This window comes from Arachis hypogaea, chromosome 5 (genome assembly GCF_003086295.3).
Source record: "Arachis hypogaea cultivar Tifrunner chromosome 5, arahy.Tifrunner.gnm2.J5K5, whole genome shotgun sequence".
NCBI classification, from domain to species: Eukaryota; Viridiplantae; Streptophyta; class Magnoliopsida; order Fabales; family Fabaceae; genus Arachis; species Arachis hypogaea.
This window is the reverse complement of record NC_092040.1, coordinates 94,961,734-95,018,053: the sequence shown is the minus strand read 5'-3', so window position 1 is coordinate 95,018,053 and position 56,320 is coordinate 94,961,734. Positions and strand designations below refer to the sequence as shown.

General features: G+C 31.0%; 2 protein-coding genes and 1 long non-coding RNA gene across 3 annotated transcripts; all 3 read right to left on the bottom strand.

Moving 5' to 3' along the window:
- Positions 1-13,767: 13,767 nt before the first annotated feature.
- LOC140184727 (uncharacterized) lies at positions 13,768-26,670 on the bottom strand. Its single transcript, XR_011882266.1, has 2 exons — positions 26,135-26,670; positions 13,768-14,377 (listed from the first exon to the last, which is right to left on the bottom strand). It is a non-coding gene; the product is annotated as an uncharacterized lncRNA (long non-coding RNA).
- Positions 26,671-28,241: 1,571 nt separating this feature from the next.
- On the bottom strand, positions 28,242-31,558 carry LOC112802047 (inositol oxygenase 2). The gene is made up of 10 exons (XM_025845042.2): positions 31,292-31,558; positions 30,516-30,597; positions 30,195-30,399; positions 29,740-29,799; positions 29,453-29,505; positions 29,232-29,354; positions 28,994-29,063; positions 28,826-28,904; positions 28,613-28,694; positions 28,242-28,503 (listed from the first exon to the last, which is right to left on the bottom strand). Exons 1-10 carry the CDS (start codon positions 31,444-31,446, stop codon positions 28,477-28,479), a joined length of 936 nt encoding a protein of 311 aa, XP_025700827.1. The 5' UTR covers positions 31,447-31,558; the 3' UTR covers positions 28,242-28,476.
- Positions 31,559-52,230: 20,672 nt separating this feature from the next.
- LOC112802046 (inositol oxygenase 4) lies at positions 52,231-54,776 on the bottom strand. The gene is made up of 11 exons (XM_025845041.2): positions 54,626-54,776; positions 54,396-54,492; positions 54,221-54,302; positions 53,932-54,136; positions 53,698-53,757; positions 53,350-53,402; positions 53,122-53,244; positions 52,915-52,984; positions 52,721-52,799; positions 52,537-52,618; positions 52,231-52,425 (listed from the first exon to the last, which is right to left on the bottom strand). Exons 1-11 carry the CDS (start codon positions 54,636-54,638, stop codon positions 52,399-52,401), a joined length of 891 nt encoding a protein of 296 aa, XP_025700826.1. The 5' UTR covers positions 54,639-54,776; the 3' UTR covers positions 52,231-52,398.
- Positions 54,777-56,320: the final 1,544 nt, after the last annotated feature.

The window sequence follows — 56,320 nt, the reverse complement described above, 5'->3', positions numbered from 1 at the left end:
AAACCAATATTTGTACTCTAGCAATGAGTTCTCTCCAAAAGGGGAAGTCATGGCAGTAGCCACTGATCCTAATCCTCAAGAACAGATGATTGAGCTTAATCAACAATTGCTCCTGATGACAGAACAGTTAGCAGAATTTAAAGAGATGCTCCATGAAACTAAAGTTGCTAACAAGAACATAGAACTACAGTTGAATCAAGCAAAACAGCAGATATCTAAAAAGATAACAGAGGAATGCCAAGCAGTTCAACTGAGGAGTGGGAAAACATTGAATAACACTGCTCAAAGTAGCAAAAAGCCAAACAAGGAACAATTGACAGAGGATAACCAAACCACTGTTCAAAATCCCTCTGAGGACAGTAAGAGCCCAGAGAGGAATGCTATTGGCGTTCAAACGCCAGAAAAGGAGGGAAAGTTGGCGTTAAACGCCCATTCCCTGCCCAGTTCTGGCGTTCAAACGCCAGAAAAGGGGGAAAAGTTGGCGTTAAACGCCCATTTTCCACCCAATCCTGGCGTTCAAACGCAAAAGGGGAACCAGACACCTGAGAGTGCTGATAGTAATCCCTCTAACAAGGCTTCTTCAACCACTTCTGTAAGGAATAAACCTGCAGCATCTAAGGTTGAAGAATATAAAGCCAAGATACCTTATCCTCAGAAACTCTGCCAAGCGGAACAGGATAAGCAATTTGCCCGCTTTGCAGACTATCTAAGAACTCTTGAAATAAAGATTCCGTTTGCAGAGGCACTTGAGCAAATACCTTCTTATGCTAAGTTCATGAAAGAAATCTTAAGTCATAAGAAGGATTGGAGAGAAACTGAAAAAGTATTTCTCACTGAAGAATGCAGTGCAGTCATCTTGAAAAGCTTACCAGAAAAGCTTCAAGATCCAGGAAGCTTTATGATACAATGCACATTAGAAGGCGCTTGCACTAAGACAGCCTTATGTGATCTTGGAGCAAGCATCAATCTAATACCTGCATCCACTATCAGAAAGCTTGGGTTGACTGAAGAAGTCAAACCAACCCGGATATTCCTCCAACTTGCTGATGGATCTATTAAACATCCATCAGGCATAATAGAGGACATGATTGTCAAGGTTGGGCCATTCGCCTTCCCAACTGACTTTGTGGTGCTGGAAATGGAGGAGCACAAGAGTGCAACTCTCATTCTAGGAAGACCTTTCCTAGCAACTGGACGAACTCTTATTGATGTACAAAAAGGGGAAGTAACCCTGAGAGTCAATGAGGATGAGTTCAAGTTGAATGCTGTAAAAGCTATGCAGCATCCAGACACACCAAATGACTGCATGGGCGCTGACATTATTGACTCTCTGGTAGAAGAGATCAATATGACTGAAAGTCTGGAATCAGAGCTTGAGGACATCTTCAAGGATGCTCAACCTGATCAAGAAGAACCAGAGAAAACAAAGGAATTTTCTAAAATTCCTCAGGAGGAGGATAAGCCTCCCAAACCTGAACTCAAACCACTACCACCATCCCTGAAGTATGCATTTCTGGGAGAGGGTGACACTTTTCCAGTGATTATAAGCTCTGCCTTAAATCCACAGGAAGAGGAAGCACTGATTCAAGTGCTAAGGACACACAAGATAGCTCTTGGGTGGTCCATAAGTAATCTTAAGGGCATTAGCCTAGCTAGATGCATGCACAAGATCCTGTTGGAGGATAATGCCAAACCAGTGGTCCAACCACAGAGGAGGCTAAATCCTGCCATGAAGGAGGTGGTGCAGAAAGAGGTCACTAAATTACTAGAGGCTGGGATTATTTATTCTATTTCTGATAGCCCCTGGGTGAGCCCTGTACAAGTTGTCCCCAAGAAGGGAGGCATGACAGTGGTTCATAATGAAAAAAATGAACTGGTTCCTACAAGAACAGTCACAGGGTGGCGTATGTGTATTGACTACAGAAGGCTCAATACAGCCACCAGAAAGGATCATTTTCCTTTACCATTCATAGACCAAATGCTAGAAAGACTAGCTGGTCATGATTATTACTGCTTTTTGGATGGCTATTCAGGTTACAACCAAATTGCAGTAGATCCTCAGGACCAAGAGAAAACAGCATTTACTTGCCCTTCTGGCGTGTTTGCCTACAGGAGGATGCCTTTTGGTCTGTGTAATGCTCCTGCAACCTTTCAGAGATGCATGTTATCCATCTTCTCTGATATGGTGGAGAAATTTCTGGAAGTCTTCATGGATGACTTCTCAGTATATGGAGACTCATTCAGCTCCTGTCTTAATCACCTAGCACTTGTCCTGAAAAGGTGCCAAGAGACTAACCTGGTTTTAAACTGGGAGAAATGTCACTTTATGGTGACTGAAGGAATTGTCCTTGGGCACAAAATTTCAAGCAGGGGAATAGAGGTGGATAAGGCAAAGGTAGAGGTAATTGAAAAATTACCACCACCTGTCAATGTTAAGGCAATCAGAAGCTTTCTGGGGCATGCAGGATTCTATAGAAGGTTTATAAAGGATTTTTCGAAAATTGCAAAACCTTTGAGCAACCTGCTAGCTGCTGACACACCATTTGTGTTTGATGCACAGTGTCTGCAGGCATTTGAGACCCTGAAAGCCAAGCTGGTCACAGCACCAGTCATCTCTGCACCAGACTGGACATTGCCATTTGAACTAATGTGTGATGCCAGTGACCATGCCATTGGTGCAGTGTTGGGACAGAGGCATAACAAGCTTCTGCACATCATTTATTATGCCAGCCGTGTTCTAAATGACGCACAGAAGAATTACACAACCACAGAAAAAGAGTTACTTGCAGTGGTCTATGCCATTGACAAGTTTAGATCCTATCTAGTGGGATCAAAGGTGATTGTCTACACTGACCATGCTGCTCTTAAATACTTACTCACAAAGTAGGATTCAAAACCCAGGCTAATAAGATGGGTGTTGCTTCTGCAAGAGTTTGATATAGAAATAAGAGACAGAAAAGGGACAGAGAACCAGGTAGCTGATCATCTGTCCCGAATAGAACCAGTAGCTGGGGCGTCCCTCCCTTCTACTGAGATTTCTGAGACTTTCCCAGATGAGCAACTCTTTGCCATTCAGGAAGCTCCATGGTTTGCAGATATTGCAAACTATAAAGCTGTGAGGTTCATACCCCAGGAGTACAGCAGAGTGCAAAGAAAGAAATTAATTTTAGATGCCAAGTACTACCTATGGGATGAGCCATATCTCTTTAAGAGATGTGCAAACGGAATGATCCGCAGATGTGTACCCAGAGAAGAAGCACAAAGGATCCTATGGCATTGCCATGGATCACAGTATGGAGGACATTTTGGAAGTGAGCGAACAGCCACTAAAGTCCTCCAATGTGGCTTCTACTGGCCTACTCTCTATAAAGATTCCCGAGAGTTTGTGCGTAACTGTGACAGTTGCCAAAGAGCTGGTAACTTGCCTCACGGATATGCCATGCCTCAACAAGGGATATTAGAGATAGAATTGTTTGATGTATGGGGAATTGACTTCATGGGGCCATTCCCACCATCATACTCAAACACTTACATTCTGGTGGCAGTGGACTATGTATATAAGTGGGTAGAAGCAATTGCTACACCCACTAATGATACCAAGACCGTGCTGAAATTCCTCCAGAAACACATCTTCAGTAGGTTTGGTGTTCTCAGAGTACTAATCAGTGACGGGGGCACTCATTTCTGCAATAGACAGCTATACTCTGCTATGGTCAGATATGGAATTAGCCACAAAGTGGCAACTCCGTATCATCCACAGACAAATGGGCAAGCTGAAGTCTCTAACAGAGAGCTAAAAAGAATCCTAGAACGGACTGTGATAGCCCGAAGAAAGGATTGGGCAAAGAGTTTGGATGATGCTCTGTAGGCATACAGAACAGCATTCAAGACTCCTATAGGAACCTCTCCATACCAACTGGTGTATGGAAAGGCCTGTCATCTGCCCGTGGAACTGGAACATAAAGCCTACTAGGCAACCAGATTCCTAAACATGGATGCTCAGTTAGCTGGTGAAAAAAGATTGCTCCAGCTAAATGAGCTAGAGGAGTTCAGACTCAATGCCTTTGAAAATGCAAAGATTTATAAGGAAAAGGCAAAGAAGTGGCATGACAAGAAGTTGTCAACCAGAGTCTTTGAGCCAGGACAAAAAGTTCTGCTCTTCAACTCTAGGCTCAGATTGTTTCCAGGAAAACTTAAATCCCGGTGGAGGGGTCCGTATGTGATTACAGGAGTGTCAACATATGGATATGTTGAGCTTCAGGATAGTGATTCTGACAAAAAGTTCATTGTTAATGGACAGAGAATCAAGCATTATCTTGAAGGCAATTTTGAGCAGGAATGCTCAAAACTGAGACTTGAGTGATTCTCAGTAAAGGTCCAGCTAAAGACAGTAAAGAAGCGCTTGCTGGGAGGTAACCCAGTCATTAGCAGGTTACATGTTTTGTTTTTACAAAGGCAAGTATCAAAAATGAAGGAATTCACAGAGTTACAGAAGGATTCAGCGCAAAAAGCAGAGAAAAAGAGCTTACTGGCGAAAAAACGCCAGTAAGGGGCATTTTGGGCGTTAAACGCCAGAATGGGCACCATTCTGGGCGTTTAACGTCAGGTGTGCAGCATCCTGGGCGTTTAGCAAAACGCCCAGTGATAAAGGGAATTCTGGCATTTAACGCCAGCCAGGGCACCTGGCTGGGCGTTAAACGCCCACAATGGGCAACAAATGGGCGTTAAACGCCAGAATGGATGCCATTCTGGGCGTTTAACGCCAGAAAGGTGGGGGACCAAGATTTTGTTTTCCAATCAAATTTTTTTCAAACTTTCCTTTTCTTACCCATACTTTTCTACATAAACACATCTCAACCTTTCATCATTCACTTTCAAATCTTCAAAAATCAAAATCATTCTTCAAATCTCTCTCAAATCAATCCCAATTCTTATTCAAAAACTCACCTTCTCTCAAATTCTCACCATATCTTCTCAAATCTCCTTTCAAAATTTTTTTCGAAATCTTCTTCCCCCCTTATAAAAACACGTTCGGCCCCCTCATTCCCCCACACCACTCGAATTTGCTCTTCTCCTCTCTCTCTTCTTTCCTTTCTTTTGCTTGAGGACAAGCAAACCTCTAAGTTTGGTGTGCTTTTCCGTGATCATTAAGCCAAGATTCATCAAGATCATGGCTCCTAAGGGAAAACAAACCAATTTAAGAGGAAAGAAAGAGAATAATCCAAAGAATCTCTGGAATCAAGAGAAGTTCTTAACCAAAGAACATGAAGACCATTATCACAAAATAATGGGTCTGAGGTCAGTGATCCCGGAAGTTAAATTTGATCTGAAAGAAGATGAATATCCGAGGATCCAAGAGCAAATTTGAAACAGAGGATGGGAAGTTCTAACCAATCCTGAGATAAAGGTTGGAAGAAATATGGTTCAGGAATTCTACTCAAATCTGTGGCTAACAGATAAGCAGAGAATGACTGGAACTGCTTACCATACCTACAGAACCATGGTCAGAGGGAAAGTTATGTACTTCCATCTGGACAAAATAAGAGAAATCTTTAAATTGCCTCAACTGCAAGATGATCCTGAATCCTTTAATAGGAGAATAGTGAGAGCAGATAAAGGGTTGGATCAAGTTCTAGAGGACATATGCCTCCCTGGGACTAAGTGGATAACCAATTCAAAGGGTGTCCCAAACCAACTCAAGAGGGGAGACCTCAAACCAATTGCAAGAGGTTGGCTAGACTTTATTGGGCGTTCCATACTGCCCACTAGCAACCGTTCTGAGGTCACTATCAAGAGAGCAGTGATGATTCATTGCATTATGCTTGGAAAAGAAGTGGAGGTCCATCATGTGATTGCTTGTGAGATCTACACAATTGCAAATAAGAATTCCACTGAAGCCAAACTGGCCTACCTAAGCTTGATCTCCTTGCTCTGTAAAGAGGCTGGGGTAAAGATGGGAGTAGATGAATTCATACCCATTGAACACCCAATCACCAAGAAGTCAATGGAAGGACAAATGCAAGACAACTCTATCAAAAGGAGGGCGCAGGAGTTTCTCCCTGAATTTCCTGAAATTGGCTACTGGGCCAGCCTAGAAGCATCTATCACTAAGTTGCAAGAGACTATGGAGCAACTTAAGGAAGAACAGCAGAATCAGAACTGCATGCTCTGCAAATTGCTGAAGGAACAAGAGAAGCAGGGGCGTGAACTCCAAGAGCTGAAACGCCAGAAATTCTCCTCTCAATTCGAGGGAGCATCCACTTCTCAAAATCAAGGTTGTTGAGTTCTAACTCTGTGAAAACCTCTATCATTAGGAGCCTATTTAAAATTTTTTGTTTTCTTTTGTTTTTAGTCTCATCTTATATCTATTTTTGAATCTTGTTCTTAATTCATAATTAATAAAATTTAAAATTCATGTCTTAAAGCTATAAATATCCTATGAATCCATCACCTCTCTTAAATGAAAAATGCTTTAATCACAAAAGAACAAGAAGTACAGGATTTCGAATTTATCTCTGAAACCAGTTGAATTAGTTTGATGTAGTGACAATACTTTTTGTTTTCCGAATGAATGCTTAAACAGTGCATATGTCTTTTGAATTTGTTGTTTTAAGAATGTTAAAATTGTTGGCTCTTGAAAGAATGAGGAAAAAGAGAACTGTTATTGAGGATCTGAAAAATCATCAAATTGATTCTTGAAGCAAGAAAAAGCAGTGAATCAAAAAAAAAACGAAAAAGAAAGAAAGAAAAGAAAGAGAAAAAGAAAAAGAAAGAAATAAATTTATGATCCAAGGCAAAAAGAGTGTGCTTAAGAACCCTGGATACCTCTAATTGGGGACTCTAGCAAAACTGAGTCACAATCTGAAAAGGTTCACCCAATTATGTGTCTGTGGCATGTATGTATCCGGTGGTAATACTGGAAGACAGAGTGCTTTGGGCCACAGCCAAGACTCAGAAAGTAGCTATGTTCAAGAATCATTATACTCAACTAGGAGAATCAATAACACTATCTGAGTTCTGAGTTCTTATAGATGCCAATTATTCTGAACTTCAAAGGATAGAGTGAGATGCCAAAACTGTTCGGAAGCAAAAAACTACTAGTCCCGCTCATCTAATTGGAGCTAAGTTTTCTTGATATTTTGGAGTCTATAGTATATTCTCTTCTTTTTTATCCTATTTTGATTTTCAGTTGCTTGGGGACAAGCAACAATTTAAGTTTGGTGTTGTGATGAGCGGATAATTTATACACTTTTTGGCATTGTTTTTAGTATGTTTTTAGTATGATCTAGTTAGTTTTTAGTATATTTTTATTAGTTTTTAGTTAAAATTCACTTTTCTGGACTTTACTATGAGTTTGTGTGTTTTTTTGTGATTTCAGGTATTTTCTGGCTGAAATTGAGGGTCCTGAGCAAAAATCTGATTCAGAGATTGAAAAGGACTGCAGATGCTGTTGGATTTTGACCTCTCTGCACTCGAAGTGGATTTTCTGGAGTTACAGAAGCCCAATTGGCGCGCTCTCAACGGCGTTGGAAAGTAGACATCCTGGGCTTTCCAGCAATGTATAATAGTCCATACTTTGCCCGAGATTTGATGGCCCAAACTGGCGTGGCAAATCAGCCTCAGAATTTCCAGCGTTTAACGCTGGAACTGGCATAAAACTTGGAGTTAAACGCCCAAACTGGCATGAAAGCTGGCGTTTAACTCCAAAAAAAGTCTCTACACATGAAAGCTTCAATGCTCAGCCCAAGCACACACTAAGTGGACCCAGAAGTGGATTTTTACGTCATTTACTCATTTCTGTATACCCTAGGTTACTAGTTTACTATTAATAGGATCTTTTGACATTGTATCTAAACCTCATGACACTTTACACGTTTCTTTGTGTACCTTCCACGGCATGAGTCTCTAAACCCCATGGTTGGGGGTGAGGAGCTCTGCTGTGTCTTGATGGATTAATGCAATTACTACTGTTTTTCATTCAATCATGCTTGCTTCCATTCTAAGATATTACTTGTTCTTAAACCGGATGAATGTGATGATCCGTGACATTCATCATCATTCTCAACTATGAACGTGTGCCTGACAACCACCTCCGTTCTACCTTAGATTAAGTAGATATCTCTTGGATTCTTTAATCAGAATCTTCGTGGTATAAGCTAGAACTGATGGCGGCATTCAAGAGAATCCGGAAGGTCTAAACCTTGTCTGTGGTATTCTGAGTAGGATTCAATGATTGAATGACTGTGACGAGCTTCAAACTCCTGAAGGCGGGGCGTTAGTGACAGACGCAAAAGAATCACTGGATTCTATTCCGGCCTGATTGAGAACCGACAGATGGATAGCCGTGCCGTGACAGGGTGCGTTGAACATTTCCATTGAGAGGATGGGAGGTAGCCACTGACAACGGTAAAACCCTTGCATACAGCTTGCCATGGAAGGAGCCTTGCATGCTTGAAGAAGAAGACAGTAGGAAAGCAGAGATTCAGAAGATGGAGCATCTCGAAAACCTCAACCTGTTCCCCATTACTGCAAAACAAGTACTTATTTCATGTTCTTTTACTTTTCACAATTAACCTTGATAATTATTGATATCCTGACTAAGATTTACAAGATAACCATAGCTTGCTTCAAGTCGACAATCTCCGTGGGATCGACCCTTACTCACGTAAGGTATTACTTGGACGACCCAGTGCACTTGCTGGTTAGTTGTGCGGGGTTGCAAAAGTGTGATTGCAATTTCGTGCACCATCCGCCATCGGTGAATGATCTCTCGGGTCCCCGGCAACGGCGCCAATGTTACGGTGGTAACCGGAGATAAATAAGATGGATGGCGTTGGGTGGTCCAAATGTATGAAGGAGGAGGGCTCCGAATGGATCTGCAACTCGGGAGACTCCGTCCGACTTGTTTGCGTGAGGAGAGGGGTGGTACCTGCAAAGACACTCCGATGCCTAAGTTAGCGAGAGTGTGAGCAGGTCTAGAGAGTATTGGACTTAGAGATACCTGAGGGGTGTCAGTGTATTTATAGTGGTGAGCCAATAACCACCGTTGGAGTAGTGCCATATCTTTAGGGTGTTAACCATCCCATTATCTTAGGGAGGTTAAGATATGGCTTGATGAAGCGGTTAGAGAGATTTTAGGGGCGGTTACTCATTTGAATGAGTGTTTATCTGCCAGCTAATCTCGTGCCCGACTTCTTTAAGACAAATCGTAGTCAACACCGACTTCTTGACACCAGGTCGGTGCGTAGTAAGGCTCAATCTTCTGGACTAAGCCTTTCTTTTGGACCTGGGCCTTTATTATTGGGCCGGAGTATGAACAGTAACTATTATCATCGTCTTCAGAGTAGTACACAAAAGTACACAGAAATAAGTCCTATTTTATTTTTAGAAAATAATTATTTTTTAATTTATAATTAAAAAAATCCTGGTTAAATATAGCTTATTCTGGTATAGCTGTATATTTTTGGAAACGATGATAATGGATGAAATTGTTAAATATGCTTTTTTTATTTATAATTAAAAAAATCGTTGAAGGAACATGCTTGTTGTCTGTGCATTTTTGAGTACTCCTATATACGAGTTAAGTCTTAAAATAGTCCCTAAACTTGCACTCGAGTCTCAAAGTAATTCCTGAAGTTAATAATTACTCAAATTCGTTCCCAATTTTATACTTCGGGACTCATAATAGTCTCCGAACTTGTACTCCAGGTCCCTCAAATATTTTCCGTTCATCAAAACCTCGAAACCTTAAAACGATGTCGTTTTGAACAAAAAAAAACTAAAAAAAGGAAAGCAGCGCCGTTTTGAACAAAAAAAAGCATACACGTCGTTTTATATTAAAAAAAACAATTCTCTTCTTCTTCTTCAACTCTGTTGTTCTTCTTCTTCAACTCTGCTTTTTCTTCTTCTTTTTTAAAAGGTCACAAAAATATAAACCAATACCACAAAATAGCACAAAAAAAATCAGCATTAATAAAAAAAGCTCAATCAACTTAAATAGCATGCATCAATCAACTTAAACAGCAACAAGCACAAAAAATAGCAACAATAAAAAAAATCAGTGATAATTACAGAATAAAAAACAACTAAAATTAATCATTGTTGTTATATTAAAATAGGATCAACAGCAATAATCACCCAAAATATTAAAGAACAATGATTGAATTACTAAAAAAATTAAAGAAAAGGAAATTACCATGATTAAGTGAAAGAACCGTATCAGAGGGAGAAGAGAGCGACTGAGAGGAGATGGAAGCTGGCGAGCAGCGGAGCAGGGAAATGGAAGCCGGCGAAAGGCAGCGGCAGCGAAGGTTGAGGAGAGCTCTTATGAATATGAAAGTATGGTTGAAAAAAGGGAAGGCATCAGATTAGAAAGGAGAAAGGGAAATAAAAGAATCTCAAGTTGGGGGAGCAGAAGAGGAAGGGGAAGGAGAAGGGCATTTGGAAAAGCAAAAGAAAAAGGAAAAGGGGAAGGGTTGGAGGAGAAAAAAGGGACGGGTTGGAGATGGAGAATGGAAAGGGAAAGGTTGGGAGAGGAAAAGGGGTTGAGGATAGGGAAGGGAACCGGAGGGTGGGCGTAGGGTTGGGGGCTGGGTACGCTATGCGTTCTTTCTTTTTTTTGGATTGGGGTTTTAAATTTTTTTGTTCAAAACGACGTCGTTTTAAGATTCTGATGAATGGAAAATATTTGAGGGACTATTATGAGTCCCGGAGTATAAGTTTGGAGACTATTATGAGTCCTGAAGTACAAGTTTGGGACGAATTTGAGTAATTATTAATTTCAGGGATTACTTTGAGGCTCGAGTGTAAGTTTAGGGACTACTTTGAGACTTAACTCCTTATATACTGTTTGAAGATCTATATACTATTTTGGAGACGATGATATAGATTAAAAACGTGAGTTTTTAAAATTTTGAGTGGAGTTCGCCAAGAATAAGGCGAACTCTATCATTTTTTATAGAGTTCGCCGTGGGTGCGACGAATTTACTCTAAAAAAAATCATATTTAAAAAATTAAAGTTTAAAAATAGTGTTTAAAAAAATAATAATTTTATTTCAGAAAAAAAAAATCCTAGATCTTTCCACCGTTATTCACTTATTCTACTAATGATGATGGATTGGCTTCTTCCCAAGACTCCGCTGGTCTCATTAGGACTTCAATATATATGGTATTAGAAGGAAAAAAAATCCAAATATGTCAATTGATATAGAAATTTTGACAACTATCAAAGATTTGACTGACATTGTTTGAGCTCCAATCGAGTTTAACAATGAGTTCATATAGGCTAATTCTGTGGTGTCTGTTATTTTGGTGTCGAAATTGTCGAAGTTATCTTTTATGATAAGTTTTAAATATTAAAAAATTATTTATTTTTATATTTTTTAATTTAAATATTAAATTTTATCTCATTTTAGTAAGTTAGACAAATATATATAAACACTATAGCATACACCGTTTATATATTAGATAATAAAAAAGGTAGTGACACCTTTGCAAAAAAGACAACTATAAGTCTATAACCAATTCCAGCTATCATAAACTTTTGGAGTTTAAGAAAAAAGCACATTTTTATGTGAATATGATCCAATTTTAACTCAACATTAGATTGAGAAGTTAGAAAAGAAAAAGTTTAATATCATAGAATGTGTAGATGCACAAAAAAATGAAGTTTGCTACTTTTATGTTAGAAGATGATACATTAGTAGAGAGGTGCTAATAATTTACTAAAATCTAAGGAGATTAAGATGATTTGGGAGATATTGTAAACTACATTTTTCGATGAGTATTTTTCTGACAATGTCAAAAAAGAAAAAGAAAAAGAAAAAGAGAATGAGATTATGCAACTTAAACAGGGAAATATGACCATTAGAAAGTATGTAGATAAGTTTAAAGAGCTTTTCAAATTCTCTATGGTTCTTAGACACCACTCTGATAGTTAGCAGAAAGCCAAATAATTTAGCTTAGGACTAAGGTCGGAGATTAAGTAAAAAGTAACAACTTTAGAAATAAAATATTAAAAACTTCTAATAAATAAATGTAAAATAATATATAAAAAAATTATTTGAAAATTGAGTTTAACAGAAAAAGACAAATCTTTTTTAAGAAAAAGGAAGATATAAAAACACACACAAAAAAAATAACTTTACAAAAAAGCGAATTCTAAAAAGAATAAAAGGTATTTTTTAAGGATAAAATTATTTTTCTTGTGTGCTTCTGTATCCCTCTTTCTTCTAAAAAAAATTGTCATTCTCTCTCAAACTCTATTTCAATATATCTTTTATGCTTTTTTACATTTATTTACTAAAATGTTGTAATTTTGTATTTCTTAAATTGCTACTTTTGCCTTAATCTCTGCCCTTATTCTAACTTAAAATATGTGACTTTTCACTAACTATCAAGGATGATGTTTAAAGAATACAGAAAATTTGAAAAACTCCTCAATCTTATCAACAAACTTTTCAATGGTCATATTTTTCTTTTAAAGTGCATAAATTCGATTTTTTTTAAAACATTGTCAAGAAAATATTTGTCGAAAAAAAAAAGGTTTAGAACACCTCCCAAGTGATATCGGTTCTCTTAGATTCTAGTAAATTTTTAACACCTCTCCACTAGAAAGCCTTTGGTTCTTACATAAAAATAGCAAAAGTCACTTTTGTGGATCCAAACACTCTATGGCATTAAAGTGTTTTTTTTTTTACCTTCTCAATCTAACGTTAAACCGAAATTGGATCATATTTACATGAAAAGAAGATATTTTTCTTAAACTCGAAAAGCGTACCATAATTGGCTGTGGAAAAAAATCCAAATTATAAATTTTAAACCTAATCTAAACCAAACTATTTAAAAAAATCATTTTAAATAAAAAAATATTTTAACCAAATTGCATCAATTTTATAGTTTGATTTTTTAATTTAAACTATTTAACCAATTTTAAATTCGGATCCGGATCCAAATCCGAATTAGGATCCAAAAATAGAAAAAATTCTAACTCGTTAAACCAGTTCACACTACATACAGACAAATCAACCGTGTTGTCTTCTTCTTCGACACTTCTCCTTCAAGCATGTAGTCCGCCACAGCCGACACCGGAGCAGGCAACTGGCACCGACACCATGTTGTCTCCATCAACTAGGGGTGGGCTGACGTGGCGGAAATTAGCCGATTAAGAAATTAGTATAGAAATAGCGTTGCGAATACAGTTCTTAATCGACAAAAATCCGCTTATCAATTTAAAAAAGGGTTGTCACAATTTTAGAATAAAAATACTGGGAGTAGAAATCTTAGGTCGTCTCCCAACGAGTTGACAAAAGAGTGCTATTTTATTAGTCAGGGGTTTTCTGAAAAAAAATTTGAGAGTTGAGGAATAGAAAATAAAATGATGGTAAATTAAAGCAATAAGAATTAAAAGCGATTTATATATTCAAAGTCAAAGCTTTGATCGAGGGTCGATTAATTGGGAGTTCTATCCTTGTTATTTTCACTTAGTTAACTCTTACTAAATAAAGAAAAGTTAAATGATTGAGCTAACTCTTATTCACAAGTCCTAATCCTCTCCCTTGAGAAGGATTAGCGTTAGTGCTTAGAAAGTTAGCCAACAACTTCCAATTTAACTAATCACTTGAGTATTTCAACTCAAGGTTTTCTTTTAATCAACCCCCAAGTCAAGTTGGGAGTCTACTCCATTGAAATGAGTACAACGTTCACAGGCATATGAAGGGAATAAAAAGAAGACATGATAAGCTAAATAAAATTATAATTGACAATTAATTAAAGATAAAAATAGTACTTTGCATTAATAAATCCCAAAATGCAACATCCTTATCTGAACATGATTAATGGGCAATTAAAAGAGTAAAAGAATAAGGAAACAAACTAGAATAGCAACTTCAACGGAGGTAATGGCTCTTCTTAATATCCAAAGCAAAAGCATCAAAAGCATCAAAACTAGAAATCTATGAATGTGAGGAAAACCTAGAGGAATTAGTACTTTTTCTCTAAGATTCCAATCTAAAACTAAAACTATGCGAATGAGAATGTGTGTTGAGTCTCTGCTTGTCCCTTGGCTCTAGTCTGTGTTTCTGGGCTGAAAACTAGGTCCAAACTCGGCCCAAAATCGCCCCCAGCGTTTTTTGCGATTTCAGCAGGTAGCGCATGTCACGCGTACGCGGCAGTCACGCGTACGCGTTGCTGGTCATCCTCACGTGTCACTCATGCGCGTCAGGCACGCGCACGCGTCGCCATGCGAACTCCAATTCACGCGCACGCATTAGGTACGCGCGCGCATCGCTCCTTGCTGGCTGTCTCCTTTAATTCTTGTGTTCCTTCCATTTATGCAAGCTTCCTCTCCATCTTCTAAGCCATTTCTACCCTATAAAGCCTGAAAACACTTAACGCACAGATCACGACATCGAATAGTATAAAGGAGAATCAAAACAAACAATTTAAGGGTTTAGGAAGCAAGTTTTCAATTGTAGAACAAAACTAAGAAGGAATTGTAAAACTATGCAAATTATATGAATAAGTGTGCAGAGACTTGATAAAAACCACTCAGTTGAGTACAAGATAAACCATAAAATATTGGATTATCATAGGCATGGTTTGGATTTTCAAAAATCCAAATTGCTTCCACTTTAGAACCAATTTTATGGTTTATGAAACTAAACTGAAACCAGATTAAAAAGAGAAATCTGTTTGAAAAAATAAAAACTGATTTCAAATCGGTTTTAATATTTAAATCTGGTTTTAAATATAAACCGATTTTAAATCTAGTTTTTTAATATCTAAATTTAAATTTCAGTTTTAAATATCTAAATTTAAAATCCGTTTTTTTAAAACCAGTTTTTAAAAATCCATTTTCAAACCAAATTTTTTAACCAAAAACCCAATTTAAAACCAGTTTTTAGAAAAATCAATTTTCAAATCATAATTTTTTTAAAAGTAAAATTAATACTAAAATCTTTTTAAACTATATAGGTTCATTACAATTAGGATTTGACTCTTTATAAATCTAATGACAATAGCTAATCTATATAACACTTAATCATTCTCAAAACATCAAAATGATACTACCAAAAAATTTTCCCAAAACAACAATCACAAAATATCAAAAGATGCCAACAAAGTCATCAAACAACCACAACCTTTGAAGAAAATATATAAGCAAATAACAAAATATATCTTTGTCATTTTGAGAAAAATCTTTGAATAAAAGTATAAAACCAAATGTGAATACTAAGCATACCTAGTCATCATCAAGATTATCAATTGATATCATCATAAAACAAGTACCATCATTAGAGAAAAATATATCTGTCAAGAAAAATAAATTAATTATCAAGTCTATATTTAACAACTTTTAATGGTAACTAATATTAAAAAAAAATTCTATACTTTGATCAACTTGTTGAAGAGCTTCACTATCATCATCATCTAAAGCAAAGAAAAGATATTCCTTAAGCCAATCTCCTGTGCAAACTAAGGCCTCTACCATTCTAGGTGTTAAAGAAATGCGGTATAGATCGAGGACTCTTCCTTCAGTACTAAATTCAGACTCCGAAGCTACTGTAGAAACATGTATTGCCAATACCTCACGAGCCATATTTCCAAGAATTGAAAATCGGGTTGAGTTGACTTTCCACCAATTTAGGAAATTGAACTTATGGAAGTATAGCTCGCATGCTTCTTGTAAATATCTATCAAGTTCAGATCTTGTATTTGTTCTACGACCTGTTGCTTGCAAAAAAAAAAAGCGCATGCCATGAGCATCGGTATTAATGTTGTTGGCTTGAACATCTTGCGTATCATCTTCACTTGCTTCCTCAGAACTTTGGTATTGCTGATAAAGTAACTTTATGCACTTGGACAACTTTGACTTCAATTCGCCCTCTTTTTCTTCTCCAAATAAGTAATCCAAGAAATAATTGACATACTCAATCTTTTGCATTGGATTAAGTACGATAGCAATCAATAATAACATATTCACCGAATCAAGATTGCCCCAATACTTCTCATACTTAACCTCATCCTTTCCATCATTGACATAGAATTGAAATCAACAAAATCACAAGAATGACAAATAAATTGTCCAATTGCAAATACTTCCTTCATATACATATCACTGGTAACATATAAGGTACCAGAAATACGTACAGTGGCATCATTGAACACTCGCAAAAATGGTACAATGGACTCAGCATACTCACAGTCTGAATCAGAAGGCACACCTCTCCTTTTTTCTCTACTCATCTCTCCTATATAGGTATTATCTTTCAAAGCAAGCAACTCAAATGCTTTGCGATGCTTCAAAGCTACCTCTAACATTTGATAGGTAGAGTTCCACCTAGTCTCAACATCTATGCAAGGCAAGTCTTTATATTGAATTTTTTCTGGTTCAACACACTTTTGAAACCTATGGCTCTAGATGGAGAAGATCTAACATATTTTACTGCACTATGAATCCTCAAGACTGATTCATCAATCTCTTTCAACCCTTCTTTTACAATTAAGTTTATAATATGTGGACAACACCTCATATGAATAAATTCACCATTCAAAATAATACTATTCCAAGAACTTAATCGCTGCTTCAGATATTTAATTACAACATCATTAGACGATGCATTATCAACTCTCACACTAAATACCCGATTCAAATTCTAATTATTTAAACAAGATTCAATTGTTGCTCCTATAACCTCTCTTGAATGATTTGTCACTTGACAAAAATTAAGTATTTTTTTATGTAATTTCCAATCCAAATCAACAAAGTGTGCTGTGAAACTCATATAATTAAAATTTTGAATTGAAGTCTTAAGTGTCAGTGGTTAGACATACTCTACCACATTTTGCCGATAGAAAATCTTTGCAATTTCATCTTCTCTTTAGCATAATGAGCTCCAATGTCACACGCTATTGTAGTCCGTGAAGAAACTTTGAAACTTGCTTGTAGGGCATGCACAAATTTTCAAAATTTTAGGCTCTCAATGAAGAAAAATGGTAGCTCTTCCCCAATAAATATTTTCACAAGTGCCCTTTGATCCTCCTCTTGGTCAAATTTGGAAGCACTGGGTGAATTTAAAACACCACGATCATCTATAGTCGATATGGTCATTGTTTTTCTTCTTTTGTTCGAATCATTATTAGGATTTTGCTTGCATCTTCTCAAATGACCATCCATTGAGCTGGTTTCATTTCCATATTGTATTAAGCTACCACAATATTGCATTTAGCCTTCTTCTCGGTAGCATTCTCTACATCAAAATGATCCCAAACTGCTAACCAATTTTTACGAACACCTAATGGTGGAGAAGATGGTTGAGTGCTAGTGGACATCCCTACTGCTTTAATGTTACTATTTTCATTCATTTTGCTCTACATATAAAGCAAAGTATATAACTCAAAATTTGGTGCCAAACATACTAAAATTAACACAAACTAATCCAAAGAAACAACAGCCAATGCTGTTAACAGCAGCCAAAGAAACATATTACAATCTTTACAGCTTGTTTGGATTAATTTGTGTTAATAGCATTGGCTGCTGTTTCTTTGGATTTGTTCTTGTTAATTTTAGTATGTTTGGCACCAAATTTTGAGTTATGTATCTTGCTTTATATGCAAAGCAAGATGATTGAAAACAGTAATATTAAAGTAGCACGGATATCCGCTAGTACTCAACCATCTTCTCCACCATCAGGTGTTCATAAAAATTGGTAAGCTGTTTGGGATCATTTTGATGTAGAGAATGCTACCAAGAAAAAGGCTAAATGCAAATATTGTGGTAGCTTAATACAATATGGGAACGGAACCAGCTCAATGGGTGGTCATTTGAGAAGATGCAAGCAAAATCCTAATAATGATTCGAACAAAAGAAGAAAAACAACGACCACACCAACTATAAATGAGCGTAGTGTTTTAAATTCACCCAGTGCTTCCAAATTTGACCAAGAGGAGGCTCAAAGGGCACTTGTGAAAATGTTTATTGGGGAAGAGCTACCATTTTACTTCGTTGAGAGCCCGAAATTTCAAAGATTTGTGCATGCCTTACAAGCAAGATTCAAAGTTCCTTCACAGACTACATTAGCACGTGATATTGGAGCTCTTTATGCTAAAGAGAAGATGAAATTGCAAGATTTTCTCTCGACAAATTGTGGTAGAGTATGTCTAACCACTGACACTTGGACTTCAATTCAAAATTTTACTTATATGAGTTTGACAGCACACTTTGTTGATTTAGATTGGAAATTACATAAAAAATACTTAGTTTTTGTCAAGTGACAAGTCATTCAAGAGAGGTTATAGGAGCAACAATTGAATCTTGTTCAAATAATTGGAATTTAAATTGGGTATTTAGTGTGACAGTTGATAATGCATCATCTAATGATGTTGCAATTAAATATTTGAAGCAGCGATTAAGTTCTTGGAATAACATTATTTTGAATGGTAAATTTATTCATATGAGGTGTTGTACACATATTATAAACTTAATTGTAAAAGAAGGGTTGAAAGAGATTGATGAATCAGTCTTGAGGATTTGTAGTGCAAAAAATATGTTAAATCTTCCCCATCTAGAGCCAGTAGGTTTCAAAAGCGTGTTGAACTAGAAAAAATTCAATATAAAGGCTTGCCTTGCATGGATGTTGAGACTAGGTGAAATTCTACTTGTCAAATGTTAGAGGTAGCTTTGAAGCATCGCAAAGTATTTGAGTTGCTTGCTTTGAAAGATAATACCTATATAGGAGAGATGAGTGGAGAAAAAGGGAGAGGTGTGCCTTCTGATTCAGACTGGGAGTATGCTGAGTCCATTGTGTCATTTTTGCGAGTGTTCAGTGATGCCACTGTACGTATTTCTGGTACCTTATATGTTGCCAGTGATATGTATATGGAGGAAGTATTTGCAATTGGATGATTTATTCGTTATTCTTGTGATTCTGTTGATTTTAGTATTATGTCAATGATGGAAAGGATGGGGGTTAAGTATGAAAAGTATTGGGACAATCCTGATTCGGTGAATATGTTGTTATTGATTGCTATCGTACTTAATCCAATACAAAAGATTGAGTATGTCAATTATTTCTTGAATTACTTATTTGGAGAAAAAAAAGGGGGCAAATTGAAGTCAAAGTTGTTTAAGTGTATAAAATTACTTTATCAGCAATACCAAAGTTCTGAGGAAGCAATTGAGGCTGATACGCAAGATGTTCAAGCCAACAACATTAATACTGATGCTCATGGCATGGACTTTTTTCTGCAAGCAACAGGTCGTAGAATAAATACAAGATCTGAACTTGATAGATATTTATAAGAAGAATGCGAGACATACTCCCATAAGTTCGATATCTTAAATTGGTGGAAGGTCAACTCAACTCAATTTCCAATTCTTGGAAATATGGCTCGTGAGCTATTGGCTATACTTGTTTCTACGGCAGTTTCGGAGTCTGCATTTAGTACTGGAGGAAGAGTCCTCGATTCATACCACAGTTTCTTAACACCTTGAATGGTAGAAGCCTTAGTCTGCACAGAAGATTGGCTTAAGAAAGATCTTTTCTCTGCTTTAGATGATGGTGAAATTCATCAACAAGTTGATCAAGATATAAAATTTTTTTCATATTAGTTTTCAATTAAAAGTTGTTGAATGTAGACTTGAAAATTGATTTGTTTTTCTTGACAGATATATTTTTCTCTAATGTTGGTGCTTGTTCTGTGGCGGCATCAATAAATAATCTTGATCAGGATTAGGTATGCTTAGTATTCACATTTGATTTTATACTTTCATTCAAAGATTTGTCTCAAAATGATAAAGATATATTTTGTTATTTGAAGATATATTTTTCTCAAAGGTTGTGGTTGTTTGATGACTTTGTTGGCATCTTTTGATATTTTGTGGTTATTGTTTTAAGGAGATTTTTTGGTGGTATCATTTTGATGTTTTAAAAATGATTAAATATTGTATAGATTAGCTATTGTCATTAGATTTATAAAGAACCAAATCCTAGTTGTAATGAACCTATATAGTTTAAAAAGGCTTTAGTACTAATTTTAGTTTTAAAAAAATTATAGTTTAAAAATTAAATTTTTTAAAAACTTGTTTTAAAACAAGATTTTTGGTTAAAAAATCTGATTTGAAAATAAATTTTTAAAAACTGGATTTAAAAAAATCGGATTTTAAATTTGGATATTAAAAAAACCAAATTTAAAATCAGATTTTAAATTTGGATATTAAAAAATTAGATTTAAAATCGGTTTATATATAAAACCAAATTTAAATATTAAAATCGGTTTAAAATTGATTTTTTTTAAATCAGTTTAAAATCGATTTTTCTTTTTAATCTGGTTTTAATTAAGTTTTATGAACCATAAAATTAATTCTAAAGTGAATGCAGTTTAAAGTTTTAAAAATTTAAACTGTATCTATCCCTAGTTATAATTATCTCTTTGTAGAGATATCACTATTTTTTTTCATTCTAATTTTCAGTTTTATCTAATCTATAAACTCTTTGATGGACTCGATTTGACCTTAAACAATCTCAGTAAAATATTTAATAACTCCAAAAATGCATGCCGAAATTTCATTTGACACAATTTAATATATTTAAAATCTCTTGTCCTCCCAATATCATATAGTCATACAAATGCAAATATATTTGCCTTCTTGATCATTCTCTGGATAAAAAATAAATAAAATATATCGCAGTACGGGTTGTAAAATAAAAAAACAATGAAGATATAATAAATATAAATAAAAGAGTGAAATATTAATATTCACTAATATAATTACCTCACTATAATATAAATAATTATATATTTATTAATATATTACAATTTAAAAAAATTCACAGAGAGAAATAGAAAGAAACTAAAGAAAATTTTATATGTTAAAAAGAGAGAAAACTAAAGAAAATTTTATATGTTAAAAAGAGAGAAAGGTAAGTATTTGTTAATATTATTTTTCTGTGTGTTATTAATGGAGGCTTAACCTCTTATTTATACACATATTAGACTTTGATTTTTTTAAACTTCATTAAAGCCTTTTTTTCATTGAGAAACTGAGCCGCCCAAGTATTAATGGACATCCAATTCATCCCTTGTCACAATACTCCTATTGGATGACCATTTAGGATTATGTCTCGTTAAAATTTTACTAAAAAAAATTCAATGGAAAAAAATTTTAGTGAAGAAAAAAGAGTACAATATTCTTTGTGATGGAGACTGTCTCGTTAAAAACCTTGTTAAGAAAAACCAGTTAAGGACAAAACCTGACCAAGAAAAAAAATAGTACAGTCTCCCCCTTTCTTCAACATTATTTAATGTCTCAGAATCGGCGCATCCCAATCTGATGTACCAATCTTTTCAATGAGGATTTTGGAAGTGACTTTGTAAATAGATCTGCCAGATTATCGCTTGAACGGATTTGTTAGACATCAATTGTTCCTTGATTTTGAAGATCATGAGTGAAGAAGAATTTGAAAAAAATATGTTTTGTTCTATCACCTTTGATGTATCCACCTTTAAGTTGCACAATGCATGCTGTATTATCTTCAAACAGAACAATTGAAGCTATCTTATGATCAATCAGTCCACATGATGATAGAATATATTGGATCAAACTCCTGAGCCAAAAAACACCGCGACTTGCTTCATGTATCGCTAGTATTTTAGCATGATTAGAAGATGTTGCTGCTATCGTTTATTTGTTTGACCTCCATGATATAGCTGTATCACCATATGTGAATAAATATCCTGTTTGAGATCTCCCTTTGTGTGGATCAGACAAGTATCCTGCATCTGCATAGCCAACTAGTTGTGACTTGGATCCATATGGATAGAACAATCCCATATCAATCGTTCCATGAAGTTATCGAAAAATTTGTTTGATTTCATTCCAATGTCTTCTGGTTGGAGATGAACTATACATTGCTAATAAATTCACAGCAAATAATATATCAGGCCGTGTATTATTAGTAAGATACATTAGTGCCACAATAGCACTAAGATGTGATACTTTTGGATCAATAATATCTTCATTTTTTTCTTTAGGACGAAATTAATCCTTTTCCACATCCAAAAATCTTACGATCATTAGGGTACTCAATGGATGTGACTTATCCATATAAAATCTCTTCAAAATCTTTTCTGTGTATGTTGTTTGATAAATAAAGATCCCATTTTTTGTATGCTTAATCTGCAGGTCGAGACAAAATTTAGTCTTTCCAAGATCTTTCTTCTCAAACTCTTCTTTTAGAACTTTTATAATTGTTGGAATCTCTTCAGGGGTTCCAATGATATTTAAATAATCAACGTACGCAGTAATTATAATAGCAATTATAATGAAGTCAGATGCAGATTTCTTTATGAAAACACATGGGCACATATTATCATTCTTGAATATGTTTTTGGCCAGATATTCAGTACGATGATTATACCACATTCGTCTAGATTGCTTTAGACCATATAAAGATCTTTGCAATTTGACTAAGTATAACCCCTGTGAATATTCATTGGACGATTTAGATATCTTTAATCCTTCAAGGATTTTCATATAAATATCACAATCTAATGATCCGTATAAGTAGACTGTTACCACATCCATTAAATCCATATGTAGTTTATGGTATGCGGATAAAATGACTAAATAACACAATGTTATTGCATCCACTACAGTGAAATATGTTTCTTCATAATCTATATCGGGCCTTTGTGAAAAATCTTGTGCCACAAGTCGAGCTTTGTAGCGTACAACTTCATTTTACTCATTTCTTTTTCTCACAAATACCCATCTGTATCCAACAGGTTTTATATCTTCTGGTGTACGGACTACAGGTCCAAAGACTTCACGTTTTGCAAGTGAGTCTAACTCAGCCTTTATAGCTTCTTCCCATTTCGGTCAATCATTTCTTTGTTGACGTTCTTCGACTGTTCTTGGCTTAAGATCCTTACTTTCATGCATGATATTTAATGTCACATTATATGCAAATATTTCATTGACAATTGTCTTATTTCAGTCCTATTTTTCTCCTGTAAAGACATAATTTATCGAGATCTCGTCATTTTCACAATTTTCAGATACCTAAACGTCTTCTGGCGTCAAAATTATATCAGAATTTTAAACAATTGCAAGTGTTTTTACTATGTCTTTATCTTTTTCAACAGGAATAGTATTTACCTCTTTCTTTTTTCGAGAATTTTTGTCTTTGGAACCGACAGGCTTACCATACTTCTGACGTGAATTTATTTCGATGGCTCTTTGTCCGACTAAGACGTCAATTCAAATTGGAGCATTTTCAGCTAGTATATAGGATTTAGTTATCCTTTTCGTATCAGAAAATGCACCAGGCAATTCATTTGCTATTCTTTATAAATGTATAATCTTTTGAACTTCTAGTTCACATTGCCTTAATCGAGGATTAAAATGTATCAAGAATGATGCATTCCAATTAATTTTCTTTTTAAAAAGCTTATTCTCTCCGCCTAATGTTGGAAATTTTGATTCATCAAAATGATAATCCACAAATTGGGCTTTAAACATTTCCAATTTGCATCTCAAGATACCTCACTATAGAGGGAGAATCATACCCAACATATATTTTCAATTTTCTTTGGGGTCCCATTTTGGTGCGAGAAGGTGGTGCAATTGGAACATATATTGCATACCCGAATATTCTTAAATGAGAAATATTTGACTGTTGGCTAAAAGCTAATTGCATAGTAGAGAACTAATGGTAACTTATTGGCCTCAAACAAATAAGTGCTGCGACATGTAAAATAACATGCGTCCAAACCGAGGTTAGGAGATTTGTTCTCATAAGTAAGGGTCTAACAATTAATTGGAAGTGTTTAATAAGTGATTCTACTAATCCATTTTATGTGTAAACATGAGCTACTGGATGTTCAATGCTTATTCCGTTAGCCATACAATAAGTATTAAAGGCTTGGGAAGTAAATTCACCAACATTATCAAGACGAATCGCTTTGATTGGATTTTCTGGAAACTGTGCTTTTAATCGAATAATTTGAGCAAGTAATCTCGCAAATGCCAGATTGCAAGAAGACAATAAGTACACATGTGACCATCTCGAATATGTGTCTATTAGGACCATAAAATATCTAAAAGATCCAATATTTATCGGTGATGACTTTGAAATTAACTTTCCTGAGAATATGCAGCACAACAAAATTCACTAGATTTAAGAATCTTCTGGTTCTTTAGTGAATGTCCATGGAGGTTGTCAATAATTCTCCGTATCATAGTTGTTCCCAAATGACCCAATCGATCATGCCAAATTATGAATTCAATTGGGCTGGTAAACTTCGAGTTTACGATGGCATGTGATTCAATTGCACTAATTTTAATATAATATAATTCAGATGAAAGTGAGGGTAACTTTTCTAATATAACATTTTTATTTGAATCATGAGTTATGATAAATAGATACTCATGATTTCCCTTATTCATTGTTTCAATATGATACCCATTTCGGCGAATATCTTTAAAACTCAACAAGTTTTTTAGAAACTTGGTAGACAATAGTACATTATTTATTATGAATTTTGTTCCTCTGAAAAATAAAATTATAACTCATCCGGAGCCTTCTATCACATTGCCTGAGCCAATAATAGTATTAACATATTCTTCTTTTAGTACAAGATGTGTAAAATATATATTACTTTTGAGAATTGTGTGCGAACTGGTACTATTTACAAGACAAACATCTTTATTATATGTCCTTGTTATTTTATGAGTCTCCCTAAAATATAATATAAAAAAAAGTATAAATAAAAAAATGAAGTATTGATATTTATTAATATAATTAACTCACTATAATATAAGTAATTATATATTTACTAGTATATTACAATTTAAAGAAATCCAAAAAAAAAATCAAGAGAATTTTATATGTTAAAGTAAGAGAAAGGGAAGTATTTGTTATTGTTATTTCTTTGTGTATTATTAACGAAAGCTTAACCTCCTACTTATACATATATTAGGTTTTAATTTTTCAAATTTCATTAAAGTATTTTTTATTGAAAAACTGAGTCGTTCAAGTATTAATGGACATCTAACTCATCTCTTATCACAATAATAAAAACCTAAGATACACAATAAAAAATAAAAATATCGTAAACTAGTAAAATAATTACAAAAAGTCAACCCACATCTTAGGAATGATTATCTTTATCAAGTCTTAAATTCATATGTTTATTTAAAGTTATTTAATTTCTTTTTTAAGATTATCTCAGTTAAAAAAGGCTTTCTTAAAAATATATAATGATTATCTTTATCAAGTCTTAAATTCATATGTTTATTTAAAGCTATTTAATTTCTTTTCTAAGATTATCTTTATTTAAAAAAAAAGCTTTCTCTAAAATTAAAGTAACTTATTAAAAAAAAAGCTTTCTCTAATAATTATCCCATGGTCATACAAATTTTTAAAAAAATATTACATACTATTAAACAAATGAATAAATTACTTAATCCTACTTTTAAAAAAAATATTACATACTAATTTCGTCGTTGATGACCTTGCCTATATGAACAACTCCATTCAAACGCTATAGTCTGTCCGGATTATCTCCCATGGGCTGAATATCCTGCTCGAACCTTTGTTGAAGCGAATATGGGTTGTTTTCTCTAAGATTTGGTGGAGTATGATAATGGAAAAGTGGTTCGAATAAGGTTGGTTCGAACTCCTTTTATAGCCGAAGTAAGTGTAATTTGAAACAGTCCAATTCGAATTACTACTAGAGTCAAAAAATCAAATTACTGTGTGTAATTCGAATCAGGTTGATTCAAATTAGTGGGTGTGTACATGTGTGTAAATTCGAATTTTCGAATTAGGTTGATTCGAACTATATAGAAATGTCTCTTGGTTAATTCATGAACCAGTTTTTGATTTGGCTGTAATTTTTGGCTCTCCTTAACTTATTTAAGTGATTTGCCCTAAATTATATTCAACTTGTTAAATTTTAAAACACTATGCATCAAACAAAGTTACTAACTAATTTTAATTATTATTCAGTAAATCTCAACTTTACTAATATATTTTTAATACTTCAATCATTCCAATTAATCTGCTTAACTCAATAATCATTAAAAATTATTAAAAATGAATTAAATCAAACTTCAATAAAAGAATCAAACCTCCGGCGAGCAGATTTGGCTGCATTTCTCGGCAATTCAGGGACGTCTCCGGCAAGCAGAGACATACGGTTCCAGCAGTAGCAGCGTGGCCTCAGTTAGCTCCAGTGGCGGCGACGGTGAGCTCCAACGGTGGTAGTTCCGGTGAACATGGGAGACGCAGATCGCGGCAGTGGCGGAACAGAGCAGGAGAAGCAACGACAGCAGCTCCGACGGACGTCCTTCGGCGAGCTCTCCCTCCCTTAGAACCAAATGGCGGCCGCGACGGAGCTCGGCAGCGGCAGAGGCTCCAATCGGCCGGAGCAGCTCCCATCCTCCTCCGTCGCAGTCCTCTTCTCCCCGGCGTCTCTCTGTCTCTCTTGCACCCTCCTCCTTCTTCCCCTGTTCATGGTTCCCTCTGATTCTCTCTCGCGTTCTCTTCTTTCTTTTCTTTTGGCAGAGTGTGAGTGAGTAGCGAAGTGAGGTGTTTGTGGGTATTAGATCTGTGTGGATGGATAACTTTGGGGATTTAGGGTTAGGGGCACAATAAGCTTAGAAATGATTAATTATTAAATATGCCATTAATTATCCAAAAATGCTAGTGAGTTACAAAATTTATTGTTTTTAATCTGCAGTTATTTAATAATATTTAAAAAATTAGACCGATGATTAAATTAGAAATGCTGATAAAAAAATAATAAAGGATGCTGAATCTTGAATTTTCTCTTAATTATCAATTTAAAAGTTTTACTAATGTTGCAAGATCAGCAGCAACAGACGGTTAGCTTATCAAACAGAAATATGACATTTTATATATTTTAAGTAAAAAATTTATATATAATTATTTTTATGTAAAATTAATAATTAAAAATTATTAAATAATAATTTTGTTAAATATATTAAATTATTTAATAATTATCCGTTATTAAGTTTATATAAAAGTAATTTTATATGAGTTTTCATCATATATTTATTGTATTATCTTATTGTCGTTACACTTAATGGTCTTTTTGATAAAAGAAAAAAGAAAATTATTTTAGTATTTATAAAGAAATATTGTTAGGATTAGGATATGATAAGTGTAGTAATGTATATGAATTTAGAGATTTTTTTTTCAAGAGCGAATAAAAATGAAAGATTTTAATTAAATTTTTGAAAAAAATATATTATATATATCATATTTTATTTTTTATTGTCAAAAAAGGTAATATTTAATTTTTATTGAAAAACACTTTTTAGCATGTGCGTGTTACCCATGAATCTAAAGTAGTTAAGTTAGTTAGTAATGCTACAATTGATATTGGTGAGTTGAGTGGCTTTTTTATAAAGAATGCAAAGAAATTAATTTTTATCAGTTAATTAATATCAGATAATTTTTTAAAATTATTTTATTTATTTTAAATTTTAAATCTTAAAAATAAAAAAATTTAGAATTAAAAAATATAATATTAGCTAGCTAAAAGTTAATTTTTTATACTGTCTTCTCTTGGTATATAAAATCTATTAATTAGTTCTCTCTTATCTCTATTATATATAATAAAAAATTATTATATAATAATATACAATTTGGATATTTGTATTGGATTGGTTTAAAAAATTAAATAAAAAAATCCAATATAATACAATTTATTGTGATTTCGGTCGCCTTTTAATTTGGATTGATGGAATTAGATAGGATTTAAGATAATTGTGCTATTTATCACTATATATGGTTGAAGAATAAATTCCTTACACCATTCACATCATTATCAGTTAATATGCCTTAGTTAATTATTGCTTAATAGGATAATTTGTTTAATAAAGTCGAGCATATTATAATTATTTTTGTAAATAAGTAGAAAGAATGTTCAAATATTATATAGTTATATAATTTAACCAATAACATTTAAAATAACACTATTCATACATTAAATACTTTTGAGACAAATATATATAAAATACAATTATTATTATTAATTAATTATATTTTTATATTATTTTTAATTAATAAAAAATTAAAGAAAATACGCATTGATTGTTAAAAAATATTAATGTCAATATAATATCTATTATAAAGAATGTATGCCTAAGCATATTCAACTATTTATTAGGGTAAAATTGTAAACTATGGAGAAAAAAAATTAGGGTAAAATTATAAACACAAACCAAATGAAAACACTTTATTGATTATATATATTACACACTGTACTGCAACAACTCATAATAAGTGTGGTACTGCATTTTATTACAATGTATGAAGGCTTAACTCTTAAAGAAATAAACAAATATTGCACTCATAATTTCTAACATTATTAAAACTTAATTAAAGACAAGACAAGAAAAGTAAACAATAATTATATGCATGATCAGTCCCAGACTCCACTTAATTACCACTTGAGCTTTGATGGGAAATACTGCAAAGAAAGAAAACAAAATAACAAAATGATTTTACTAATATATATGGACTGAAATATAGTAAGATACAGAAAAAAATAAAATAAAATAAATTATTATATTACGTACCTTCTCAATAAGAGATAAGTAGTATGGTTTAACTTTTTCAACATCAATTAAAACATTGCTCTTGCTGTACAGATCATATTTGCTGCGTAATAGAATAATGTAATAATTATAACCAGTTATAAGATATAAAATAATCATATATACAAGTCTATTTGCTAATAATAATTAGAAACTAAAGTAATAATAATAAAAAGAAAATTATATATAGCTCACTGGAATATGTCAAGCCACTTCAAATTTTCAACATCCTCTTCACGGTACAAGTGTTTATATGCCCCAGTTTGGAATAAAGCTGTCACATTATTACATATACAAAATTATTAAATTAAAGTCGTATTTTTTATTTATTATTTTTAAGAAGATATGTTAAATAATTCTTACGATGAAAGGAGTGATAGCGGATAATGAACAATGCCACAGGAGGTAAGTTGTTGCTATTTCCCTTAGCAACCTACACAAATAATATTATTGCTATAATTATTAGATATTATTGAATCAATTAACATATATATGATGCAAATGTAACAAAATTAAATATTTTACAAATTTGAAGAGATGCTTAGTTTTTTTTTTTTTTAAATTCATGCATATTTAATTTGTTGGACTCATCATCACTCACCAAATACATGTATTCATCATGTCCCCAAGACATGATAACATTGTCTAATCCACATCCTTCGGTGTAAATCCCATTTTTAGTGTTATAAGCAGGGTTGTTGTTATCTGGGTTGTTCTTGAAATACTGCGTGCATATAGAGAAGAAAATATTGTGAGCTGACTAATAGTATTGTTCTTAATAATTTTCTTGTGTGTTGAGAAAATTAAATAAGATTATTATACCTTGTGGTGAGTGTTTGCTTCATCAAAAGCACAGCCAAGAGGAAATGAATCTCCTGCAATAAATATCCAGTTTTTTTTGTTAGTAAATAGTTCGTTAAAGTCTATTATTGGGCCCTTTTTTCAAGGAATTAAAACATATATATATATATATATATATATATATATATATATATATATATATATATATATATATATATATATGAATGAGTTTTTATGTATGTTTAGGTGTAATATTGTAAAATGTTATTTTATATGAAAAAGGGGTTAATTAAAGGAACAATACTCACCAACTACTGCCCATTGGGGAAGTTCACCAAAATTTGGAAGGAGAAGAACCTTTCCAAGATCTATAATTAAACCAACAAATTAAGAGTAAGTTAATGATTTTTCAGATGAAATTTTAATGTTACTTTATTTTATTTATCATCATTCACTTCAAGAATTGAACAATATTGAGAGACTAACAAATTTTATTATTTTTTATTAATATTTAGTCAACAAAAATATTTTTATATTAAATTTTTAACTATAATCTTAAATTTTAAATTCTAATAGTATAAAAAAATATAATGTCTACTCAAAATATTGATTAATATTAATAAAATGTGTTGACTCTAAATACTTTTATTTAAAATTTGATACATTAAATTAATAATGACATACCAAATTTGTACTATAACACAATAAAATGTAGCAAGATAAGCATTATATATAAGTGATACATGTGTGTTGAGAATAATACCATGAATAAGAGCAGTCAAATGCAGCCAATCTTCATTTGGATAGTCTTTTCTAGCAGCTTCAGCAGATTGAAAAGCATGTTGAATTTGAGATTCTTCTAAATCAGGATCACTTGCATCAACGATTCCTTCAAGAAGTTCACAACACTCCCATATGCCCATTTCCGCCTTATTCAACTTCCCATACTCTGCTCTCATCTTCTTGGCCTATAATAATTAATTAAAAAGGTTGGATATATCATGCATGTGTGAGAAGTCATATATATGTCTTAACAATTATATCCTTTTGACAATGATGGGAAGAAGACTAATGGCTGACTTACAAATTCATAAGTTTGGTTGGTGTGTTGTAATTTGTAGAATTCCTCCACAGACTTTTGCCTTGCGCTTTCACCATGATAGTTTCTGTTTTTGTAGAACAAGAAGAGAGAAATAAATAAATACATAAATAATTAAAATATTATGTTTAACTGTAATTAATTAGAATTGTCAAAATGGGTCAATTTAGTCAATTTAAGCTCGTGGTTATACGAGCTAACATGTTAATTTTTTGTTCAATTACATGCTTTATATTTTAGGTTTGGATTGTTTATGAATATAGCGGATTACATATGAGCTAGTCGGATTTTTTTTTTGGAAAAAAAAAATTTGACCTAAAAAATATATATATATATTTTACAAAAAATAACTATTTTTGGAAAAAATTATAATTTTTTTTATATTGAATTAACTTGTGTTAAGTTATTTTTAGTGGGTTGATCAAATTTTTGAGTCCAATCAGAAAAAAAAAATTAAAGTCAATTATAGTTATTTAAAAAAGTAAAATAATTTAAACGACATACTTGTTTAATCTACAAATTAATGTGTTTAATAATTCGTTTAACGTCTCATTTTCATGAGTATAATATTTAAAAGTAAAAAATCATTCGTTTAGGTTGAATAATCAGACTGACTTGCATGGACGAATTTTGTCATTTTAATGGCCCTAATTGCAATGCACATATAATATAGCACATTTTTCTATATTATTACTAGTTTTTATATATAATAGATATAAAAGAATAAGTGAAATAAATATGAAAAGACTTAATATAGAGACCTAAAAGAGCGACCATAAGAGTTGATTTGAGGGGCTTTGAATCCATCTTCTGAGAGGGGCTTAGGCAACGGAAATCCACCATCTAAGACCAACTCATTTCTCATTTCCTCATCTGCCATTGTTGATAGCTCTGGTTGCTCAATGAGGATAGTCATATTTTCTTTGTGTTTGGGAATATAATAATATAATAATAAGAAAAGCCAAAAAACAATGAAGCAAATGAAATTAATAAATAATCAAATCTCTATGAAATGTTTGTGACAATGCAAGATATGTAATCGGAAAGGGGATATATATAGCCACTCTGGTTCCTCAATCATGCAAATAAAACAGTTATTCCGTACGTTTCAACTTTCAACTACATGTGTTTTGAGTTTTAAGTTTTAAAAATGTTTAAAATTATTATTTATATATTCTTTTTTATTTTAAGTACATTATTAATATGTATGTGAGTATTGTCTTAAATATTATCTTAATTTAGTTGGACCTAAACAATTGAAAATATCTTTAAAAATAATATATAGTTTTTTATTAGTTTAAATTTGTGAGAGAAGTAATCTTATGATAAGTTATCATAAAGTTTAAATTTTAATTTTTTGTTGAATCTAAAAAAATATAAAATAAATAATAAAAAAAATGTCTATACAAATTTTACGTAAATTTAAAAAAAGATATTTTTGTGTGAGGAAACATGATGGATATATAATTATTTGTGTATTTTTTTATTGATAATTTAATATTTTTAAAAATAATTTTATTACAAAATTTGTAATATATGTTTATAGGAAAATATTAACATACACTTTTTAAGAGTATAAAGATATATCTAAATATATTAATGAATTAAAATGATCATTAATCTTAAGATGAATGGAATAATTATTTATTTGAATACACTGCTTATCATAAGTTTATGCCAAATGATCTGACTGACCATTTCATACTGTAAATAAAAAAAAAATGATATTTGTGTCACGTGATGGTTATCACTTATGACTTGCACTTGCTTGACTATCCAACAAAAGTTAACGATATTATATAATTAATTAATTAATTACATAAATAGTTAAATAAAATCTTCTTATTTAATTACTCAACTCGAGTTCCTTGTTTTTAATTAATTATTATTACTACTTTTTGAATATATTAAAAAAATATTTATTTAATGTCAAGATTTTAATTTAATAAAATTTTATTATAAATATATTTTATATTAAAAATAACATTTTTAAATTAAAAATGACACTAATTTTAAAATATTAACAGCGAATATAACAATTATTTAAGGAGGAGAAAGAAATAATACATAACAACATAAGCTAAGTTCAAGAATATAAAATTTAATTAACATGTTCTTTAAAAACATATATTAAAAACTTAAAGTATGTATTTTTTTATAGATAAATTTTATCTAATTTTTTCTAAAATAAAAGATAATAATTTATCTCTTTAACATATTTAATAATTATTGAATGAAATTAATTGGTTTATCCTAATTAATTTTAATTTTTAATTTAATCTAAGTTTTAATTATCTAATTAATTAATTATGATATAAATTGTTTGTAAATTATAAAAACTATTAGTCATAAAAAAATTTTAAAATTCTCTCTTAATAAATTAGAGAGAGAAGGGATTACATATATATATAATACTACATAAAAATCAAAGAGGTTAAAAAAAGAGACGATGATAATTAACTTTTTCTTTGTATATAAAAAAGTGAATATAAGAAGTGATTGATAAATATAAATATATAAAAAAATTAGTTAATAATATTAACGATAAATTATGTATACTAGTACCTTTTTTTTATGTTAAGATAAAATAACACAAATAGAATTTTTATTAATTTTAAATTTTAAAGAGATATAAAAAATTTTATATATTTGTTCTTTTTGTTTTTTGAAATTTTTTATTGTGTAGTTAAAGTTACCAAATATAATTTTTTTAATAATTTTTATAAATTAAAAAAAATATACCTTAGTTAATTAACTGGTTAGATTATTATAAATTAAGTTAAATTAAGACCAATAAATAATGCTTAGAAATATCAAATATGGATCCGCAGCCAGCATGGAAATATGGAATGATAAGAAGGTTGGAATATTTATGAGATGCAAAGTCAGCACCACGCAGTATAAGCAATAACGTGTGGGGCTTAGATTTTTTAGTACGAGGACAAAACGGTCAAAACATCTGACTCAGTGACTCGATGCCACCTTTCATGCACCTGTGGCAAGTTGAAAATACTATCATGGATCCATGATCAAGAAGTAGGATTATGCAAAACAGTTAAAGAATCCATGATCAAATAAAATTTTGTAATAATACAATCTTTATCTCCTTTTCTAATTTCTTGATTAAGAAAAATGGTTATATGAACTTAAAAGTATTATTATATTATTCTACATATATATAATTGTTTAAAAAAAATCGTAATACGTACTTATCCATTTTTATTTTTTTTTTGACTAAATAGAAAAGAAAGAAAAAAGAGACAAAACCAAATTAATTGGCTAGGGTCATATCTAAATCTATTAGATGTTGAAGCTCACTCCATAGTTGGCTCCAATTCGAGTGAATGTCCGCGACAGAAGCAGCTGTTTTAGCCATACAATCTGCAACACTATTTGCAGTCCTCTGAATTAAAAGAATAGGGACTCTCCAATTCCAATTCATAACCTCCTGAATATGCTTTGCCAAATCCCATTCCGGAATATCCTTACTAAGCATTCTTTGGTTTACCAAGAAAAGAGCTTCTAAACAGTCTGTTTCACAAATAACCTCACGAAATCCACTCTCCCAAGCAAGAAGTAAACCTCTCCAAATTGCATACAATTCAGCAAAAAGAACATTGCACACTTCGACTTTTCCAGTGCAACCTTTCAACCAACATCCATCAGGATTGCGAATAATACAACCAAAACCAGCATAGCCAGAAGGAGCAAACCAACTAGCATCACAATTCAATTTAACAGAATGAACTGGAGGTGGAACCCAATGCAAACAAAGTGAAGGAGGAGACAGAGATTGATGCATAGCAAAAATAGTGTGAAACTCCCTTACTGAACTACGAATCAAACTCACCACTTTACTAGCACTCCATGAATCATCTATATTAAATAAGTCATGATTTCTACTTCTCCAAATCCACCAGATAGTCGAAAAGAAAAGAAAAGCATATATTTTATAATTTATAAAAAAATCAAAGAGCATAAAAAATGTATCATAAGAGTGAAAAATTATTACTAAATAAAAGAATAATTAATAAACAAATGAAATTATTTTTTGGTATATATTTATGTAGTATTTCAGATATTATGTATATATTGCCCTCACTTACAAAATTTTTTGGTATATATAATACTCACAATCGTATACATAATATATACATAATATGATGATAATTTTTATCATTATATTTTATTATTATAAAATATAATTAATCTTTAAATTATCTAATCAACAAATTAAAATACTAAAATAATAATTTAAATAATAATATATAAATTAAAATTTCATTTTTTTAGTTTTTATATTTTAAAAAGATTAAATAATCTTTTCATTGTCAATACAATTAAATGTCTCTCTTTTTATATATATCATTAAATAACGATTTAAAAAATCATCTTTCATACGATTACAAAATTAATTCTTTATAATATTCATATTTTAAAAAAAAGATCAACCGATGTTGTCCCAAAAATAACTAAAATTAACTTAAAAATAAGACACCAATGAATAAACAATACTATTTTGATTTCTTATTTTATTATTATTATTATTATAGATTTAACCATTTTTTATTTAATAGTCACTATAAGATTAATATTTTTATTATTCATTTTTAATATAATATTAATATTTAATAGTTATTTTTCCATCGCTAATAAAAAATAACTCTAAAAGATGTTAACAATAAATAAGTTTCGAAAAATTAGATATACTTTAAATATATATATATTCTAAAAAAACTGTAGATGTTATATTTTGATGTAATTTTTTGCAAGTAATATTAAAAAATAAGATATTTTTATTCTAAAAAATTTATAATTTTATGTCAACTTAATTTTTTTAAATTTTTATAATTGTGAATGATTAAATTTTTTGAAAAATAAAAAAATATAGAAATCAAATTTTACTCTAAATATTTTTGTGCATCTTCTAAATATTTATTCAAACGTTGGCAAAACAATTTAGATTAAATAAATATGTCATTTGTCAAATACAAAAGTTTTTTTGTCACTTTTAATAAATATAATATTTATTAATTATTTTTATCACAATTTTTAAATCATACAACGATTATTTTGTCTATATCTAAATCTTTTAAATATTAAATTAGTAGTTACCTTTGTTTTGAACAAATAATCAAATATATATAATATATATACATGGCACAATAGTGATATTTACTAAATATATAAATAAGTTTTTTTAAATTTTAAATTTATTTTTTAATTGCAATTATAAAATAATAAATCTATAATTATTTCACTTCTTTTTAAAAATTATTGTAATAAATTTATTTAAATCTTAAATGATCATTTATTTTTACATAATTGAAGTTAATGAGTGAAATAAAATTATAGTGGAGTTAAATTTAATTATACAATGGAGACAAATAAATTTTATTAGTATGTATTAAATAAAAAAAATTTAAACTCTACTGGCGGCACTTGCCCCCACTTACTTACATATGAATCCGTCCCTGGATCAAATAAAATTTTGTAATAATACAATCTTTATCTCCTTTTCTAATTTCTTGATTAAGAAAAATGGTTATATGAACTTAAAAGTATTATTATATTATTCTACATATATATAATTGTTTAAAAAAAATCGTAATACGTACTTATCCATTTTTGTTTTAATATCGAATAATATATTTTATAATTTATAAAAAAATCAAAGAGCATAAAAAATGTATCATAAGAGTGAAAAATTATTACTAAATAAAAGAATAATTAGTAAACAAATGAAATTATTTTTTGGTATATATTTTTTTTATAGTAAATAAGTTATGAAATATAAAAATAAGTTAAATAAAAAAAGAAAGAAATAAAATTATATTTTTTTGATAAATTAAAAAATATCACAATCGTATAATTGATGGTGGACATATAACTATTAGATAATAAATTATATAAAAAATATTAATAAAAATATTAGATTTGATATTAAAATAAAAAATATAAACAATGAATAAAAATCTAAATATTAAAATCAAAATATTTAATATCAGGAAAGCAAGTGAAGAAAAATTTTTGGTAAACAATAACTCAACATTAATGACAAGAAATTAAATTAAATAATATATATTTAAATTAAATAATTAATATAATAAATTCATTATAATTATTTGGCTAAATAAAATAAGTTAAACAATAAAAAATATCTTATAAATGTCATATAAAAGGTATAACACTTTTAGGGGTGTTTGCGGATCGGATCGGATCGGATATCGTCGAAAATTCGATTCGATCCGCACAATTTTTATCGGATCGGATCGGATATCCGCGTTTTTTAGTGTCGGATCCGATCCGTTCCGCACGGATATCGGATATCAGATATATCCGCATAATTAAACCTTCTTTTTTTAATTATATTTCTATGTAAAAAAATTTAATAAAAATATTTCTTTCATACTTTTAAACTTATTTATTCCTAAAATATTTTTAATCAAACTTTTTTTAAATAACAAAAATAAAATAATACAATATATGAATAATAATTACTAACTAAAACATGCAAACAAGTAAATATAATACCAAAACATATATATATATATATATATATATATATATATATATATTAATTATTATTCGGATCCACAGATCGGATATGCGGATCCGCGGATCGGATATGCGGATATAGAACAGATATCTGCGATCCGATCAATTTGCGGATCGGATTGTATCCGCAATTTTTAGATCGGATGCAGATATTTACCACGGATCTGCAGATACGATCCGATCTATGGACACCCCTAAACACTTTTAAAAATTATTAATCAATAATATTAAATTTCAACATGTAACAATATTGGTCATATTACTTTAATTCCAAGAATAATTCTAAGTATATTTTAACAAAAACAATTCTTGATAATAATTTTTTTTGCTATGATAATAAAAAAGATAATTCAAAGAACAAATTTTATCTCATGTTAAATTATACTCTTACACATAATGAACCTGGACTCTCTTGCTGCTAAAGGAATCAACTTTATCACTCTTTTTGAAAATATGAAGTGGACTCCCCTATTCAATATTCAAAAACATGTATACCCAATCTTGGTTCAAGAGTTTTATGCAAACATGAGGCTGATTGATGGAGCAATCAATTCCTATGTGAAGCGGGTTTACATGACTCTAAACAGAGAAACAATAAGCGCTACCCTGGGGTATGTTGATGAAGGCGCAGCAGCTTATATAACAGAAAAATGGGACTCGCAAGTGGGGATCACGCTCCAAATTGTTTTGAATCAAATCTGCGAGAACTTTTCTGCTTTGGATGGCACTGTTCTGACTCACAAAGCTCTCGGTCCAGAACGGGCATTGCTGCACAGAATTATCACTCACATTCTCATGCCTCATAGTGGTTCTTACAACAGAGTAACCATTTACGATACTTTAGTACTTTTTACTATAATTACTTCATCTCCTATTTCTTTTGCATATCTCATGGTAAGGCATATGTGGAAATGTGTTAGAAGTAATAAAAAGGCAAATCTTTTCTATGACATTTTTTTCACCTGCATCTTTGAATATTTTAATGTCGATCTCACTAATAAAGATGTAGAGAATAAAGTTTCAACAATTAAGGGAGGAGGAGTTTAGGTTCTATGAAAGGCACCAAAGAAAAACAGTCAATGCCCTCTCAACCATCTGCCAGTGATCTTGAGAGCCGCCAACCGAGCCGACCAAAGTGGCATAATCTATTAAGGAGGTTCTCACTGAGTTTTCTAACATGTCAAAACTGATGGTGCAATCTTACAAGACCGCTTGCAAGCAAGCATATGAAAATGAAAAAGTTTGGACAAAGTGCCAAGAAAGAGTGGGTCTGATGCTTCAGAATCTCGAAGAAGAGATGGGGGCTGCCGATAAAGATGATGAATCTGGATCTGAGTACAATCTTTCTGATGATTGACTTATTTGTCTCTTGTTGAATTTTGGTTGTGTTTGGTTTATTTTGGTACTTTGTAGGCTGTTTGGATACTCTAGACTTCTATTTTGTTAAACTCTTGGATATTTTGGTTTTGGTTATATTTGTGTGTGTTCTATTGTCACGTTTTGCAGGTTCTCTTTTGATGACAAAAGAAGGAGAAAAGCTGAAAAATTTGAAAAGTTAAAAGAAACAGAGACTGAAATTTTTTTGTGATTCATGATCACCCCTGTGCATAAACTCCTTGTTCCAATAATTATGATATATTTTGTTGAAATGGTTGTTGTATTTGAAACTTAGTTATTTTTTATAATCTTTTTATGTTCTGATATGTGAATGAATGTTGGATAATTTTTTTTTGCTTTAATATGATTATGTTTGGTTAAAAATATTTTTCTTGCTATAAACTGATAATTATTTTGCTTTGATATGATGATTGAAAAATGTTGTTCATTTAATCAAATGATTTAGCAGAAAATTCCTTGGAAATTATCAAATATGTGTCTGATTGCTATGTACTCTGTACTCGAGTACTTTGTTTGTATACTTAGCAGAAAATCATTTATATGATAACAAACTAGTTTTGTTTATCACTCTACTTCTGCTCATAAATCAAGCCATTCAACATTTCAAAAATACCATATGTTGAATACATGGTAACTTTAGGGTTGATAAGAATGTTATAGGTGAAAGCTTTCTTTGGTAAAAATAGCATATATTTAGGGGGAGTTATGTAACAATTTGAAAGGAAAAAGAATCCTAATATTTAAAGGGAGTACTCTAATCTCTAATTCCTTTAAATTTTAATTTTTAATAATGTTTGTTATCAATAGGGAGATTGATGAGTTTGGAAAATTCTAAATTAATTTGATGATGATTAAACATTATTAAAATAATTAATTACAAACTTATTAATTTAATCTTCAAGTTATATTTACTGATTATTAATTTTGTTGTTTTGCAAGTTATGTATATTGGGTATAAGAGCAAAAACAAAACCTAATTGTGCTAAGAAAATGCAATCAGCGTTGAGTAAAATTGTTATATTAAGGGGACGAAGTATTGTTGTGTTGGTTGGGTCAGTATTTTTTATATAAGCCCAATGTGATAATAATCAGCCTTGATGAAATTTATATATGATAAATGGCTGAAATTATTGCTATGATGGGCTACATTTTAAATCTTTAGGCCAAAACAATTTTGGTTTAAAACCAACTAGCTTGGTCCGAAACTAAAGAGAGAGATGGAAGAAAGCTTTGCATGTTTAGTTGGTTCACTCACTTCCTCTCATTATAAGATGGATTTTAAATTTAATTCAACTCACATTAATTGCATTGGAATCATGAGAGGGAAATAACAATTGATTTGATTGTTATCATTAATAATACACGCTACTCAGTAAAAAGAAGAACAAACTCAATTAATTTCATTCTTTTTCTTAAGTTCAAAGTCTTTCAATTTCTCTCTCTTCTCTCTCTACATTCTCTTCTCACTTTCGGTCATTTCACAGGAAATATGAAAACTTTTGCAAGATATCAGAGTGAAGAAGAAGAAGCTAGAAGCCATTGTGATGAAGGTATCAAGAAAATTAAAATTAGCTTTTAATTGTCAATTTACTAATCAGTTTTTAATTAAGTATTCAAATTTAAAATTAAAAATAATATAATTTATTTTCTGTTTATAAAAATTAAAATTAAAATTCTAGAATCTCTATTATTTAACTAAATTGTATAAAATTTTTATTCTTTTGCAACTGTTAAGCTGTATAATTTAAATATAGAAAATTATTCAATAATTATAAAATTAAGTAAAATTTTTAATTTAATTGTCAAAACTTGATTTAATTAACTTTAATAAAATAATTTCTAAAAATAAAATTTTTAATAAATAAATAAATTAAAATTAACTCATAATAATATTTTTTAAAAATTATGAATCTTACATAATTTATCAGTTAAACTAATAAACTAATAATATGACCAATTCAATTACCGATTTAGTTTTAATAATTTTAGTCTATACAAAAAATGATACTACAAATCTAAAACAAAGTAATTCTTATGTAAATGGACATTTATTAATTTAAATATTTAGAAATGATTGAATTACAATCCGGACTGATAAACCCTGATACTTGAATAGTTGAATCGATGATGACAATACACCACATATGATTACATTGAATTTTCTTTGAAACTTGAAAACAAAGTCAACTATATATATATATAGCATAATTTTTATTACAAATAATTTATGTAAAATTAATAGTTAAAAATTATTATATAATAATTTAATTAAATTTATTAAATTATTTAATAATTTTTAATTATTAATTTTTTATAAAAATAAATATACCTGAGTTTTTATTTATTTTTTTTATATTTTATTTTATTTTATTATTGATTTCCACTTTGCCAGCTTCTACATACGCATAGTACAACTTGCTATGGCGTGGTGCCGTACGTGGAATAATGAAGGACAATCTTTACATGCGACTAGGTACCATTTTATATATGCATAAGCTAATTAATTAATGGTACAATATGTAATATCTTGCTACATAATAAATAAATTTTAGTACTATTAGAGATAGCATGACGAGGATCCAACGGAAGCAACACGTGGCTATATTGCCTTATCACTTATCAATGTGTCCACCATGAGAATGACACTTAGTTTAGTTAAAGTGAAAACTCCGGTGCAGTTGATTTCATGTGAAGTTGATAATTGAAAATTATTAGATAAAAATTTAGTTAAATTAGTCAAATTATTTAACGCTTTTCAGTTATCAACTTTACGTGAAATCGATTGCACCTGAATTTTTACTTTTATTTAATTACTTTTTTTTAAAAAAATAATATAAATTATATAATTTATTTTTAAAATTATTCCTGATGTTTAATTTATTCTAATTTTATTTTTAATATTTTAAATATATTTTAACTATATTATTAAATATTAACTAATACCGTTAAAGAAAATACTGACATGTTACTGACGCGTAATAATTTTCTATTAACGTACCAATTAATAACACGTTAACATGAAATTATCACGTTATATTTTGTCTAATTCAATAATATAATAAAAATATTAGAGATAAAAAATAAAATTAATAATTAAAAACTAAAATTAAAACATAAGGTAAACGTTAGGAAAAAAATAGAATCCATGTTTATTAGTCACTTAAAAAAAACTTATGGATTTGGACATATTTTAAGAATATGCACTTTTTAAATGTTTTTGATATATCCAATACACCAAAAATATTAAGCTTTGTTTATATTTTTAATTAAATATTTTTATATAATATTCTTAAAATATACCTTTAAATAAATATGAGCAAGAAGAATTCTTTTTTCAAACTTTAGTCAATGTCAATGTACCAAAAAATATAGTTAGGTGTACAATGATTTTAGCGTGACACAATTAGCTGTAAGTTGTCGCAAGGCTTATAGCTTATAGCAGGCACAATTTGATAAACCTCGAAAACCAACTTATTATCGTCCCACCAAAATGATTTTTATATTATTTTTAAAGAATTTAATTTTGATGCACTATTAGTATATTAGTATAAAGTAGTTTTACATGTACATCTGATTATATTAATAAAAATAATTACATTTTATATTAACTACGTAAATAATCATTCAAAAAAATAATAGATATAATTCTATAACTGTATAAAACACATTATACTGCGAGTGGATTAAAATTAAACTCTATTTTTAAGAGTCCAAATATTCAAGTCATGGAAAATTTGATATGACATTTGGCATATATATCAAGCAGGAACAACTTAAATTAAAACAAGATTGTTTTATAGAAAATAATATTAAGAATCATAAATTTTCATATTTTGAATATGTGACTTTTGTGGCTTTGGAGGACGTTTTGGTCATAGGGGTTGCTCGCTTGTAGGTTTCTTTCGAAGGGTTTTGATTGAGTGGTAGTTTTTTGTAAATGGCGCCAATGTTTAGTAGGAGTTATCTGGATGACTTCTTCGTGAGGGGTAAAAGATACCAAAAAGAATTAAAAAGATTGCATCACAACTTAAGGAAGAGGCCTGTGATAAAACGCAGAATAGAATGTTAAGAGCAGAGTGTGTTTCTTAATAGTAAAATAATTGAGAATACAATACATAGGATTGATTACTATTTTCACAGTTTGAATGTGGGATACAATCACTATATACAGAGATATCTTGGATTCGATTACACATCAAGAACTACCAAGAAAGACAAGCTCTAACTTACTATTCAAAACTAAGTTCACTAACCAAATTAACTAAAGGTTGTTAGCTATTGAACTATACAATTGGCTCAACTAACTTTAGTCTTCTCCTTTAATACTCCCCTCAAATTGAGGTATGTATTCTCAATTTATGTTTAAACTTTTTAAACAAATGTTAAGACAAAGGTTTGATCAAACAGTCTACATACAACTTAGTCTGGTAAAGATATGTGCGTCATAAAAATTTTTTTGATTGATCAGTTCTCTCAAAAAATGAAGATTTAGTTCTAGGTGTTTACATCTGCTATGTAGTATAGGATTTGTCACTAATAAGCATACACTTTGATTATCACAGTATATGGTTGGTAGAGATGGCTGAAGAACATTCAATTCTCCCAAAAATTGTTGAATTGACATGATCTCAATTTAGGCAATACATAGATTGATATTCTACTTCCGTGTTGCTCCTACTGACTTTTCTTCCATGATATGAGATTATTGCCCAAAATAATGCAAAATCCTGTGATCTCCACCCCAATTAGAATATGTAAACAAAAGAATTCTAAAATTAGAACATTTACTGAAACACAATCCTATTATCCATGGTATCTTTTATGTAAAATCTCGTAAATAAATAAATAATTAACTAATAAGTTAATCATGAGCCAAAGAAATCAAATTTTATAATTTAAAGAAGTAAAAATATTTAAAATATAAATTAAAACACTAATTTTAAAAATTTTGATCCAAAGTTAGACCTACGGACTAAATCAGTTGAATCGGGCCCATATTAGGTCCAATGCCCAACCTATATAAGCTTAGTATCAACCTTTCTCCTCCCTTTCCAAGTCCATTCACGCTGAGAAGAGATGGGAGTGGAAGAATCTAATTTCTATTTTCCAATTCAATCTTCTATTATCCATAACTTTTGATTCAGAGTTTCGATCATCGTACCATTTACGACCATGCGTTTGTCTTGGCGAGCTCTTCAATCCTATTCGAAGAAAGTGGTAAGGCAATTTGAATTTTTTATCCAGTTTTCTCTTCCATTCTTATTTTATGATTTTGGTTGTGGGTATTGAGGATTTTCATGATTTTGGTAATTTAGGTGCACTCTAGCCGTAGATAATTGTTGGATTTTGTCCCAATCATCCATGAGTAAGCTAAAAAATCACTAAAATCTTGTGAATTATTGAATTAGTGGAACCCTAGTGTTGATTTGTTGTAAATTATATGAAATTAGATTGAATATGTGTAAATTGAAGTCAAATTGATGAAATTGAGTGCTTGAATTGGAGCCTTGGTGGTTGGGACTAGCTAAATTGGCAAATTAAAAACTTGGAAGCTTGTGCGAAAAAGAGGTTTCGGTGATGTTTGATCTTGGGGAGAAATCGGTCAAGATATGGTTTCGATTTCTTATAATTAATATATAATGTTGTGTGAATCTTAGACTAGTTACCTTAATATAGGTTTGAATGATATGAATTGGTTGATTTGGTTGATTACATATGGTATATGCATGTAATGTGAATTGTTGATGTTTAATGATGACAAATGTTAAAATTTGTGAAAATTATAAGTGAAATTTGGTGAATGGACTGAAGAATTCAGGTGTTGATATATTTGTATGTGATCGGAAAGTATGTCATAATGGTTAGGAATAATTGGAAGTGATTTGGTTGTGAATTGTGAGTTTTGGAAAACTAGAGGATTTGTATCTTTTGTAAAAATCGATTTTTGAAAAACTTTGATGGGTCAAAATTTGGCTTCCGAACCTCCAAATTTGGTAAAACTTGTTTCAAATAAAAATCGGTCCTTGAAGTTTATAACGTTCGAAAAACGGAATAAAAAGAAATTTTAATAGAAAAGTTATGCGCGTTTGAAGTTTAGTGTAAAATATTGAATTCTGCAGCAAAACAGCTATTTAGGAAAACAGATATGTGTGCGCGTGCAAACATGTCACGCGACGCGAGTATTGGGCTCTGCCCAAAAATCTCACATATGCAGACAGGGTCTCGCATACACGGTACTATTTTTTTAAGATCTCACGTATGCGGCAGGTGGCTCGCGTACGCATGACCCATGTTTTGCTGAAATTGTAATTTTGAGCTTTCAACCTTTTTTCTAGCTTTCGAAATCTCCGTAAATATTGTTTAAAAATCTCTAGCTAGTGCTTAGGTTTTGGGACGAGTGAGAGAGTATTGGGTAAAATAAAAGGGGTATTTTTGGTTATGAATTTAGAGTTGGTAACTTAGAATTATAGAGTATTGTGGGTGGATTAGTTAGAATATTTTGTGGAGTGTACTGAGTGGAGTAAAGAAGACATATCGGAGTATAATGGGGATAAGTTTGAAGAAGCATATTTTGATTATGAAACTATATTTTTATTATGAAACTTAATTTGGTATGATTGTTCATCTTGAGCTCTTTTTCTCGAAAGTGTGACCCCAGTGAGATGGTGGAAGGTGAGGATCCCCTTCTTTATTTCTCCTGGTGTTGTAATATCGCTTTTAGCGAGATGGTAGGAGGATAGGATCTCCTCCTTTGTTCCTCCTGGATATATGAGAATGTACCTCGTGGGCAGATGCAATGGTGTGATTTCGTCCCACTTGCTCCAGGTTGGTTGTTGATGCTCTCTGGATATATGCAAAGGTGTGGTTCGCCCCACTTGCTCCGGATTAAGATGATTTGAGTTTCCTGAGTAGACGCAAGGGTTGTGGTTTTGTCCCACTTGCTCCAGGTTGGTAATTAATATTTATCTGAGTCACGAGTCTCCCTGGGTAAATATATGGCTCACCCCCACTTGCTCTAGGTGGAAATTTAAGATTCTGTTGACACTGCGTCGCAAGTATGGCCGAATACTTATACCTTTCCAGAAGATCTCCCCCAATGATATGATAAATTAATGATTATATATATGCATAGACTTATGCAAATGCGCGCACGCAGGGACTGTCCAATGTTCGCTACTGGACATGTCGGGTTTGGCTGGATAACCAACTGATGAGACTCATCAGTCATAGGACAGACATGCATCATGTGTTATTGTATGATTTGTTTGAGTATGCATATTGTGTTTTGGCTTGCCTATTTGATTATCTGTATTTATATGCTATGTAACTTAAATGCTGTATCTATTTTCTTAATTGTGTATTACTTGTATGTCTTGTATGTGTCTGCTTTAAGAGAACTCTCATGCTGGTGGAGGTGACGTTGAGGGTTGTTCCAAACTGGCGATTGGGAGGTTTGTAAAGAACTGGAATTGAAGAGATAGATTAGAATCCTTAGGTAGAATTACCATATTCCTGGTTAGTGAAAAACTCTAGGCTTTGATCTGAGTTGTAGAAGTTTAGGATTACCTTCAGCTTCTCGGAGCCTTATATCTTATATATTGGGCACTATCACCATATTGAGAACCTCCAGTTCTCATTCCATACTTATTTGTTGTTTTTCAGATGCAGGACATAGAGGCACCATATTGAGCATGCTGGAGACTCTTGCAGAAGCGAAGATATACTTTTGGAGTTTTCATTTTATGTACTTAGCATATGTATGTATGTATGTATGTATGTATGTATATTCTCCATGTTGTCTTAAAACTTGTATTGTCCCTCCTAGAAGTTGACTCGAAAAATCAGGATTGGATTGTTTATCTTTTGGTTTATTATATATATATATATATATATATATATATATATATATATTGTCTCTTTTGCTTTTCGTTATCTACGCTTTCTTTTTTCAATGTTTCGAGTGCGACGAGATTTATGTTTTGTCTTGCTTACCCTTTTATTGAAGGCTTCTAGTTAAATTATCTTTCATATATATCTACGTATGTCTTTTGTTTTTAGAAGTCGTGGCACCTCACCACATTTCGTTTACGACCTAAGTGTAAAGTTTTGTATAATAGGGTGTTACATTTCACATATCAAAGTATTCTTTTGACACTTTTCTAATGCAAAAGAGTTGGATTATGCACAAATTGAGAGACATGGTTGACAACAAATGTAATATTCGGTCTAGTCATTGTTAAGTATTGTAAGGCTTTTATTATAGATCTGTATTTGGTTGGGTTATCGAAGAACTCAAAATCATTTGAGTATAACTTCGAATTTGTAGACATTGGTGTAGGTAATGGTTTAGCATTATCCATTCCCGATTTGTACAACAGCTCTTTGGCATATTTTATTGTGACACACCATTAGGTCTCCTTGTGAGAGATATATGGCTTTAAGTTCTAGAAAAAAATTGAAGCTACCAAGATTTTTTAGAGAGATTTGCTTATTCAATTCAATAATCAAAAATTTAATTTCTTTCAAATTAGTCTCTATCACTATTATATCATCTACATACACCAAGAGGTAAATAACATATGAGGAATTATGTTTAATAAATAGTGAAATATCAGATTTAGTACTCTTAAAACCAAAATTTTGAAGAGTTGTTGCCAGTGTCTTAAGCCAAGTACGAGGTGCTTGTTTCAAGCCATATATAACCTTATTTAACTTACAAACTAGTCTATAGTTATTACTTACATATCCTTAAGGTTGTACCATAAAGACATTTTTTTTGATCTTGTCATTTAAAAAGGCATTGTTGAAGTCAAATTGTCTCAGTAGCCAACCTTATGACACTGCAATGGTGAGAATAACTCTTACTGTAGTTGGTCTAATTACTGGAGAATAAATTTGTTCATAAACCATCTCTTCTTTTTGGTGAAATCCTTTTCCCAACAAGCCTAGCTTTGTACCTGAGAATCTCATCTTTCTTATTTTTTTTAATAGCGAATGCCCACTTACTACCTATAACTGTTGCATTTGATGGAGGTTCAGTGAAAGTCCAGGTATTGTACCTATTCAAGGCATGAATCTTTGCACACCCCTAGCTCTTTTTCAATGTGGACAGTTGAGGGCTTGATTAACTGTAATTGGTATATTATGTATAACATCTGCAGGTTAAGTTAAAAGGGCTTTTGGTTTGTGTATTTCTATTTTGACTTTTGTTACCATAGAATGTGTATTTAAAGGTATGATGGGAAGTACACATATCTCTGAACCACTTATAGGAATAGGTGTATTAGATTTGTGTGAAGGTGTAGTGTCTGTATTATTTGGAGGAGGGCTAATAGAGGCTGGTAGTGTGGCTAATGTTTCTGATATGGTAGGAGAGTTAGGTAAAATAGGTAGAATCTGTATAGAATGAATTGGTGTTGGGTATATATATATCTCAAACTTTGTAGAGTCTAACCTGTGATCTGATGCCTCTAAAGAGGACTTTGATGAGACAGTACTAAACATAGTGGGATAATAAATTTTCAATAAATTTAATATGTCTAGTAGGGTAAATTTTTTCACTCTTAACCATACACTTGTATCCTTTGTGATTGGAATCATATCCAAAAAGATAGACAAATTTCATATTTATAATCAAATTTAGCACTTTTATATGGTCTTAAGTAAAGGAAGTATGCACATCCAAAAACTTTAAAAAATTTAAAATCTGGTGGCTAATGAAATTGAACTTCATAGGAGCTTTTATTGTAAAAAATACTAGTTGGTAGTCTATTAATTATGTAAATAAATGTAATGAAGGTATCTTTTCAAAACTGCATTGGGAGAGATATTGTTACTAACAAAGATAATCTCATCTTTTAATTTGTCTATGCTTCCTTTTCACATTCCTTTGTTGGGGATATGTATTTAAGGGCATGACATTTTGTGTTGAATGCTTTTATTAACAAGAAAATAAAAAAATACTTTAGAAAAAACTCACCACCCTTGTCTATTTGTAAGGTTTTAATATGATGGTTAGTCTGATTTTTCATTAATTTCTTGTAGTTTTGAAAAGATAATAAGGTTTGAGCCTTATTCTGTAATAGAAAGATTACCGTGAATTTTGAAAAATCATCCACAAAGCATAATGCCTGAAACTATTTCTTGAATTAATGGAGGCTGGTCCCCAAAGATCAGCATACACACATTGCAATGATTGATTATATACAATTTAAGTTTGATCAAAATATTGTTTATGAATTTTAGCCAAATGATAGTTTTCACACGCATTTTGCAAAGAAGAATTAAAAAGTAAAATAGAAATAAAGCATTTATTCATTACTTGATGTATTATTTTCATGGCACATTGTCCAAGTCTTTTGTACCATTGAATAGTATTATGATTCTCATTACATGTTGTATTAAAGGTACTAAAGTTGGATAGATTATTATCTAAATTGCTAATTACATGAGAATTACAAGAATCAAAAGAAAAGACATCTAAATCAAAAGTAGCATTATAATGAAAACCAGGAAGACAACATAAAGCATATTTCTCAGAGACAGACTTAGGAACGTTGAGATTGTCAAAGGAATAAACTCCATTTTTAACTATGCCGTGTAGGAGACAATTCCTAGTAGCTTGATCATGAATAACACAATATTCAGGCCAAAATAAAAAAAAACTCCATTTTCTGCAGCAAACCTGAACACACTTAGTAGATTTTGTGTAATTTGAGAACTATAAAACAAATTTTTTAATTGAAATGTAACATTTGCATATTTATCATATAAGATAGAAGAATCAGGATTCTTGATTACAATACATGTACCATTACCTACAAAGACTTGATCTGATTCAGTGTTGCTTATAGTTGTAGAAAGAAGGTTTGAAGGGTCTGGTGTCAAATGATGGCTTGCACTAGAATCTACAAGCCATGATGCTTCACTCAATGATGTGGATGGAGTATTGAAATATGTTGTGGGTTGGTAAAAATTGGTTGGTGGTGGTGGGGGTTGAGCATTTATGTATGAAATTTGTGATGGTGCAAAATGGTTTTCAAAACTAGGATTGAATGAATGATCAAATCTGTAGTAGCAATTTCATACTACATGACCCAATCTACTATCCAGTTGACATTGCATTTTGGGATTGTTGTTGTTATTGTAGCTAAAGCGTCCTCCACCACGACCATTTTTTGTACCATGTCCATGTATATTGGCATTGCCACGAGTATAATAAAAATTTGTTGATGAATTCTGGATATAGTGAGCTACTAGCATGTCATCTGGTTTCTTGAAACGTTCAAGCATCTCTTCATGGGAGAGTAAGAAAGCTTCATCCTTAACCACTCTAAAGCTTCCTCTCTTTGTTGTTACTAAAGAAATATAGACTGTATATTCTTTTGAAAGGCCATTAATGATAGTTTGAAGATGATCATCTTCTGATACCACATATCCCATTGCAAACAGTGAATCACAATCTTCCGAATCTTGGCAAGAAAGTCAATGGCAAACCCAATTTTTTTGCATGATCTTAGTTGGCTCTTGAGGCTTTAAACAAGTGCAGAGGAAACAGCTTGAAAGTATTCGTCGATTTTATCCCAAACTTTATGAAATCTAGAGAGATGTATAACTTTATTCTTGAAGTAATTTGTCATTGAACCTACAAGCCAGGTTGTGAGAGTTCTGTCACGTTGGTGCCAATTCTTGAATTCTTCCGTTTCAGTGATGGTCTTTTTTATTGCATCTGTAGCAAATTGTTTTGGAATTTTTGTTGAATCAATATGACTTTTCAAACTCTGACTTTTGTTGGTTAGAACAGTAAGATACCTCTAAGTATAGTAGTTATCTTCATTGAGGTTTTTAGTAATGGGTGAAAAATTCTTTTTTGTTGAATTAGAAAGTATAATTTTCATGGTAAATTTCAAGGAAAAATTTTGAGGCTCTATATATCATAAAAGATACAAAAAAAAAAAATTAAAAAGATTACATCACAACCTAAGGAAGAGATTGTAATGAAAAGCAGAATAGAATGCTAAGAGAAAAGTTAGTTTTTTTTTTATAGTAAAACAATTGAGAATACAACACATAAAATTGATTACTATTTTCACACGTTGAATGTGAGATACAATCACTATACATAGAGATGTCTTAGATTCTGACTACCCACCAAGAACTACTAAAAAAGACAAGCTCTAACTAACTATTCAGAACCAAATTCACTAACCAAACTAACTAAAGGTTGTTCCCTAATGAACTATACAATTGACTCAACTAACTTTAATCTTCTCCTTTAATAAGGGGAAAGGGAACTTCCATTGAATTCTGGTATTCAAACAATCGGTTAGGAGTACCTACAAGAGATTTCGATGTCCAAATTAGTCTCTGTCCAAAAAGTATAAGAATTATGGTTAGATGGTATATCTTGGAGGTGAGCTATTATCCTCTAATTAGAGTGTTGCGTGTGCAAATTTAATGGAATTTGCGTGATCCCAACTAGGGTATGTAATGCCAAATTCCTAAGGACATGATCCGTATGGCTTTTCTTTTAGTCGAGATGTCCGAAGTGCCACCTAAACCCAATCTAAGACCAGGCCTAACAATTAGTTAAAGCCTCTTAATGGTGGATTTATTTGTTAAAGATTAAGTAGAGATATTAAAGTGAAGCTTATTGATTGAAAAATTAAGTTAAAAGAATGAAATATAATGTCATATGATTAAATTGATAACTGAGAACATTGGAAAGTGATAATTTTGTTGCACACAAGGGTAAGGTGGTTAAGCCACCAAAAAGGAAAAAGAAAGAAGATTATTATCCTTCAAAGTTTTAATCCATAAGACTTAATAAAGAATAATTTGAGGGATTAAGACTCTAATATGGTTTGCTTAAGGAAAAAGGTCTTAATTTAAGAAGGAAGATTTTAATTAACTACCATTTGATACTTTTGTGAAAAATATAGCTTTTCACAAAAAAGCTTGTTTATGACTCTTTTAAAAGTGGGTTAGAATAGACTGTTTGAAGTTTAAGAAAAAGGGATGAGTTCTCAAGGAAATGAAAATTGAGAGTAATTGTAGCAGAGTGAAGAGAAGGCCTAAACAATATTATTATTCATATACATATATCGTGTTTGAATTATGTGACGATTAAAAACATAGAAAAAGGATTTGTAAGAAAGGGAAAGGGAAAGATTTATATTAATACATGCATTATTGAATTTTAGACAAAAGAAATAAATTAAGAGACACATTAGAAAAAGGTAACACATACAATAACTTTTTTGCAGGTTGCAAATTTCATATGCCTCCATATTCATACATTGTAACAAGGTTAAAATTGAAAGAGTATATAAAGTAGGGATTTATTGAAGTAAGTGTGAATATAGGTTTGATTAGAATGAATATAATTAAAACGATTATGGTAATGACTAATGACGAATCTATCAATATGAAAATGTTTGTGTTAGGATAGTGAAAAATAAATAGAATAAAAAAAATTACTACGAGAAAAACTTAATCTAGCGGCGATTTTTTAAGGATTTTGTGACGAGTTTTAAGTAAGAACATTTTTTCAACTGATACTATATTTTTGTTTTTTTTTTAATTCAATATTAGAATTATATGAGAACAGATTGATTTATATAATGATAGATCATTTTAAGAATTTGTAAATTGCTATGCTTTATATTCTTTGACCAATGCTTTGGTGAAGATGCTCGAAAGTATAATAAATATAAGGAAAAAAAGTGCAACTTTAGAATAGATATATATAATATGATATATATATTTATTTATATTAATATTGTTATTTCTTACAAGGAATTAAATGACATTAGAAATATATGACACTCAACCATGCTGGAAACAAAGATGAATAGCTAGAAAGCTGAATCATGAAGGCAAATTCGATCAGTCCCTGGTGGTAATTATGTTTTCACCACTTAAGCTTTTCTGGGAAATACTGCCAAAAAAAAATAATAATAAATTAGGACCATAGATTTTGAGAATATAATGAACAAGAATAAAATTGAAGAAATTATTAATACCATCCGACCCAAATCAAATTATTCACCTTGTTAATGAGAGACATGTAATAAGGCTTGACTTTTTCAACATCAACTTTGACTTTGCTCTTGCTGTAGAGATCATATTTGCTATAAAAAAAAAATTTAATTTATTATTATGTGATAAATGGGAAAAGAAATATTTAAATGAAAATGTAGAATTTATTAATTGAAAATAAGATGGATGCTAACTTGAATGTATGGAGCCACTTCAAACCCTCATGATCTGATTCATTCATGAATTGTTTATATGCTCCTTCCCTATGTAAAGCTGCAAATAAATTTATACATTTAAGCTGTTATATTTTCTGGATATTGAGAATTATTGTTACAATTTTACATAGAAGAAGTTTATAGAATTTGATTAAAAAAAAAAAAATGCTTACGGTAGAAAGAGTGATATCTGATAATGAACAATGCTGGTGGAGGCAAAGTAGTTCCATTTGCCAAACAAACCTGCATATTCCAAATAAAAGTACCATTTATTATATATCATAAACAACATGCAAAGAAAAAAAAAAGTGCAATATAATTGATTAAAAAATATGAAAAAAATTATTTTGATATATTTTTTTTTTATATAAGACTCTCACCATGTACATGTAATCGTCATGACCCCATGACATCATTACTTTGTCTAGTCCACATCCTTCTTCATAAATCCCATTTTTAGTGTTATATTTAGGGTTGTGAAAATCAGGATTTTGCTCGAAATACTGCAGCAACAATATTGGAAATGTGTGTTAGATAATAATTCATAATTTGAGATGAAAAATATATAATGAGTATCATTTATGGGATTCTTAGACAAAATTATTCACCTTATAGTGAACATTTGACTTATCAAAAGCACACCCAACCGGGAATGTGTCACCTGCAAATTAAATATGTAATTAAATCTCAAAAATAAGGGAAATATTTTTTTAAGAAAAAAGGTTTATTAAGGCTAGAGTTACTTTTCTTATGTTTATTATAAATCTAATTTTACATCTAAACACCGTTAAAAGAAAGAGCTTGAAACAACGATTGAATTGTCTCGAACGATCTCATAACCAGAATCGGATATAATTATCAAATTAGATGATAATTATATGTGTTAAAAAAATTTTCTTTAATTATATTAATTGTTATAATTATCACTTATGAATTTTAAAGAATAATTTTCTCACCAACGACGGCCCATTGAGGAAGTGAACCAAATTGAGGAAGAAGAAGGATCTTTCCAAGATCTGAAACCCGCCAATAATTAATATCAGCATAATAATAATAATAATAATAATAATAATAATAATAATAATAATAATGGCTTTATTTTTAAACATTAGTATTAATATATGAGAGAATAAATAATATATGCATGGGAACCAAATTGAATATTAGAATTTAATAATGTATAAATATACCATGAATAAGAGCAGTCAAATGCATCCAATCTTCATTGGGAAAATCTTTTCTAATAGCTTCAGCAGATTGTAATAAATGCTGGATTTGAGGTTCATCCAAATCAGGATCACTGTCATCCACCACTGAATTGAGAAGCTCACAACATTCCCATATACTCATTTCTCCTTTGTTGAATTTCCCATACTCCTCTCTCATTTTCTTCACCTATACAATTAATTTAGGTCAGCATCAAATCAAAATATATTTTGATGAAAATTATTGAAAGAAACATCATGCATGTTTTCTTACATAGTCATATGTCTGGTTGATGTGTTGTTGCTTATAGAATTCCTCTACACCCTTTTGCCTTTCACTTTCAGCATCATAGCTCCTGCCAAAATGTTCAACAAAAAATTTCAAGTTAAAAGAGTTAAATTGAAAAAGTAAAATTAAAGGAGATTAATAATGGAAATGGAATTGCAACCTGAATGAATGTCCAAATGCATTGGTGTCTGGAGCATCAAATCCCTTGGATGATTCATCATTGGTTTCTGATGATTGTCCCATGTTCTTTGCAACTTCTATATATATATAGAGAGAGAGATCCATGAAAAAAATGCAAACATCACATTAAAACTTGTACCTAATTAAGAAATATAAAAATAACGGAACTGTGTGTTATAGACAATGAATAAAATTAATAAGTGATCATACCAACGGTTGCCATTTTTATTGTATCTCAAGAAAAATACAGAACCAAATCACCTAAGAAACAAAGCACTGATGAAACATGAAATCAATTGAATAATCCAGGGGTTTTTATAATCCAATTCAAAACCTCCTTGCCGGGTAATTAGGAGGCCACTAAAACTAAACCGCAAAATTATTGTTCCTGAATCTTTTCTTCACCACAAATTGTTACTAACTAAATATGGCTATAGTCTTAAAATAAAAATAGCGAGACCTTACAACCGTCAATTTATTCCTCAATCTTATTTTATTTTATTTTATTTAGATTGTCCAACCAAGCCCATTAGAAAGAAAACAAAAAATAGAAATGGGCTGACAAAAATACAATGGATAGGATTTTGATGCATGCTATTTTTGTCTTTTATATATGGATCTATATACTATACTATATATAGCATTCTGATATGAGGCTAGCTATTATTAGACCTTAGAGAATTTGCCAATTAAGTGCAATAGTATGCGTTACAGCCCACAACCCATTACCCAATAATGAAATCAACATCAACTTTATGAAATTTGGCTTTCAATAAATACTTTGGTTGATTATTTCTTCTTTTTAATTAGTTCATCACTATTACTGAATAAACTACCTTTTTTTTTTTAACAAAACCATCCATCATTATTAGAGGGTGTTTAAGGGGGATAGGTTCAATCGGCTAAGCCTAATCCTTGGTGGATATTAGGTTAGCTTATATATTTTATAATCAAAATTGTTAGTATTCAAATTTTTTATAATAACAATGATATTATATTCGACAGTAATTTTTTTGGGTACATCAACTATTAGTACTATTTTTTTATGATATCTTTAAGTGTGAAATGTCAAAGACTAATTTACTATAAATTAAAAATTTCATTTAAGATATTTAAGATTTTATTGTTAGTATGGTACTTTTCAATTAGACATGCTAAAAATTAATTTATCGTAAATCAGAGTTTTATTTAAAAGTTTATCGTTGACCAATAAATTATCATACACATAATGTAAAATTTGAACTACTGATATTTATTTAAGCAATAAATAAATTGACTATTTAACTAATCGAAATTAATTTTATTTATAAATATTTTTTAGGACAATTTACTTAAATAAATTAAATGGAGGAAAAATTTACTCAATTACATATTTCTAAATACCAAGACGCATATGAATTTTTTTATAAGTCTATAGAAACTGCAGCAGTTGTTTTCGTGGAAGCAAGTCTGGATATAAATCGTTGGAGCAATTTACGTGTAATATATTATATGTATATAGTGCTTGGCTATGTATACCCATCTAAGCCATTGAATTAGTAGTGAAATGTCATTTTTTATGGTGAAGAAAGTTTTTTAATTCTAATGCGTTACTCTAGGAAAATTAAGAAAAGCGAAAGGCACTGGTGAAATTTACAAATAAAAAATCGCTTAGTCTTTTTATTCCGTGTCGATTGGCAGAGATAAAAGAAAAGTTGGGTGTGTGCGAGACAAGGCGAGTAAAAAAATTATTTTACAAGAATATTGAATAATTAGGTTGATAATGAATTTTGTGTTTCATGTTTATTGTGATAATTTTTTTTAAAAGCGAAAAAAATTTATTTCATTAAAAAGAAAATATAGAATTAAACATTCAAATAATAAAAAAATGTCAAATTTCACAATACAAGAATACAGAAAATACGT

Bases quoted from the DNA above. Each gene is read 5' to 3' on its own strand.
- LOC112802046 (XM_025845041.2), bottom strand. The intron at 54,303-54,395 runs GTTGCAATTCCA...ACATTTTGGCAG, and splicing joins GCATTTGGACATTCATTCAG to GAGCTATGATGCTGAAAGTG. The intron at 53,758-53,931 runs GTATATTTATAC...GGCGGGTTTCAG, and splicing joins TTTGACTGCTCTTATTCATG to ATCTTGGAAAGATCCTTCTT.
- LOC112802047 (XM_025845042.2), bottom strand. From the start codon at position 31,446: ATGACTATCCTCATTGAGCAACCAGAGCTATCAACAATGGCAGATGAG. The intron at 29,506-29,739 runs GTGAGTATTGTT...TATTTATTGCAG, and splicing joins TCCCCAATGGGCAGTAGTTG to GAGATTCATTTCCTCTTGGC. The intron at 28,905-28,993 runs GTAAGAATTATT...ATAATGTGACAG, and splicing joins CCGCTATCACTCCTTTCATC to CTTTATTCCAAACTGGGGCA.